The sequence below is a fragment of the Hyaena hyaena genome, unplaced genomic scaffold (genome assembly GCF_003009895.1).
Source record: "Hyaena hyaena isolate Hyena2069 unplaced genomic scaffold, ASM300989v1 scaffold_22, whole genome shotgun sequence".
Classification (NCBI taxonomy): domain Eukaryota; kingdom Metazoa; phylum Chordata; class Mammalia; order Carnivora; family Hyaenidae; genus Hyaena; species Hyaena hyaena.
The window spans coordinates 4913896-4985130 of NW_024080654.1; the positions used below are offsets into that span (position 1 = coordinate 4913896).

At 51.6% G+C, this 71235-nt stretch overlaps 1 protein-coding gene across 2 annotated transcripts; it reads right to left on the minus strand.

Moving 5' to 3' along the window:
- Positions 1 to 695: 695 nt before the first annotated feature.
- On the minus strand, positions 696 to 33941 carry ANKRD10 (ankyrin repeat domain 10). 2 transcript variants are annotated; one of them, XM_039226676.1, is made up of 6 exons: positions 33599 to 33941; positions 30766 to 30918; positions 25984 to 26075; positions 14672 to 14907; positions 5449 to 5544; positions 696 to 2258 (listed from the first exon to the last, which is right to left on the minus strand). In XM_039226676.1, exons 1-6 carry the CDS (start codon positions 33806 to 33808, stop codon positions 1783 to 1785), a joined length of 1263 nt encoding a protein of 420 aa, XP_039082607.1. In that variant the 5' UTR covers positions 33809 to 33941; the 3' UTR covers positions 696 to 1782. The 2 variants fall into 2 exon arrangements, with proteins under 2 accessions (XP_039082607.1, XP_039082606.1); XM_039226675.1 differs by having other exon boundaries at positions 696 to 2276.
- Positions 33942 to 71235: the final 37294 nt, after the last annotated feature.

Genomic DNA, 71235 nt, shown 5'->3' on the forward strand with positions numbered 1-71235 from the left:
ACTTCCATATGTTTTTAAAGTACTAGATCATTCTTTGTCTTCTTAAAGTCATAATTACCAAAGATTTCCCCAAGTATATACAAAGTGCACAGAACAATGAACATTTACATACCCAGTGTCAATATCAGCTCACATCCAGTCTTGAGCTTTGTCTCCACTCACTTTACCGTTCCTGTTTCATTTTTTTTAAATGTTTTTATTTTATTTTGAGAGAGAGAGAGAGAGAGAGAGAGAGAGAATACACAAGTGGGGCAGGGGAAGAGAGAGGGAGACACAGAATCTGAAGCAGCTCCAGGCTCTGAGCTGTCAGCACAGAATCCGACGTGGGGCTCAAACTCACAAACTGTGAGATCATGACCTGAGCTGAAGGCGGACGCTTAACTGACTGAGCCACCCAGGAGCCCCTTGGTTGTTGTCTTTTATGAAAATCAGCACGCAGGGACAAGATTGTTAGCTGACAGCAATTTATACCCCTACAAGAAATCTAGTGAGACCAAGTATCTGTATAACTAGAATATTTATGTAAACAAATCAACCGCAGTAAGAAATGACTAGATGGGCAGCATCAGAGGAGTAAAGTAAAATCTTACAAGCGAAGTAAGAGGCAATACTAAACTTGAACCTCCCTTCCTGCTCCCTGCACGGACACGCCCGACCCCTCACACCCTGGAAAGAAAGCACACCCTAGGGACGACTCGAGTGTGAGAGTTTTTTATTCAATGTGTAAAGGACAGTTTAAAAACAACATGTTAGTAGCACTCTTAGAACATTGGTTTGTTCATCTGACATTTTCTCTACCTTCACCAATTTTCATTACAAAAATCAGAAAAGTAAAAATTCATTACGATATTTGCACAGTGTGACCACTAGTTGCCTAACAAAAGCTAATTTCTATAAAACCATAAACTTAGTGCAGTTTTATTAAGAGAGATCCAAAATTCTCCCAGTGGAGTGGATATACATAGTGGTATACATTTTAAAGCAGAAAACCCCAAAAAACAAAAATGAGGGAGAAAAGAAAATATAAGTCAAAAGTCAGTTAAACATTCTGACCTGGCAGTTCCTACAAACGGTAATTTCCACTACATATAAAGGGAACCGTTATCTGTGGTAAAAAAGTGTAGAGACAAAGCAGGAAAAGCAGAATAATATCACAGGTCAGTCCCGGGCTGCACGTTTTCAATGAAACCCAGGGCAGCGAGCTACAGCTTTAAAGAGGGGGGCCGCTCACACCCCCGAACCACCGTGTGCCTCTAAGCACGGCCTCACCACGTGGCAAGTTGCAAAGTTTCCGTAAAAAGACTTTGAAAAAGACAAATGTTCTTTTCTTCAAGAAATCTTTATAAGGCTGTCCTTTGCATAGGGAAAGAGCTGTCTGCTGTCATAAATTCTCCAGGAGAGAGTAAAAGCAAGCTTTTCAAAAGGACCGTGTGTAAGGAGCTACGTCACCAGACACCTCATTTACTGCCCCAAATTTATGTTGATCAGATAGAATTTAATTTGACTGAAGGAATAATGGCAATTTACGGTGACGATCAATTGAAAAAGAAAACTCTGAGGCTGGCCGGAGAAACACTGAACTCCAGAAGAGGCTCACCCCGCTCCGTGGAAGAAAAAGCCCTACGTGTGCACACGAGAGGGACTCAGGAGGAACTTTCCAAATTAAAGCTTTTTTTTTTTCAGAAAGCTATAGTATAAAACGACAGTACATGTCGTGGCATTCCCTCGAATCGATGCTACATCGGTACCAGATTGGCTGGGGGGGGGGGGGCGGGGGCGCCTCTAGGAGCCGTGGTACAAGTGCATGGCCCCCAGGCCACCGCCGCCGGGCCGCTCCCCCGCCTTGGTGGAGCCGGGGTGCCCCGCCCCGCTGGGGAGCTCGGGGATGCTCTCCGCGGTGTCCCCAAAGCCGTGGTAGTGGCCGTAGTGCAGGCTCTCCTCCACGCCCCCCACCCAGGAAGGCCTGCTAGCTACGCAGCTGCTCGGGCTCCCGTTCAGGTGCAGCGAGCCGCACATCTCCGCGTTCACGCTCGCGGTCCTTTCCGCTTCCTCGGTCCCATTAACAGAGACAGAGCCCTGGCTACTGGGAAAAGGCCGTTCTGGAACTAATCCATTGCTAATTCCATTAGATCCTGTCAAGCACGGGTCACTCCTGCTCTCCATCCCACTGAGCTGTGCCGCGGAGGGGAAGTCCAAGTGTCCATTGATGGCACATCCGTTTGTCAATGTATTCAACACGGAGCTACTGTTTTTCACATCTGCATCGAGAAATACACCTGTCACCAAAATTCAGAACCAGAGGGGGAGGAGAAAGTGTAAAAATGTTTCACTGGTGCTACAATTGTAAAGTGTTTATTTAGCTTTTGTTTTTTCTCTTAAGCAAACCGGTTCCTTGCGCTGAAGTAGAAAACTGTGCCCTGGCGGATTTAAAAATAGAACACAACAGTGCCACTTGCCTGGTACGACAGGAAACATTTATGAATTTCAGTAGCATCGAGCAGCTGAATTTAAAAACCCAAGCTGACAAATAACACGGCAGGTCAAATGCCAGCGGCGCTGACACGCTGTCAAAAAAACTGCTCTGGTTTTAAGACGACTTTCAGGAAGAAGTTTTAAAAATCACCAGTGAAAGAAGTCCAACAGAACTGAATGTAAGGATTTCCAAGGAGCTAAAATAAAACCGCAAACCTCTGCAGGAAGGGAGAAAGAGCAGGTGCGTGAAGCCGGGGCCGGGGCAGCTCCCGGGCCCAGGCGAGGCAGCGGTGCACAGCTCCTCGCAGGCCGCCCGCCTCTCCAGCCAGGGAGGCGGACGCAGGTCCCGTCTCAGCGCCACGCGCATCCACGTGGCACTTCTGCGAGATGCCACACGGTGGCGAAGGGAGAACGAGACGCTAAGTGCTGTCCCGCGTCCGGCCGCCCTGGGGCCAGCGGCACATCGGCACACGGGCACCGACACGGGCACACGTGGGCTCCTCCGAGTTCAGCACGGAGAGGGACAGCGGGGGCCAAGGCTTCACCTAACTAGACAGGAGGAGGGTGTCTTATGGGGGGTGGGGTGGGGGCAAAAAGAGTCCATCAAGACACGTGCGCGCCCACGGGGAGAGCCAGTACAAGGTGCTGTTCGGTACGATGAGACTCGAGATCACCATTCACGCTCACGAGGACTCGCTCAACAGGGGATCCTCTACGATCAGGTCTTGCTTGTAATATTGAACTTAATCTCAATGGTCTGAGCTATTAAAGCCCGGTATTAAATACGGAGGAGGAGTGGGGCCCCACCACCTTCCCCACGAGGACACGTTCCTGCCCCCATGGGGGTCGCCGTCCGCCTCTGACTGGCACCTGGACACGGGCTTCTGTATGATCCACAAATCTTCTCGCCAACAACAAATCGCGGCTTGTTCAGTGAACAAAAACACCTTCCAAACATTCCATTGACCATCCATTTTTCTGGCAGTTTAAGTGATAATCACAGTTTAGTAACTGCTATAAACTCTTCAGAGGATAAGGGATTGTTTTCAAATTAAATGGCAGCTTCTCTGTTTAGTAAACACTGAAGGCCAGAGAACTAGTGTCTCAAGAACCTAACATGAGGCAGAATAAAAAGAAATGAAACAAGCTATTCCCAGAGAAACGTGTGTATCAATTATTTTTTCAAAATTAATGCACAGATGACGTTTCCTGGGTGGTCAAACTCCGGACTATGATGGCAACCTTGACCGTTATTAGGACAAATAACTATGCCCTTTTCACAAAGACGGACAGTCCATTTCCAGGTGACTGACCTGAAAAGGTAAATGAGCAGGACCTTGGAAATTCGAGTTACCCAGACTCACTGTTTCCACGTAGCGTTCACCGTGTGCACACGTGTACTCGTGCAAATGTGCATGCTTGTGTGGTTCTCTTTGGTGCCCCGTTAATGTAAATGAGCTCCATTATGCAATCTCAAAATCAAGGCTGGCTGATAACCTCACGTCGTCACGGAAAACCTAATAAAACTGAGCATGAAACCAGCGGCTGCCCCGGGGACTGGCTGAGCCGTGGCCCCGTGTGACCTGCTGGCTGTCCTCACTTAGCTCCAGGCGACCTCAGGGCCCGCCCTCCTGCTCCCTGTGCCCCCCCGCCGGGGGGAGGGGGGCTCCCTGGCGGTCTAGAACACTGTGCACGTGCAGGCGGCCAGTGCTGGAAGCGAGATGATGGGGGTCGTGATATCTGTGCCACGGGATGAGCTGGGGGCCTTTTCAACTTACGTCCACGCTTGGTATTAAATTCAGCCCGAAAACCCAGGGAATTAGTGCTTGCAGACTGAAGAGTGCTGACTTCTGCCTTTTTACAAGCATGTGGCAATGCCGTTTATTTATTTTATTTTTTTTAAAGCTTTGAGTTTTGTTATTTGTCTTTAGCCAAGGTCTTTAAATGTATTATCTAATCAAAATTTCCCTTAGAAAAATCTACCCATTTAATTCTTTGGCAAAAAGGCGACTCCACCAGTAACAACCCTGTAGCTTCTAGAAAGATATGCACATTTCCCTTTCATTTTAGTAAACAGACATGACTTCTTCGTGTGCGTCTGGGAGATGGTACACATAATCTCATTCCCCACTGAAGAATTTAGCACAGAGATATAATAATAAAGCCTTAAAAGCAAACAAACAAACCAGTATCTATTTCTAAATATACCAACACAGTGGGAGAATGGCTAAAATGTGTTCAGGGTCACCCGAAGGATGGCAGAGTGAAGTGTTAACTAAAAGGAAATAACCTTTAGAAATTCTAAATGCTAAAAAGAAACGGAGCCTTCGACCTTTAAAAGCTGAAAACGACTATCAACTGTTGGAACCGATGAACACTTTTTGGCATGTGGAACGTGCTCCGGGAGGCGCGGCGCCCTAGCCCAGGCGCGGCGAGCCGGAGCGTCCACACCGCCATGGACGGATACGAGTCAGAACCGCGCACTGGCTAGAGCTCCGTGTCTACGGCAAGGCATCCTTCTCGCTCTTTATTGCGCTGGAATTACTAGCAACGGATGCTCATTGGCGTGTCACCCAAAGGTCGCGTGTCAGAGAGGGAAGCATGCAGAACCCAGGAGTAAACAAGGCACGTCAAGTCAAAGTTTCAAATCAAAACGGGAAGATTGCACTTACATCTTGCACATCTATACAACACGCACCCCAAACACCCGTACCCTTGTTATCTACAAACTTGCCCAAGATAATGCAAACTGCAGCAGAACATTCTTTAAAACGCTGGACAACAGAGTGTAAACGTCGTGGGGGAAACCATGTTAGAAATAGTATGCATACTGGTTCTTGCAACGACACGGGGTCTGCATTGCTGAAACAGTATATATTTCTATTTCTTTTGGTCCAACAGAACCACCCTCCTGCAGGGTGGTGTCTTCGACCACGGGGCTGTTGCCGCAGCTAACAGGAAACTGTCCACCCCCACCTGTTACGGTAGCACACTCTCTGTCGACGAGCATTTTGTCCGCATCGTCTTCGGTCTCACCGTTCTCCAGCGGCGCGCCGTAGCCCGGGCTCGGAGCTGCACAGAACACAAAGGCAATTTTAGATCCCCGGGCCTCCGAGACAACGGTGTGCCAATCCTGTGGCCTCAGGAGCACTAGCTGCTGTGAAACTGTCGAGCAGCTTGGTAACCTGCAGATTAGGGACAAGCCGAGTACCCTCCCGGGAAACCTGCTTTACCACAATAACCAAAACCTTTCCTCGGTTTCAATGAAAAGTCACAGGACTTGAGACATTCATGCTACACATACTCTATGGTGTGAATTTTCCTGAAGGCTGTCGCCTGGACAAAATAAAACAGCTGTACAACCCAGAGATGTTTCTGCACAGGTTTTTAAGGTCAGCATGCTCTATTATGCCCCCAACTGTTCTTTCGGTTGTTTTGCATAAATATTAAGGTAATTCTTGAATAGAATCAACCATGAAAACCGTCCTCAAATTTCAAAAGAAATCACCGATTTCAGTAGCAGAAAAGCAGGTAAAAGCCCAGACTCAACAGCGCCCTGGTGAGGCAGAGGCCTGCGCACCAGCACGTGGGAAAACGGGAGACAAACCTTCAAAGCCTTCGTTCTAAGATATTTGGAGCGGAAGTTACAAATGCACGCTCCTCAGGAAATGATCGTTCTCTGCGTCTTGGAGAAAACCCAGCGTGCTCGTTTAATCGTGTTTCCTCCAAGGATCACCTTTGCGCACTTTCCCTAGGAACCCCTTCGACGGGAGCAGCTCACGGTCACTGCGTATTTGGCTTTCTAGTCTTCATAGGCATGCGTGGTTACAAAAATGGATCCCAAAGTCACTTTCATGCCTTGCTTTTTTATTCATTTACCATGGCATGAACGCATCTCAACCACTCAGTTCAAAAGAATCCTTTAAAGTTGAACAGTAATCCAGTGTATGGCTGGGTGTATTCACCCGCCACCAAATCCCCACCGCCATCTGGCTTTGCTTCAGTTTTCTTTCCTATCATGAACACCATAATCAACATGTTTATACACACAGCTTTGTGTCCATTTCTGGTTCTTTAGTCAGAGAAATACTGAGAATTATTGAGTTAATGGATATACAACAAATAATAACTTTCAGAGCTACATATTTCTTTCAAATAAACATTTGAAAACAGACATGAACTCTGCAGCTCTAATTACTTCTAATTCTAGAGGCACATGAGTCATTTTCAATATACATAAAAGGAATGAGCATCAGGGCACGTGGGGGGCTCAGTTGGTTAAGCATCTGACTTCAGCTCAGGTCACGATCTTGGGGTCTGTGGATTGGAACCCCGTGTTGGACTCTGTGCTGACAGCTCAGAGCCTGCAGCCTGCTACGGATTCTGTGTCTCCCCTGCTCTCTGCCCCTCCCCTGCTCATGCTGTCTCTCAAAAATGAATATTGAAAAAAAAAAAAAAAGGAATGAGCATCAAGGTGCCCGGGTGGCTCAACGGGTTAAGCGTCCAACTTCGGCTCAGGTCATGATCTGATCTGAGTTGGAGCCCTGCATCGGACTGTGCTGACAGCTCAGAGCCTGGAGCCTGCTTGGGATTCTCTCTCCCTCTCTTCTCTGCCCCTCCCCTGCTCACTCTCTCTCTCTCAAAAATGAGTAAACAGTACAAAACAAGGAATGAGCAGACCATGCCTGGATTCTAACTAACTTTAACCCACACCGTGGAGACCAAAGGTAATAACGTATAGTCTTCAGGAAAGAAAAGCACGTGTTCTGAATGGTATGTGGGAAAAACAAAGTGAATGGTTTGTTTGTGTAGCTGGGAAAAAACCGGGGTGTGAATGGGTATAGGGCCAAGAGCCCCCCACAACAGAGGTGCCTGCAAACCAGAGGCGTTAAACCCTGGGTTTCCGTCTTTCCTGCTAGAGCTTCCCCTCCTCCACAGGCCCGCGTCAGGGACAGGCCCGGCTCTGTCTTCACTGTGAAACAAGGTACTTCCAAGAAATCAGCAGTAAACAGGGCGTCTTAAAGAGTGGGGTGGGCGGGCCCGGGCATCCCAGGTGCAGGCTGACCAAGTCCTCATGACCTCCAGGGAGGCGGCCGCCAGTCACTCCAGGGAAAGGAGCCTGCGGTCGGCGGGCTCTGCCCCTCGCCCTCCTGCCAGGCAGGCGGTCAGGCGGCTTGCGGAGAACCGTGGGGGCCAGCACGGCAAAGCCACGGGGGTCCCTGCAAACAGGAAGGTTCCGCCGGACACGGCACAGCCTCCGGTATGCACACGGGTCATGTCCGCTTTTCAGAATTCAGGTGCCAGCGTTCTTCAGGAAAAGTGACAACTAGGCTCTCTGTGCAATTTCACACCTCCGAGCAGCAGGTTAAAAAGAAAATAACTGACAGAGGACAAAAAAATAAAAAAGTGCTTCATAAAAGCAGGGAAATTTGTCTCCTCATCCCCTAAGCCCAGAGCCCGGAAGAGCCCACTGTGAAGCCTGAAACGGCCCCGACACAGATATCAAACCAAAGGTCTTAAGAGTGACGACTACCCGGTAACGAAACTGGCAGAGTCCCCTCCAGGGAAGACTGGCTACCAATGGAGTGGGACACGGGGGCAGGCCTGCCACTAGGGGGCCGGAGGAGCCGCTGGCAAAGCACTCTGGGGACATCCGCGGCAACACTGTCTGGGGGGGGCGGGGCCCCATGCCAGTTCAGAGACCCGCGCCCTGCGCCAGGGACTCCTGTCCCGCCTCGCAGGGGTGCCACCTGTGAATGCGGACAGCGCCTCATTAACAGAACAGAAGAACATGAAACAGACCAAAGGCTTCCGTGTCTTAGTAGCGAAGGAAACTCTTTGATGTGGCAAGCAGGTGCCGATGCAGCCAGCCTACAATTTTCTTTCTCTATAGACGGGCAATTTTTGTAGTGCATTGTTCCCATAAAATATCTGCAAGGATTTTTAACTCCTTGGCTGATCCAGCTGGCCCAGAACTCCGGGTAATACTTTTATACTTGTTATTTCTAGCACCTGTAAATAGGATGTGCTTAATTACTCAGAGGGAGGCATTAAACTTGCAATTTACTTTTTAAAGCTGTATTTTAAAAATCATGATGTTAATACTGGCCTCTCAGAATGTTAAGAACATTGGATCTGTCTTGACTCCTTTCTCCCACACACACCCACTTGCACGTCTTTGCCAAAGGAACCAATGAAATATTTCACATCGTATCTGAGAAAGGTGGACTCACAGAGATTTCAGAAGAACAAAACTGTCTTCTTTCCAAGTTACCAATTTCGATCTTATTTACACTTTGGAAAAGAAGAGCCTTCCCTTCCATTTTCCTATTGACCTCCACAGTTAGAAGGAAAAAAATCAATGTCCTGACCTTTTACTTGGCCAAAGCAGGCATTTGAGAAGATTCTAGAACATGTTAGATATTGAATAGTTGTGACAGAAAACTAGTTAGGATTGACTCAGAACAAACCCTCGCAGCTACCTTCCTGCGCAAGTCATAACCAAGTGTGACCATTGTGCGAACACAGAAATCTGCCTCTGTACTTCCACCTAAAATCCCTAAAACCAGTTCTTAGCAAGACTCTGAACTACAGGTTTATTTTAGGACCAAGCTGTTTGAAAACACGGGAAAGATCCTATACTTGGCTTTCAGAAGCCAGGCAACATCTGTCCGCTGCGTAACAGCAGTTGCGCCATCGAGGAGGCTGCTTTCTGTGCTGTGAAGTCAGGCAGGTGCACACTTACTGTACCACCAGCCTGCCGCTCACACGGATGAGTGGGGCGTGCATACAAGATTTTTTTAAAGTAAGCTCTGGACCGAACATGGGGCTCGAACTCACAAGCCCAGAGATCAAGAGCCACACGCTCCATGGACTGAGCCAGCCAGGTACCACCAAAAACAAGATTTCAATTCCCCAAGGACACTTGAGGACTTACCTAGGGCTCACAAAAAATAAGCCTAACCAGTCTTAGTTTACCTTCAAAAGTGGAGAAACCTCTTAAAAGGCAAAAATCAATCTGTATGGTCACATACTTTTTAAGATGTGAGTGCTCCAGGGGCACCTGGGTGGCTCGGCCAGTTGAGCGTGTGACTTCGGCTCAGGTCGTGATCTCACAGTTTGTGAGTTCGAGCCCTGTGTAGGGCTCCGTGCTGACAGCTCAGAGCCTGGAGCTGCTTCGGATTCTGTGTCTGCCTCTCTCCCTGCCTCTCCCCTGTTCACGCTCTGTCTCTCAAAAATAAACATTAAAAAAACCAGTGAGTGCTCCAGCTGGCTAGCGGGGCGCTAACTCCACACACCCTCCCCACAGCTGAAGCCACCCAAGGTGCAAACCTGGCCAAGCAGTTCACACAGCGGACGTCTGTGCGGCTGGCGACAGGGCACAGACTCGTGGTCTCCTTCCCTCTGTGCACCTTTAGGGGCCAGTGAGGGGGGTCCCCGGCCCAGCTGACTGCCCTGCGGTCCCCTGGTCGTGAGAGCCAGCGCTGACCACCGGGGAAGCCAGCAGTCCCCTTGAACGAAGCCAGGAAGGAAATGTCCCCTGGGCTTTCCTACCAGCCCTAATTAATCAGAACTATCCTGGACTCAACGACAGAGCACATTTTACTCAAATAATTACTTTTTAAAAGAAAGGTCCCATTAACATCAGAGCAGTACTAAGGCCGAAGTGAAGGTGCTTCTACTGTGAGGTGACCTTCCAGGGGACTCTGGCTCCTGCCTTGGCCCCAAGTGTGGGGGAAAGTCAGGAGGGCAGGGCAGCGGAGATGCCAAGGGCACAGAGCAGCAGTGATGGTTCCGGAAACACTCAGGCGGGACTTGGGATTTTGTTAAAAGGACAGGGAAGGGAAGGTGCATGGAAGAGACCGCTCTGAAGAAGGTGCGCCAGGACGGAGTCCCGCTGGTGCCTGCCGCAGCCGCTACACCCTCCGGGAACAGACGAGGCTCATGAGGTCTGGACTCGAGAGTGCACAGGACAGAAACCTCCTGGTGTTGAAGTGTGGCGCACTCACGTTATAGGTACGTGAGGCTGTCTTTAGGGACTACGACAAAACCATCAGTTGTTATTCAAACAAGCGTCCTCTTCCTCCGGTCAAATAATTAAGAAAAAGTAGTCCTTTTCTGCAAACATGAGAAGGCTTAGCGCACCTCAAGTAGTGTATGTACGGGACACAAAAATCAAACGTGGAGGAAGCAAATTACAAATTTACTCCTGGGGAGGCTCTGATTTCCTGAATCTCAGGCTCTAATTACTTAGATGTATCATTTAACAGAAATCACATCCACTCTCCTTACCCTGCTCCCCGTCTTTGAGTGTGGTCAAGACAATCCCATCTTTGAGTGTGGTTAAGACGAATAATTAAGAATAGCAGGTGGAGATTCTTTAATGCTAAGTTCACCTTGGGCACCAGTGTACTGAGAAACTTCTCACTGCTGATTTTTTAAAACTAGACTCCATACCCAATGCAGGGCTCGAACTCATGACCCCCCAGATCAAGAGTTGCATGCTCTACCGACTGAGCCAGCCAGGGGACACCTCACTGATATTTTAAACTAAGTCACAGTACTGTAGATATTCTTCCTAAAACGTATTTTTATAAATTACTTATATGAGACTCCAAAATCAATAATATATCTTTGATTAAAAAACAACCGTGAAGTCAACTTAACCAGAGATCTGGTATCACTATGGCCTATTTCCTACAGCCACAGTTTCTAATTATAAAATCCTGGGCTCCTGGGCCAGTGTACAACTCACACTGCCCCGTCCGACTAAGACTCCGGGACTGCACCCAAAACACTTCTGATTAAAACGAGGTGGAGGCTTCTCTCCCGGGTGGGACTGGCATTCTCTTCCAACCAGTCTCCCTGGTAGCTGAGCCGAGTTTCCGAGGACTACACGCACACGAGTCACTATCACAGAGCGTTATTCCTGAAGATTAACAGAAATGCTAACAGACCTGAACCACTAGAGCAGCTGTAACTGAAGGCCACTGTCACTCCATCTTGAGCAAATGGTTGATAAATGGAGGGAATACCTCAAAACCCACTTGCACTGATGTTTCCTTACAGGACCCCAAATGAACAAAATCCCTTTTAATGCCAAATACTTTTAATCAAAATTGGCTGTTTTAAGTAATTCTGGATTTTACTTCACCCTCCGGGTTCATGCCACATGGACTCAGCCTAGGTCTGTGCTCTGCGCAGTGGACGCTGGCATGGACGGCGGATAGTGGGCACTTCCGCTGGAAGTGCCTTCGTCCTGCACCTGCTCCCACAGGGCAAGTGTTTGTACTCAAGCAAGACGGAAAGGCTGAGGCATTCTTAATCCAAGTCCTTTTCCATCAGTGATCTCCAAGGGAAAATCACACCAATAACCTTAAAATATTTGAAAATTGTTTATTGAAAGCAGAGACAGAGGCTACTTTCAGACTCAGGATTCCAAAGTTAAAAAAAAAAAAAAGTTAAAAAATAAAATTCACAAGGCACATCTTTAAAAGCTGGCTTAGCCAGAAAAGCTTCTGGAAGTACCTCCTTTTGTGAACATAGATTGCACTCTAAAAACACTAGTATGTGTAATTCTTAAGCCATAGAAAGACAGAATGGACTGAATTTTATTAATAAGGTCCAAGCTATGCATTTATACAGCCAAGATACTGGCACCTATTTAGAAACAAAGAAAAAAGAAAAAAGCAGCAGCCAGACTTGTACTGGGAGGAAAGAAGGAGACAATTTTAACTATTTTAAATACTTGTGCATGTGAAATTATTGAAGAGTATTTTATATGCATGCATTACTTATAGAAAAAAACACTTATTTTTACTCTGGCATGAGAATCAAGAACTTGTCTACAAAATGAATAATTCAGAGTGAGCAAAAACTTAAGCTCACACATTTAAAGAGCAAATCAAAACAAGATGCCCGAAATTAAATGAAAATTAACTAAGGCAACACATCTTGAGTCGCATACCAAAACACGATCAAAGAATGGAAATAGCTATATGGCTACTGAAGGCAAAAAGACTTCATTTAGAAAATCCAGGCAGTTGGGGGAAAGTCTTTAGTAACTGAGACCCCTGTTCACAGCGAGTATGTAACAATGAAATGAAAAAAAAAAAAAAATCCATCTCTTCTCCCAGAGAAAAGGAGACAGGCCAGAGCTGGCATGGGACGGAGTCACCCGTCTGCGCTCACAGGCAGAAATCCACGCACACACAGGCTCGAGGGACACGTGGGCCACCCTCAGGCTGCCCGCCGCCCAGAGGGCACCCTGCTGAGACGCGCGCCAGGAGCTGCGAAGTCGGGGCATCTGGAGTCGAGCTGAGATCTCTCCTGCAGTGGTGACAGAACAGGAGCATTTCGTGGGGGTGCAGCAGAGCCTGACGGGAGGGGCGGGGGGGCACACCCTGGAAACACCAGGCTCCAGCCGCACCTGCCTCCGGGCTGGCACCCGGGGAGCAGCAGGGACAGCGGTTCGGGAAAGCCGCACGGGGAGCTTGAGGGGCAAAGCGTGAGCCTCTAACCCTGGTCAACCAAAACGAGTCCATGTCTGGAGGAGGGAAATAAAATCCCCTGAACATCGCCATGATTCTTCAAACCCACCACATGCTTGGAAACAAGGTTTAGGAAACTTAAATTCAAGTTTCAGGAATCCTGAAAGTCTTTTCAGGATACGTCAACGAGAGACGGCCAACTCAGCCGACCTGAAAACCCGGGGCCTGGCTTTACAAACTCCTCCAGGACATTCTGAGGCTTAGTAGAATCTCAAGTGACGTCCCCTCAGTACTAAACAAAACTGAACATTTACCCTCTGTGACTCTCGTAGGAGGGCATAGGGAAGCTAACACTTTATATCACTCCAAAATATTAAGCCAGTCAATTGAACAGAAAGAAAAGGGCTATTTTTAAAAAGTGGACGCTCTTAAAGAGCTTTTAAAACACATTAGAAAAATATATTGGAACATGGCACAAGTAAATGACAACACCGGACAACACTTCTTCACCATTAAGAAAACACCACTTCTGATGTTTAGACACACCTTCATGTTGTGCTTAGGACTGTTACAGTACCTTACTAGAAAGTACTATATAACTTATAAAAGTTATGAATTTGGTAAAATATTTAAGTTCATGCATTCATTTCTACAAAAAAGTCACAATTCACAAGTATTTAAAAGTAGAGAATACAATTTTATCGGCCTTATAATAATAATAATAATAATAAACTGTTTTAATCTGGATACACTCCAGCTAAACTAAAAAGGTGCAGGATCGTATGCTGACTAACCCTAACCCTAACCCTAACCCACCTCAAATTCAGTCAACGAAGACCTCCAGCCACTCAGGCTTTCCTCAGGCTACACTTGCAGAGCTGATCTGTTTCTAGTCAAAGGACATAACTCTGTACTTATGCTCAGCAAATCTTATCTAAGTTCATAATTTCAAGGTGACTACTCGCTGCCATCTCTAAACCTCTCAGTTCATTAAATGTTCTTGCCAACCTAGGAGTCTGTCGTGTAAAATACCTTACACGCAGGTATATGCAACGATTTCTTCCCTAGACCAAGTGGAAGTTTCTGCAGCTCACAGGGACTGGGTGACTGCCTATCTGCAAACTCCAAAGTCATCTGAAGACGGAAAGGTGGGAGAAAGTTAAAACTAAGATAACTTACCTTAGACTCTCCTCCTCACCATCCACCTGACGCCCCAGGTCTTGCTGTGACACACACACCACCCTGCGGGGTGTGGGCAACAGCTGAGGCCAGAGCACAGCGCGGGTGGAGCGGGGTGGCAGACCTTTACCTGCCTAGAGGCCAAACTGGGTTTTGCTACCAGACCAACAATGCTATTCACAAGCTCAGGAATGTTTCATAGGAAATTTAAAAAAAAAAAAAAATCAGGCACAGTGGCAGGTTTTTTTAATAGTTATATTTCAAACAGGTACAGGAAACGAGAAAAACCTTTCTAACTCATGGCGGGAAAGCCTGGGTGCGCGGAGAGTTACACGGGCACGCTCACACCTGCGCTGTCGGCATCCCCCGCTTATCCGCTCACGGGAAGACCACCACCATTGCACCAGGACCCTCGGGGCGCACCGCCCTCAGGTGAAGGTCTCATCTGGAAGGCGCTTCCGGCCAGAAAAAAGAAAACATGTCACAGAAAGGAAGAGAGTCTGCCCCCCTCACCCACCAAGGGGTCTCACCTTCGGTCCTAGCCTTCTTCACTCCAAAGGGTTCCGGGTCTTCCAGGCATCTCTTGCGATGTGCTCCCACACTAGTAAGATTAGGAAATATGCTCTGGTGGCCCCCATTTAAGGTGCCGTTATTACAGAAACGGTTCAGATGACAATTCTGCAGGTTCAAGAGAAACTGGGTGCACTCGCGGAAACCCTGGGTTTGAGCAATGTCTGCTGCAGTCAGGCCACTGGCATTTCTCAGGCTGCGTGACACAAAAACACTGAGTTACACCCCGTCGGCGTCCTCACCCGCTCTCTCCTCCTGCTCCTGACTGACTATCTCAAGGGGACAGCGGGAGAACGCGGACTACAGGGAGCTCCTCGCCCCGGCTGCATAACTAACTTCGCTCCTAAGCACGTCTGATTACGAAGCGAGACCTGGGAGCCAGGCGTCTCAAAATCAATGCGCTAAACTTTAAAAAGGCATCTTCCTACTCAACTTCTCAGAATCATTTTTCACGTTAGTCTGAAGAACCTAAATTTATGTCAACTTCAGACTTAACCTGAAGCAGAATTCTGTATTATCTTAAGTTTAATAATCAATTCCTTTAGCTTCAGTAAAATCATAACAAACAAACATGTACTGAAATTGTCCATGGCATTCATAACAATCGGCTTCCTCAAAACAGCGCACCGACAAGCCAGATTTCATGCTAACGTGTGACACCGTAAGTGGAAATTTAGAAGGCTGTCCTGACACTCAAATCACTTCCCAGGGGCTGGAGAGCCGAAACGCTAAGTCCCCGTGTATCTCACGTCGGTTTCCGGCCCTGCCCGGGGGCTCCAGGAGCACCTTGCGTGGGTGTCCTGGAGCGTGCACACGGGCGTCTCCCGCAGGAAGCCCTCCGAAGGGTCCACGGCCTCGCTCACAGTGGGGGGCGGGGTCTTCCACAGCAGCTACGTCAGACTCAAGTAGGAAGTGGTGGCAGAGTGTCACGTGAACGACCTCAATGACACAAATAGGAAGGAACCACCTGTGAAGCTCAATTAGGAAAGAATAAATATTAAAGGCACAAAAGCAACTCCCTGCTGAAGTTCCCCCGAAAGACAAGAAAACATCTGCTCTGTGGAGTCAATCTATAAACAACTGAAGCAGGCCCACAAACTGAGCACAGGGGCCCCTGCACCTGCTCCGCAAAGCGAGGCCCCCGACCCAGCATAGCCGCGGCCTGGTGCGTGAGGCTTGCTTCCTGGGCGAACGTCCATGCAGACACAGCCGAGTAAAAACTACAGAGCAGGGGCAGATAGGGGTTTCCCTTGAGCCTTGTACTCACATTTCCAGCCATCCTATTCCCAAAGCTCCCACCTCAGAAATGAAAAAATCTGTCTATTCTGGAATCATAAAACCTGTCTCCACTCTAAAGCAGATTAAGAGATGCATTACACAGTTTGAAGAAACGTGAAAGCCCAGACTTGGGTTGACCAGAAATAAAAGGCACGTGACTTGAGAATCCCAGAACCATCAATGTTTTCTTAAAAGTGTGTAAGGCAACTGTGTGCAGACTAATGGGGACTAAAACTGAGTTGATTTCATGGCTATAAATTCTGATGGAGTCTTATTCTACAATTTGGTACTATTTTAATATATGAAGTAAACAGAAAGGAAACGCCAAAGTTGGGACACACATATAAAATGAGCATATGCTTGGTTTTTGAAATGTTATGGATGTAACAACATTAAAGTGAGTGTTCAGCTGGTTTTTTGAACTGGGGTATTTCGTTTCCAGGAGCTATCCCAAGTATAGATAGTCCAAAAGGGTCTACTCTATCAAAAATGTGAACAGAATAGGCAGCCATGTGAAAAAAACATCTAACTCCTCAAAATTTGAAAGAACGAAGACCTATAACATACCCCAGTTTATAAAATGATCGCTCCTGTAAAGAAATATAACTTGCTCTCCAAAATCACGTACAGAAATGAGAAGCTGCCTGAAATCAGTACAAGTGAAGTCAGCAGGGAAGACTGAAGAACAGCACGCTCGTTTCTGAACGGCTTTGCCTAACTTTCATGGAGGAAAGCAGAGATGCTTAAGGAGACGCTAACGTTCCCCGTCACTGAAGAGAAGAATTTCCAAAACACACTCAATGCCTTTGCTTTCCACTCAGAAACGGAACACTAGACTGGACTAGGGTTGGAATAGCAAGTTTACTGCTTTCCCGAGGAAAGAGAACCTTCAAGAAAAATAAGCAAAAAATCAGCACCGACATCCAGGGAGGAGACTAAGGGGCTTCAGGTGCCTGAGAGCGGGGGTGGGGTGGGGGGGGCACGTGGAGGCCCGAGGCAGGAAGGCACGGTCCCCTCCCACCCCCCCATCCAAACACAGTGGAACACCCGTGCACTGCGTTTCCGGACAGTAGGAGGGATTGCCTTCAAAACTCAAAAGCACCGCAGCCAACTCATGCCACGAGCTCCCCTCGTGCGGACCAAGCAGGGAAGGACCGATAGCCACAGGTGGGGACTGATGCTGGTCCCGCACACACCTCGGTGGGACCAGGGGCTGGAGCGATGGGAAAGGGAGAGGAGACTTGCTAGAAGACACAGGGACAGAATCTGTCTGTGGCTGTGGAAGAACGACTGGGAGAGAACAATTTGGGCACGATCCCTATACTATCGCCAGAAATGGGGACATTCACCATCTTTTCTTGTTTTCCAGTGAGCTACAGAAGATTTCAACTACAGCAGACCCTTGGACAATGAGGGGGTGGGGCACCACCCCCCTGTGCAGTCAAAAACCCACCAATAACTCTGACTCCCCCAAAATGTATAACTACTGATAACCTACTGCTGTCCAGAAGCCTTACTGAAAACATGAAGAGGTGATGAACGCATATTTTTTTAAACTTTTAAAAAATGTTTTGTTTATTTCTGAGAGAGACAGAGACACAGCATGAGCAGGGGAGGGGCAGAGAGAGAGGGAGACACAGAACGTGAAGCAGGCTCCAGGCTCCGAGCTGTCAGCACAGAGCCCGACGTGGGGCTCGAACCCACGAACTGTGAGATCATGACTCTGAGCGGAGTCAGACGCTTAACTGCTGAGCCACCCAGGTACCCCGATGAACACATATTTTATATGTGATGTGTATTGTGCACCGTATTCTTACCATAAAGCCAGAAAAAAGAAACTGTTATTCAGGAAATCGTAAGGAAAATACATGTACACTACATACCGTATTTATCAAAAACAAATCCACGTATGAAGAGACATGAAAAGTTCAAGGGCCAACTGTATACTCCTTCTTCTGTCACCAAAAACTGAATGTACACAACGCATAGTTTATTTAACAGCACTTCTATTCCTTTCAGGCAAAAGGACCCGTTAAGACCCAAGCCTGGCACCCAACAGGGTCCCCCATTCTCCCGCCTTCACCCTCTCATTCTCTACTCTGCCAAATGCTCAAGTCCTCAGTTCTGCTCTGGCTACACTGAAAAGCATGGCTGCTCCACGGCAGCATTTACACCGCACCAACTGGCTGGGAAGGGACACGGGCTTCCTGATCCTGGGCAGGCGCCGTGCTGTTCAGCAGGCTCTAAGGCCACTCCCTTGCTCACAACTACTCAGGCCAGAACGCAGCCTCGGACAATATGTAAACAATAGAGCACGGCTATGTTCTAGGGAGTTTTCACTGATGGACGTTACGATCAGAATCTCATAATTTTAACGTGTTGCAGAATAATGGGTCTTCTCCTGATTTTTGTTCAACCGCTTAAAAATGTAAAAATCATTCTTAGCTTATGGGCCATATAAAAACTAGCAGCACACAAGGTGTGCTGAATAACATTTAACCAGCAATTTTTAGAAACCATATCTGCCTGTGGTTTCCTCTAAATCGTTTTTCCAATAATTTTATGTACTATTCAGACAAATGAAAAAATTTTTTTAAAAAGTTTCCAAGTCGATTAAACCACAAAATGTCAAAGGGAACCTTTAAGAGCGCGTGGAAGCCCAAGAGCAGGTGGGAAAATGATCTCTGATGCTCTGTTCCAAGTCTAGTGTCTCACGATCAGCCAACACGCTTGTCAGGAGGAGGCGAAAACTGTCTTTGTAAGTCTGAATTCCTTGAGCCACGATTTTATAGCTTAATAAGCAGACGGAACTTTCACACGTCCTACAGAGGCTGAAACTCACAAGGGTTTCCGTCAAAGATTAAAGTAAAAGATCACTAAATGGAAGAGTTTTCAAAACCTGAACTTTTTAAATTTTTTTAATGTTTTATTTATTTCTGAGAGAGAGAGAGAGAGACAGTGTGAGTAGGAGAAGGTCAGAGAGGGAGGGAGACACAGAATCTGAAACAGGCTCCAGGCTCTGAACTGGCTGTCAGCACAGAGCCTGATGCGGGGCTCGAACCCACGAACCGTGAGATCATGACCTGAGCCGAAGTCGGACACTTAACCGACTGAGCCACCCAGGCGCCCCTCAAAACCTGAACTTTTAACAAAAGAGGCTCAGGGCTTGAAATCCTTTCCTCATACAAGATTTTTTTCCCTACTTGTTCAAGTTTGCTGTCTCAAGAGTCAAAACAGGAATCCTGGTTAAAAGGTCCCATCAATTTACCAAGCCTTTAAACAGCCATGTTGCAAGTTTATGTACGTATTAAACGTAAGCGCTCTCCGCTATGCTCCTGACTGTCAGTGCGAGCCACGCACAGACCGGGACCGCACATTGGCCGTTTCCACCTCCTGGTGCAGCACTGAATGTGAGCCAAGCCTTCCCCTCCAGTCCATAGGCGCTCAGGCTGCAGGGGGCACAGCCACGCACACCACTGACCCCCATAAGCTCAAGTGAAGTGCTGGCACAAATGTTAATCTGAACAGCCGTCTACACACGAGGCCAAAGGGAGAGTATTACAGTATGCAGAAGAAATGACTTAAACACACTCTCAACAACGGCACCCTGCATGAGCACTGGGGTGGTACTGAAGCACCCATTACTGTTAGCCTCTTCTTGAAACAACACATACTTGAATTTAGCGTCTTGACGTCGAGGCACTTGGGTGAATACAGACTATGTGTGACCTAAAACTCACTTCTATTTCTGAAGACAGAACCTCTGTGGACACACTGTGACGTCATTCTAAAAGCTCTCCGCTCACCCTCTGATGTCCAGCTGAAACATCTCCGGAAATGGGCAGAGATTTTAAAAACTAGACATCAATCAACTCGATGTGCAAACTGGGTCTAGTGTGCTGAACTTTCAACATCGATTTCAAAGGACCGGACTTTTAGGCTGGGGAGGCCAGTCGGCTCCCATGTCTTACGGCAGCCAGGCCAGCAGCGCCTGCACCTGTGGATTCCAGTTCCTGGTGACGCTCAGCGAGGCCGTGAAAAGGGATCTTTGAGCAAGCCACCATTTCCTCCCGGCGGTGGGGGGTCCTGGTACTCTTTCAAAATCGAATACGTAAATGGGAGACATCAAATAATCTTCGCTGTGAATTATTCCTTCTGCTGAATAACTGGCAAAATAAAGCGCTATTTTTTTAAACTTTATTGAACTTAAAATGCCTGGAGAATGTGCTTCCTGCGGGCAAGTTCTGAAGGAACAGCAGCACTTACTGTACTGAAGGATGCCTCCCAAGCACTGGGCAACAAACCCCGCCCTGCACCAGCTGGTCCTCCATCAATTTTCCACTTACAGTGTCACACCACCGGAGCGTACGAGAAGCCGTTCTAGCAACAACAGTTTTCGCTTTAATTTGAAAAACCACGGATCAGGAAATCACTGAAATAGAATTTTTAGAATCTGAGCTGTCACATCACCTTCGGGATGTTTTCTTTTTGTTAATGCCATGTGACAATAAAAAATAACAATTTTTATATAAATAATATTTCTGTTAAAATTCTGATCTCAACTTAACTATTGTTAGTTACAAATAAAAGGTAGGTATCATAAATTAGGGTAAGCAGAGCATGCAAATCTACAGAGTCTATGTCTGAGTTCCTAGATTAGCATGAAAACCAATCACCGCAACAAATACCTCAACATATGCCTCGTGTGGAGAGAGGAGGCCACACTGAGCGCTCACTGCCACAACCGTAAGGTTTTCGGAGAGGCACCTGTGGCAGTTTCAGTGGTTTCTACATGGAGTGCTCCCCCTTTCTAGGGTTACTTGAAAAATCAAGTCAATTCGAATTACGTAGCTGGAAAACATTGACACGCGTAGTTTTTACAGATTCAGAACCTTCTTTGTGATTTAAAACGGGCAATGGTTCATAACACAGGAAACTTAAAAATATTCGCAGGCAACATTTGGATTAAAAATACAAATACATACATGAGGTGCGGAAGCACACGTACTGAGCGTAAGCCACTGGTGTGTGACCACCTTGACTGACCAAGGCCTGCCGCTCCCCGGCACTGCCTCCTGCGTTACCGCTAGCGAGAAATATGCAGCGTGGAGCCGACTTAAATACGCCAATAGTTCGACAAAAGTTTAACAGTATGGACTAAAAACCATTAACTCACGATTCTGGTTACTTTAAAATTTGGTATGCTGTATCTCAAATACATTAGTAACTATTCCTAGATGGAAATAAGCAAATACATGGAATCGTTAAAAAAAAAAAAAAAAGCATCACTAAATGTCCATTTGTACAGATAACATTAGCAAACATCTAAAATTTCCTCAGTAAAAGAAAATCATGTGTATTTTTAACCCTTTGGTATCCAAACTCTTAAATTATGAAGACTTTCTCAAATATAGTCTTCAGGCAACAACAGGAAGAAACTTTTTTAAAGTATTACCTGAATAAATTTGGTGCCAAGTTTTCATTTCAAGGACAACATCACTGAGGACAGTTTTATACTGCAATGGAATCCCAATTATGTTTCCATACATTAAGGTATGAGAGCATCATTCAAAGAGTCTGATAAAATAGTTAACATGCTCCCACTATAATTTAGCAAAGAAAAAGATCTTTGGCTACAGAAATCATTGGTTATTTGAAAGCACTATTTATAAAAGCAGCGATTACACAATCATCAGGATCTAGATGCTATTCAAGGCATTATGAAATTAATCAAAATTCTAAACTAAGTCTGTCGACGAGTCTACAAATACGGTCACTGCACCTCTGCTCCCGTCGGGCAGGCGCAGAGAACTTCAGAGCCATCTCGGGAAGGGTTTCCTCCACCGTGTCTACAGCGCCTCAACAAAAAGGGAGAGCCGGCAGACAGCAAGATCAGACCAGTTTGCTGCAGGGACAACGAGGGAGGGAGGCGAGAATAGGCGGGGAACAGGACCGGAACGCAGAGTACCCAAAATCACAAGTTTTGTAATTCAGAGTTGCAATTCCGATAAACTTCATGGTTAGACTGTTATTCTTAAGAGCAAATAAGTGAACAAATGAAACCACAAATTTCAAACATGAATGAATGACTAATAAAGTAATTCTGGGCAAGAGTGGCAACAAACTTGAAGCAGGAACATCCAATCCGCTCATCACATGTACGCGCCCTCAGGGGAAGTCTGCTCCCAGACGGGGCTCCACGGGAAGGACACGGGCTGGGCCACAGGTACGACCGCCACTTACAGGCCAAACTAAACCGACTGAATTTCAGTTAAGGGTACCTGGAAGTTCAGCAGTACCTATATAGTTTTTGCAGCATTAGAAAAAAATCTATTAAGACCACATTGTAGACTTTTGTTACTACAGCCGACTGTGCCTGTTTTCTACCTTAGGCAAGAAAGGTTTAGTTAGAGTGAGTGAGTCACTGAACTTGCTGACATAAGGCTGTGATGCTGCTCCAGTTATCTGATGACCACAGTCAAGTTCCTCTGGGGAGCAAAACAACTGAGTTAAAATATACGTAGCCCATTAGAAGGTCTGGTCACCATGGAATCGGCAGCTTCCCCGGAAACGCTCGCCCATCGGAAACCTGAGGCTCTGCCGTGACCAAAGCAGACACTAGTGCCCGTGAGCCGGGGCATGAGAAGGGCCAGCACACATGCCAGAGACCCAAGCAGGTCTAGCTGCACGCAAGGTCCCGCGGAGCCCCTTCAGGTCTACCAGAGGCATAAAAAAAGCTATTTCGGCAGCTGGTTGATACAGAAATGCTTTCTACTTTACCTCTAAAGAAAACACTGGTGTCAAAATACTGAATGAAACTAAATATAATCCAAGGCTTGAAATGTCAATTTACGATGTCAGCAGTAAAAAGGTATCCTTAATTATCCGCAGTCAGTCGGCAAGTTTTCAAGTCTCCCTCCAAGATCACATGAAGACTTAATCTTACTCTGTCACTTATTTGAGCGTCAAATAGAAAATGGGGCAGTGACTGTCCACATGCCCTCTGTGTGGGCAGGATTCAGATTCGGCCTGCAAGGACAAAGTCAACTGTCAGGTAAGCAAGGCCGGGGACGGGCTAAGTGATATACGGACACACCTGACGTCTGCAGAGATGCTGGTAATTTAAAGTCTACACACATGTAGTGTGCTCACAGAACTGCCACTTACTCCTACGTATTTTTCTTTCTGGATGTAAACAGTGGCAAATAATAATGACCATCATATAAGACAGATAACAAAACCTCACAAGAAAAAGAAAACTTGGCACCAAAACTCAAGATGTAAAATAAGAGAAGGAAAAAAAAAAACTCCATCAACATACTCACGTGTGGTGCTAGAAAATGTAACACACGGTGCACAGCAGCCGACATGCGTTATCTTACAGAGGCGGCCTATATTGACAAGTAAGTTACAGAACAAACCATTCTAGCCACAGATGCGTGGTGCGCTTGCCCTCACCATTATCTACCCAATGACCAAAAAAGCAGCAACTTAAGACTTTGGCCACTTTATGCAGCTGATACATAAAAAAAAAAAAAAAAAAAAAAAAAATTAATAACAAAANAAAAAAAAAAAAAAAAAAAGTAGGAATTAATAACAAAATTAATAATTACCACCAAGTGTGACAAAATACTGACATGACACAGCTTTTAATCTATTCGCAGGAAAAGGAAAAGTTTATATCATCTCCTAAATATCTACCGTAGCATGTAATATGAAGAATTAAGAATCTGGCCCGTTCTGAACTCAAAAAACATAAGTAACTTTAGATAAGTAAATTAATACTGTCCCCCTTGATTGTTTTAAAAAAACAAACAAATGGCATTTTATTTGCCACAACTACTCTTTACCATATGAGGAGCATTATAGGAAACAAGTAAAATAGATCTAAGTACCATAATTTGGGGGACACAAACTATTATTTGTTGGTAGGCTAAAAGTGTTAAACTTTATAGTTTAATGTGCAGAACAGATATCAAAAAGCAATTTACAAATTAGCTTACTAGCGAAACTGGCAATTTATCCAGATGTTAAACTAAATAACCACATACACAGTAGCAATAATGATTACTTGTGTTCTCTGTCTCCAGGCCAAAGACTCAGAATTTAAAGAATCGCTTTTGGCTAGGTGGCTCAGGCTAAATATTTCTTCTAAAAACCATGTGAAGGTTCAGGCAAGGGAGATCACCATAACGCAGGGTCTCGAGGGAGAGGCTCTTATACTGAGAAGGAAAAACAGACTGGCACTCGAGGCTGTGCTCAGTCACACTTGGTGGAAAAGAGACATTCGAGGGTCCTGTAACCAAGGACAGATTGTAAATAAAAGGTTCTCATTTTAAAAAGACACCTATTAAAAAAAAGGATATAGTGATAAGTATTTATTGGCTGAAAGGATTAAGCTATTCACTGAAACGATGAAAACTAACATTTTAGTAGTAAAATGTTCAGGCTCCATTAGACTATAGTTTAGAAAAATGAGTCGTTAAAGAGGTCAACTTCTAATTATTCATTATTTCAATAAACGACAAGTAATTTAATAATTTATGACTCTGTATTTCATAATCAAAGCTTGTTATTAGAGATTTGAGTATTTAATCTAAACACAGCTAAGAAAACTGTGAATGTAACTTCACTTTGAAGCAATCCACTGAGAATCATCTCAAACTGTAGAATATATATTCGTATTATCAACTGTTTCTACATCACCTTAAGTCATAATTATATATGAAGTCACGAGGTTCCCTGCAATGTAACAGTTAACACAGGGCATATTTATCAAACTAAATTTCCACGTAAGTAAAAGATCCAAGCCCAAACTAATGACTCAGCTTAACAATATAATACTTAATGAAACAGAAGCTCCAACATTAGGAGCCTAAGGACAGGCCTGGGATTATAGGCCTCACATTAATCTACATGGTTTTGCTGTCCAGGATCTAGTTTCAATAAATGTATTATAACACAGAGTCAAAACGATCAGGTGGAAACCAAAGGGTTAAAATAAGTTAGTTTTGTGGGTTTATTTCTCCCAAAGTCTAAATTTTCACATTTCCAATTAGAATAAAGTGGTTTGTAATTAATTCTTACGAAATATTCTAGACACTCAGGGGTAAAACAAAAAAGCTGATATTATAGTTATTTTGGTTATTACGGCTCTATAGCTTACACTGAACATTTAAGGGTGAAAACCGCATCCATTGTGTTAATGCTGTGAACTGCAGAAGAAAAACGTTTACAATATAAATCTTTAAGAGAAAGTTAATACAAATGAATTTAATACCTAAAATAAATGCCCACTGCCATGACTAGCTAATGATTTTTCCATGTAAGATCACATCTTCAAATTAATACATTCAAATATTAACACTCTTCTATCAAACCGTAAATAAACTAGCTGCTATAAACTGGGCTAAAACAGGATTGCAATCATGTCACCAGTGTGAGGAGCTCAGAGCGAGTCTCAAGTCTTTAATGTATACGGTTTCATTTTATAAGAAGTTAGGAATCATTGAAGGTCAAAATAGGCTTGAAAACATCTCACATCTGCTAAAAGATAAGAAAATCACAATTCAGAAAAGCAAACCATCTGTAAGAATTTGGGGAGCAGAGAGGCCGGGACAGATGCTCTAACGCATTTCCGAGGCCCCCGTGCTGAAGGGAACACTGGCAACGAGAAGTCTAAAGACTTGCCCACGGTGACACAACTAGTTGGTGGCCAAGCCAACAATGCCAGGTTCCAAATTCAATGAGCTAACTGCCGGCCCCACCCCGGCGCACTGTCATGGCAACAGTCCTGTGGCTGTGATCAGGCTCCCTCTGCTAGCAGCCAACCCGCACAGAAACCTCGCTCACTACGGCCAGCTGGTCTACAAAGCACAGCTCCGTTGCTAATACAAATATGAACTTGAGGCCTGCTGCTTGCCCTCAGCCGTGCCGTCTGCAGGCACGGCGCCCTGCCTACGTCTTCGGGGGAGGAATGCGTGGAGGCACTTACTCGACGTGAGCCCCGTTAGCCACCAGGGCGCTGACGCAGTCCAGGCTCCCAGAGCGGGCCGCCTTGTGAATGGGGGTCTCGCCCTCACAGTCCTGAAACAAGAAAGAGCACACGTGAAATATCAACTCCTACAAGACTCTGGCGTTTGGAATAAAATACGTGCCCCATTCACCTCTGAAACCCAGAAACATGGCGAGTCACAGGAGGGGCAGAACACAAAGACATGGCTAGAGGTGCAGGAGGGCAATACAAGTACACCAGCGAAGGGGCACGTTCGCTTTGATCCCCAACTCAGCAGGATGGCACGTACGCGCAGGGCGAAATTTAGAAATCATTTTATGCTACAGCTGGGCACAAATGTGTCATATGTAAAACCCCAAACAACTATCCTATGACTGGCTAAAGAGAAAAGAGTAAAGAACAAAGCCAAAGCCAAGAACACAGCACATAACGTCAAGCGTCTGGTCCGGTCCACCTACGACCATCCACATCTGCCAAAGAGCTGGCCTGGGCTGCAGCATCACCAGGGGCTCCCTTGCATCTTCTGCCTTGAACCTGAATTTATACCATGACGGCAGAGGCTAAACGGTCAGGAATGAGGAGACAGAGAGAACATAGGGCCACACACAGCCAGCTTCAACATCCATGCTCAGGATGTGTGTGATGGGCAACTTGGTCCAAGGACTGTGAGAAAGGCTCTGTCAACAGCGAGATTCCTGCTGGAGACGGCAGAGAGAGTGAGCAGATTCTGGAACAGGACTCTGAAGAGGAGGAGTTAGTTCACAGTTCACTCTATGAATGGGAAGAAATCTGAAACACAATTTCATTCATAGGCTCTTGGGTAGGAGGAGGTAGAGAAAGATACAGCAGTCAGAGGAGGAAGTTGTTTCTGTTAGAAAAACCCATGTAGGACTTCCTGCCGGGGAAATGCTGACTGAGCCCTCACACTTCACCATCCCTGTAAGTTGAACTTGGCAGCAGACAACCACACGTAACGGGGGGGGGAGGGGGGCATCGTGCACCCGGCGCAGTGCTCGAAGAACAGCTCATTCACCAGCGAGACACAGCTCGGGGCGGGGAGGGGGGGGTGCTTTCTCCAGTACACACCGGCTTTCACACAGGTTTGCGGGCTCACACACCGGCTTGTACATAGGCTCACAGGGGATGCTCCAGGGTGCAAGGTGGTGGCTTGTTTCTCGGAAAGATGTGCTATTAAAGACTGGCATGCAGTGGAGAGAAAAAGTGTGCACGTTACTTAAAAAAAGCTCAAAGGCGGTATAAAGTTCTAAACAAAACAAGCCCCCCCATTTTTTTTTTTTATTTCTAGGAGAGAGAGAGAGAGAGAGAGACAGCGTGAGCAGGGGAGGGTCAGAGAGAGAGGGAGATACAGACTCTGAAACAGGCTCCAGGCTCTGAGCTGGCAGTCAGCACAGAGCCCGTCGCGGGGCCCAAACCCACGAACCGCGAGATCATGACCTAAGCGAAAGCCAGACGCTTAACCAACTAAGCCACCCAGGTGCCCCAAAACAAGCCCGTTTTTGAAGAAAGAAACACAGAATTCCATGTGGCTACACAAGGAACCATCTAGTGAATGGAGAGGTTTAGTAAAGCAACCCCCCGCCAATCCTCCCAGAAAGGTGGGAAGCGGAGACAGGAGATACGCGGTAAGGACAACTAGAAACGACAGAGGTACGGCCAGGAAGAGTGGAGCGGAGATGTCAGGGGTCATTCCACCTCGGACCCCCTCCCCCCAAAAACCAGAAAAGGGTTTCCCAGCTCTCTCTGGAGCAAGAGACAAAGCGAAGGTTTGCTCTATTACTTCAAGAAGATGGCAGCACAGCGACGGGACGGAGCAACCGTCTGTGTCCCTGTCCCTGTGAGGACAGCCGGGGCGGCGGGGAGGGAGGAGCGGACACCACGGGGAAGGGCAGCTGGAGACGAGGACTGAGAGCCATTTTACGGTTACTCATGGCTCAGGCTCAGGCCAGTCACATTCCAAAAATATCAAACATGGTGTCGTCTATTCCGGAACTACTGCGGGCAAACTGAGTAAGAGAGGGAAGGGGGAGAGGTGCCAAGAGTGTGAAGTCAGACGAGTCACCTTGCATTTTAAAGAAAGAAAAGTCTAGTTCTATCCAGTTACAAGAAACTAAAAGGGGCATCACATTCCACCAAAGTTCTAGAAAGGAATTAAGAGAGACAGCCTGTAAACGGTACAAAATGTGACGCCTGTGGGGAGTCGGCACAGAGCAACCAAGAATTAAATCCCCTGAAAACTAGCCGCACGCCGTCTCTGGGTAAACACACGACTCTGAGCCTCCAGACAGGACACCTGAGTTCGGTAGCCCCGTGTGCCAAGTTCACAGACAGCAAAGAAAGTCTCAGTGAAACCCAAGGAAAACGAACTTAGAGCAGTTAGGAACTAATATGCCACAAGATGGGCACAAGTTGGAAGATGGGTCAAAACGGGGACACCTGGGTGGCTCAGTCGGCTGGGTGTCTCACTCTGGCTCAGGCCCTGATCTTCCTTTGTGGGTTCGAGCCCCACATCGGGCTCTGTGTCAGAGCCTGGAGCCTGCTTCATATTCTGTGTCTCCCTCTCTCTGCTCCTCCCCTGCTTATGCTGTCTCTCCCTCTCAAAAATAAACAAACATTAAAAAATTAAAAAAAAAACAAGATGGGTCAAAACTAATAAAACAGGAGTAGGAAGAAATGCAAGGAGAGGGTCAAAACCACTACACGCACAAACAAAACTTAGAGAACCCTGGATCTGGTTTTCTGACAGTCTGTGTGGGAGACGAGAAAGTGCCTACCTCAGGGTGAGTTGACACTTGCCGGGGGCGGCTAACCAAAGGGCTGTGTGACTTCAGAGGTCACCAGGGGCCTGTCCCAGCAGGCCAGCCACTAAGCCACAGAGCAAGACAGCATCTGAGACTCAGCCCGCAGCCGAACACATGCGCACCACGTGAGACCACAGCTGACCCCTTCCAGGAACACGGGCAGGGCGCTGGTGGCCCCAGGGGACCACCTTGGAGGGCGTGGACTTTGGGGGGAGCGGCAGGGAGTGAGGTCTGGGGCCTCTTGTCCCGGGAGCAGGACCCAGAGGGTGTGCGCACAGGACTATCAAGAGCAGCCCTGACATCCAGGGAAAGGACGCGCTGCCCTAACACGTTACACGAGAGCGGCCTTCTAGATTTAAAAAGATCTGAAAGGCAGCGCCCGACAATTTGTTTAGATTTTCTTTAGATCTCTGTAAATTAGATGCTACATAACAACTGGATGAAAATTAACCCAATGTTTTATACTAAAATTCCACATCAACGTTCATTATTCATCACTGCCATTCGTGCCTGGTCCTCGTTCTATCCACAAAGAGACTGAGCCACACAAGAGGGAGCTGCCACAGGCCAGAGAGTGGGGGCGACAGCCACCCCCGTGGTTCTACGAGGATGTCAGGGAGGAGAGAAGGCAGCACCGGGAGGGGCAGGTGGAGACAGGCAACGCCTGGTGCCGTAAACGGTGCGGGGCTGACAGCCGTGCCTCTGCAATACGTGGTGAGAGCACAACATGCAGGGTCACCTGCCCACCCATCCCTGCTCTGCAGCACCGCTGCAAACGCCTTTCCTCAATCGCAGCCCTGTGGGTGTGCAGCCGAGTTCCTGGGAAGAGAGGGGCTCACAAGCTGTTACGGCTGCTTACCATCAAGAGATGGATGAATTGTGGAGAGAAAATAAAAATGGTTCTGCACACAGTAGGCTCTGGATGATGGTTAGCAGAAAATGCCTATAAACCCAGGATAAGGAATAAAGTACAAAGGCATAAAGGCGTCTCTACAGAGACCGAGGCATAAGCCCCTTAGATGAGCTGACCCTCAGGGCAGGGTCTCCCCCTGGGGACCACTCTGGTCAGACTAGCCTGAGTCATCTACACCTGCTCACACAAGAGTCCCCAGTAAGTGAAACTCTCTCCTTGAAGGTTTTATTTATTTATAACCTTTTATTTGTGTGAGAGAGAGAGAGAGACCGCGTGAGCAGGGGAGGGTCAGAGAGAGACAGAGACACAGAATCCGAAGCAGGCTCCAGGCTCTGAGCTGTTAGCACAGAGTCCGACACGGGGCTTGAACCCATGAACCGTGAGATCATGACCTGAGCCGAAGTCGGACGCTTAACTGACTGAGGCGACCCTCCTTGAGGTTTTTTCAAGGAAGTGAAAGGAGTAGTGAGAACACACCATGAATCACAGGCACACTCGTGCTTGCACACTTCAACACAGTCCCTGCGCCTGCTGTCCGGGTGGCCACACAGCACCTGCTACTTGGCTGCGATCACCACCCCCCACTCATCCCTGAAGCAGCACTGACTTACGCCAGTCGGCGTGCTCATGAGAACTTAACCACGCACAGGGTTTAACAGCCACTCTTTGGCCAGCATGGGCACATTTCACAAGGATCTGTGCACATGAAGCAAAGGCAGCTGTGAGCAGGGAGCCAGGCAACCTGGGCTCCAGGCCAGACTCGTTCAGTCACCAGCTGTAACCGGGGGCAACTCACCTCAGATCACTGTGGATCTCAGGCCCCGAGCAGATGAAAAGCACTCTATAAACAGAAAGCCCTGCTCTGCGAAGGGCCTATTATCCACAAGTAACTCAATAAACAGAAATCCCAGGTAGCCCAAAGGTTAAGATATCAAACTCTAATTAAGGCCTCAATTTAAAACTCAACACCATGTAATTACAACTAGAAAAAGAAAATAAAAACCAAGTTAATCATCGGCACTCCCTTACCGGTTGGTTAATGCTGGCTCCGGCTTGGATCAACCAGATGAGGCAGTGAGGGTGTCCCCCGAAAGCGGCAATGTGGGCTGGGGTCTGTGCGTAGCGTGTTGTGGACACATCCAGGGTGGCCCCAGCTCTCACCAACTGGATCAGGCACTCCAACTTTGAAAATGGCAGGAGGGGGGTGACACATGTGTAAGTATATGACACATATACTATTAAACATCACAAGCTCAATTTCAATTCTACGATGCAGATAAGAGGCATTTTTTTGTTACCAAATTTTTTTTCCTGTTTAAGGGAACAACACAAATTAATTCCTTTAAATTTAAAATTTAAAACAATTTTAAAAAAACATTTAACAGAATTATTTTTCCTTGTCTTGGTAAAAAAAAAAAAAAAGGTCAGTACGTAGGAGTAAAAGCAAAAAGTTGATGCCACACAAACTTAAACAAAGACCAATCTCTGCAATCTGCACACCTTTACACGACACTTCTGGGGAAAGCTTGGGTGAGAGGCCCATCCTCCAGATGACAGTCTTGGGGACAAGATGTGCAGAGTGAGAGGCAGCATTCAGACCCCCCACTCCACCCCCACCTGGGGGAAAACAGGGCCTGCCGAGGGACTAGGAGACCACACTCCACGGCCAGGAGCCGACAGCATCCTAGCCCATCACACTCAACAAACATGCAACACACGCCTACTGCGAGGCGGTCGGCCCCAGGAAGCCTGTGGCCCAGACTCACACCGAGCCCCTGCCCACAGTGTGTCCTCAGGCCCCGGCCGGCCCCCTTTCCCCTCTCCAGGCACAGGACAGAGTTCATGGAAGAGCTCTCCTGCCAACAGCTGTATTTTGGGAGACAGACCTCAGAGAAGGTGGCCACACCCGACCTCACCCCACGGCTCTTATCATCATCTTTCAGTGACTTAAGGTCAGGTCGCTGCAATCACCGAGTGTGGGAGATGAGCCCTCATGCTGGGGAGCACCCAGATTTAAAACACGATCTCTCCGTCTTCCAGGAACCTGGGAGTGACGGCCCACAGAGACACACCGCTGGTGTGCTTCTGCACGCCGGCTTTACTGACGGACCCAGGGAAGAGCGACAGTGCCAACAGTGGCTGCGAGATGATCAGGTGTCCAATCCAAAAACCAGTGGAAACAAGGATGAAAATCAGCTGGCGTGTCAAAAACTGTGACTCTTGTAACATCAATAAGAGCTCCCTAGACATACATCTGTCAGCTACGGGTTCACTTTGGAAAGCTGGGTTTAGAGCTCTGGAAAGATACTGTTCCACACGACAGCTTGGGGACTTTAATTAACGTGTAGTTCTTGGGGAAAAAAAGGTCTCACCGAAGGTCAGGTAACGTGCACAACTGGCACATTTCTAGGATCAGCAGCCTGGAGTCGGGAATGGCTCCTGACGCGCGGATCGCCAACCCGGGGGTGCGGGCCTGAGGGCTGCGGAGGCTCCGCGGCACAGACTGGGGCCCGGAGCCCTGACCCCGGCCCCATTCCTGCGCCAGCTGCTTTCTCACGCTGAAGTAAGTAACTGCCTCCAGCTAAGGTTGGGGCCTGACTCTGGATCTTCCACCGAGGTGCAGACTTTCAAAAAGTGAATCCAGCGGGTTTTCCTTCTCCCCGCTCACAAAACATCCAAACCACAAAATTTACCATGTTAAGCACGTTCGGGCCCTTGTGATCCCTAGAGGAACCTGAGGCGCCTGGGTTGGTAAATACCCTGAATGAACGTCTCTAAGGCGGTTTTAAACACCGTATGGAATGTACCAGATTCTCATGCAATACTGTGTCAGGGGAACCTATTCAGAAACCGCTGTCCCTGCCTGTTACGGGGTCGCCTCCCCCCAAAACGCTGAGGGACTAAAGTCTTGGAGGACCAGTGCTCGAGTCACCCATGTGGAAACGTAAAGCAGACGCAGGCGCACCGGGCCGGGGACAGTCTCCGAAGCGGACCCCCAGGGCTGCGGGCGAAGGGCCCCCGCGGGCGCGCCCTTCCGGCCCGGGGCTGGGGTCCTAACCCCCCTCATTTCCCCCAAAACCACTCTGACGCTCGCGTTTAGTGAATCACAAGCGCTGCCCCGGGAGACACACCTGGACTGCGAACGGAGCAGCAGGGACGGCAGCCTCGTCAGCTGGTGATAAAAACACGTCCCTGGAGGGAAATAACTCACTTCACGCCACTGCACGCATCTCCCCGAAACCCCGTCTCCGCTCCGGCCCCGCCTCCTCGTTTCCCAGGGAGAGCGCTTCACTCGTCCCCGAGTTCTGGTACCTGACTGTCTACCACTCACGCGCTGAGGCGCAGCGCGGGCCTCGGCCGCCGACTCTCCCCGAACAAGTAATTACGAAGCGACGCAGAAGGGGGCGCAGAGGACGCCCCCCGGGAGGGCTCCCGGCAGCCCGGGTGCAGCCCCACGCCAGCCCCGGGTCCCGGCAGCTCGCGCCCCGCGGCCGAACGCCCCCACAGCGCCGGCAGCCGAGCGGCCCAGCCCGCCGCAGCCGCCAACCGCCTCCGCCAGGCGCGGCGCCCCCGCGAGCCGGTGCCGTTTGAAACTTGCGCCGGCGCACTTGCGCGCGGGGCCCCTCGGGGCGCCGGCGCCGCGGGGCCCGCTTCCGCCTCGCGCTCCCGGCACGCCCCGCGCCCCTCTCGGGGCCCCGGCCGACCGCGCCGGCGCACACGCGCCCGGGACCCCTTGGGGCGCCGGCGCCGCCGACCCCGCTTCCGCCCCGCGCCCCCCCCACGCCAGCGCCTCAGCCCCCACCCTCCCCGGCCCACCGCTGGAAAGCTGCGGAAAATGGCGCCTTAAAGCGCCCGCGCCCACCTTGCCGAAGTGCGCGGCCCAGTGCACGGGCGTCCAGCCGTAGAAGGAGTCTTCGGCGGCCAGGTGGGCGCGCGGCGTCTGCTGCAGCAGCGAGCAGAGCGCGGCCAGGTCCCCGTCGCGGCAGGCGCGGTGCAGCGGGAAGCGGAGCGACAGCAGCTCCTCGCTGGAGAAGCCCGCCTCCACGCCTGCGCCCGCTCCTGCCGTCGACATGGTCCGTCACCGGAGAGCGCGGGCTAGCTGGCCGAGAGGACGCGCGGGCGGGGACCCGAGAGCCCGTCGCCTGAGCACAAAGGAGCGAGGGTGCCGCCGCCGCCGCCGCCGCGTCCCGCCGGCTGCCGAGCCGAGCGGAGCCGAGCGCGTACAGGGGGCGGGGCGGGGGCGGGGCCTGCCGCAGGCAGGTCTGAGGCCGGCGCCCGCCGACGCCGGGTCTGAAGGTGGGGCCTGCAGTGCCAGGGGGTGGGGCCTGGCAGGGCCTGGGCTGACCCGGTGGAACAACAGGCGGGCCGGGGGGCAGGGGGCGGGGCCTAGGCGAGGGCGGGGCCTGGGAGCCGGCGAAGAGGCCTGGAGCAGGGGGCGGGGCCTATCTGGGTCGGGGTGACTGCGGAAGCCTGTACCGAGACGCGGGCCGGGCCTGGGGCGGAGCCTGGGGAGTCGGCGATGAGGCCGGGAAGAGGGGGCGGGGCCTAGCGGGGCCCCGGATGCAGCAGACGCCTGGAGCGGGAGCGGGAGGCGGGGCAGCAGGGGGCGGGGCCTGGGAGGTGGTGCCGAGTCAGGGGGCGGGGCCTACCGTGGCTGGAATGTGGCTGAGGCTGGGAGCCGGAGGCTGGCGGGACCCGGGAGCAGGGGGCTGGGAGTGGGGACCCCGAACTGGGAACTGAGAGAGGGGACTCGGGATCCGGGAACGGGGAGCCTGGGAACCCGAAGCGGGGAGTCCGAGAGCCCGAGGCGGGGTGCCCGAGTGGCGGGAGCCGGCAGCAGGAAGCCCGGAGCCCGGGAGCGGGGAGCGCGGGAAACCTGGGGGGCCCGCAGCGGGGAGCTGGGTCCAGGCGGGTCCCCACCCGGACGGGCGGGGTCGGCTCTCGGCCGCGTGCCCCGCCCAGACCCCAGGTCCCGCGGTCACACCGGGCTCTGGCTCCGTCCTCTCCAGGCGCCTGCCTGTCGGGCGAGCTCCGAGAGCCGCCAGCAAAACCCTGGGAAATCCTCTGTCAGTGAGAATCACAGTTTTCTTAACAGATTTTTTTTTCTCTGATTATGAGTAATAGGTGGAAATCAATAATTTCACTGTCGAGGAATAACTACTCTCAACGTTTATGAGTAGTTCCTTACAGTACTTTAACCATATAGTTTCATTATATATTCTTTTCCCTTATATATATTGCTTTTCTTTTCCTTTTTTTTTTTTTTAATATTTTTATTTCTAGGAGAGAGAGAGAGAGAGACAGCGTGAGCAGGGGAGGGTCAGAGAGAGAGGGAGTCACAGACTCTGAAACAGGCTCCAGGCTCTGAGCTGGCAGTCAGCACAGAGCCCGATGCGGGGCTCGAACCCACGAACCGCGAGATCATGACCTGAGCGAAAGTCGGACGCTTCACCGACTAAGCCACCCGGGCGCCCCTTCTTTTCCTTTTTTTAAGTGATGGAATTCTGAATCACAGTAATTCAACTTAAAGTAGGTAACCAGATGTCTGAGGAAATAATGGTACATTAGATACACCTGGCAGCATTAGTTAATAAGACAAGAAATTAGGCACCTCATGCCTAACAAAGGGAAATTGTTAATGTATGGTATAAACGCACAACACATTCCTCTATTCCTAAAACAAACACGTTGATTACAATGTGAATGGAACACTTTGGGAGGTGCCCCAGATGCAGTAAGTGAGAAAAAGCAGCAGTATTTCAAGGAGCAATTAGTAATGCGTGGGAAACACGAATGAGACAGGTTCTGCTTCCTCTCCAGGAATTTATAATCTATTAGATGAGGCAAGGAAGAATATTTCAGTAGTCGCAGCAGTACCTTTGTTTGGACCAGAAAGGTAGAACCATCCTGCAAACTCAGTGCCAGCTTGAATTCTGGAGTGGACAGAATTCAACCTTTTTTTTTTTTTTTTGCATACACCAGGCTGGTTTTAATCTCATTATCTCTGTAAGCTGTACACCATACTGACTTCCATCCTTCCTGGGAAAGCAGCACCCCATTTTGCAAGATGCCTTGTCATCTGTAATAACAAGAGGGAGGGATTAACTTATGCCTCTTCACAGTGCCCGCTGCAGCGGACAGAACTGAGACGCAGATAAGCTGAGAACTCGCACAAGGACAAACGGTGTGCCTGGGGCAGAGCTGAGAATAATCGCCAGACCTAGTTTCCAATCCAGTTAGATTTTTTTAACCTTGGAACTTATTTTGCGTAAAGAGCCTTAAGGCCTAGGAAAATAAAGTAGGTTATAGTGGCACCATACTTAGAATGCCATCCTTCCTCAATTAAGATTACTTTCTGGTTTTCAGAGTGACTAGGACTATGTACATATTTATTTATGTCCTTTTATATACATATTTAAGTAACTGAAATAGATCATCAACCTAGATACAATGATAGGTCCTTAAGATAGCCTGCATGATATGATAATTGTGGATGTAAGAGTTATCAAGTGTGCCTAATGAGTGCTCCCAAATGCCAGTGTTCTGGTTGGTTGGTCCCAAGTTTTGCCCAACTCATAATTATTACCATTTATGGATTTTCTTTGGGATTCTTGTTTCTAAAGAGCTCTGAGGGAAAGGGGGGGAAAACCAGATTCATCACTCATGTCCTTTGATTTATTTGACACAACCTTTCTTCTTGACCAAACTACTCAGTCTCCCCCAAATCTTGACTAGGCTTAAAGGTTGGGATTTGCGTGTTTGTCTCTGCATTGTCCAGTTTTAGCAAGACTCCTGCTAAGTTGGTTGAGCTAGAGTTCCCAGCCCCCATATCAGATCGTCTTTGATGTCTAATCAGTTTCTTCAGCCTCCATCCACCCCCAAGTGATGTTGGCTCAACGCAGCCTGTGTCCATCAAGGATCCTGCTGGGTCAATTTAGTCAGAACCTGACGGTTAGCTGGCCCTGGTGTTTTGTCTGAGTGATTTTCCACCCTCCATCGTCCACCCAGGGTAAAGAAGTTGCCTGTGCTATTCTCAGAGCCGAGTCTGATCTCTCTACCCACCGCAAGAAAAAGCAGGATCCCAGCTCCTGCTGCCAAGCCCTCCCCCCTCCCCCGCCCAGTACAGTCCACCTTACTGTGCTTTAATGCATCTCGCTGAACAATGTGTTTGAATAATAATCTTTTTAACATAAGCAAACTTGGATATTTGAAGAGATGATTCAGATACATGACAGAAAACAGGAAGACTCAAAGTCTCAAAATAAAATGAAACAAAAAAAGCTCTGCACTTAGGATTGCACTGTGTGAGGAATTGCTCAAATGGGGCAGGGCTCAGGTGAAGGCACGTCCCAGTCAGAGATGTGCAGAACTGCCCACACACCGTGGAAACATCAGTGGGGCTGTTTTCACACTGGGAACGGGACACGGTCAATGCCGTGTCATGAGAGGTGAGATTGCAGAGGAAGGTAGGACCCGGGCTACGCGCCACGCTAAGGCACCGTCCTTCGTTACTGCAAGTGAGAGGCTTTGCTGTGATGCCTGGTGATGGGCGCGGGCTCAGAGGAAGCCCCACATCTGACGTGCGGCTGGCTGTGCCTGGGTAGCCCGCTGGGACGATGCCCTCAGCCTGGACCGCAAGTGGGAGCACAGCCTTACGGTTTTCTCTCCTCTGTGCCTCCTCCCCACCATCTACCTCCCTCCACGTGGCCAGATCCATCTTTTAAGAAGGTAAATCTGCTTAAAATCAGACATGAGAGCAGTGTCTTGGTCTGTTCCAGCCTCCATAACAAAGTACCACAGACTGGGGGGGGGGGGGACTTAAACAACAAACTGAAAGACTGCAAGTCTGAGATCAGGATGCTAGCACAGATGGTTCTGGAGGGGCCGCTCTGCCTGGATCACAGGCGGCATCTTCTCTCTGTGAAGCTACTTGGTGTGGAGGAAGCCACGTCTCTGGTGTCTCTTCTCCACGGGGCACTCCTGCCATCATAGACCTCCTCCAGCCCTAATCACCTCCCAAAGGCCCCACCTCCAGATAGCATCACATTGGCATGAATTTCGGGAACACAGACATTCAGTCCGTAGCAAACGACTTCCCAGACTCCTGTCATTCAGATACCACTCCCACGTGGATTTTTACCACGTCCACGTGAACTTCTGTATCTACATAGGATCTGTGCTATTCATAATTTTCTTAAAATAAGTTCACTTTCATAAATTGCTGACCTTATCTACATTCTCTTCATTAGGAAAACACCAATGACTTTATGTTGCCAGTTACATTTTCCTCCTACTCATTTAAACAAATCCACGTGTTCACGTGCTTCCCAAATCAGTCCCCGCGGTCGGTGGTGCTACACCACACTTTGGAAATTGCTCCCTGGGAGCAAAAGCCCAAATCCGTTCCTTGGCCTGTTGGCACCCCTACAGCCAGGGTCTGCCCGCCTCTCTGGACTGTCTGCCCTGCCTCACGGGCTGTCCAGTGAGCCCTTGAAGCCAAGGGTGCTTCTGGTGAAGGCTTCCACCCTGTTCCCAGCGCTTCCTTCCCCTGTTGTGGCCGAGTCATGCCCCCCCCTCCTGTCCCCCAGTGCTTTAGAATGTGACCTGATTTGGAAATGGGATCATTGTAGATGTAACCAGTTAAGGTGAAGTCATAGTGGGGCAGGGCAGGCCCAAACCCGATGTGATTGGTGTCCTTATAAAAAAAGGGGTGCGCACATGGGGAGAACACCACGAGGCAGAGACGGCAGGTGCAGCAGAAGTAAACCCCAAGGACGGCCAGCAACACCAGAGGCAAGGGGATGCCTGGGGCAGGTCCCCCTTCACGGCCTCCTTGGGAGGTCCAGCCCTGCCCACACCTGGCCTCCAGAACGAGAGGGCACAGATTCAGGCAGCCCAAGTCCAGTTTGCTGGGTTTGATCATGGCAGCCTCAGGACACTTGCCCAGGACATAGCCTCTGCAGGGGAGGCTCCCCCACTGCCCCCCTGCCCACTATCCAAGTGCCTCTCCTTCCAGAAGCCTCTGCCAGGTGATAGCTGGAGCCTACTTCACCTCTACTCCAGGGTTCCTGGGTGTCTGACATTTTAGTTTCCTCCAGCCCTTGGATGAAAACACTTAAAAACCCGGCAAGTAGGGGCGCCTGGGTGGCTTAGTCAGTTAAGCATCCGACTTTCGCTTAGGTCATGAACTCGCGGTTTGTGGGTTCGAGCCCCGCGTCGGGCTCTGTGCTGACTGCCAGCTCAGAGCCTGGAGCCTGTTTCAGTCTGTGACTCCCTCTCTCTCTGACCCTCCCCTGCTCACGCTGTCTCTCTATCTCCTAGAAATAAATAAAGCATTTATTTATAAAATAAATAAAATAAAATAAAATAAAAAATTAAAAAAAAAAAACCCGGCAAGTAAATGTTACTCATTTTTATTTTATTTATTTTTTATTATTTTTTTTTAATGTTTTATTTATTTCTAGGAGAGAGACACAGGATGCTCTACAGGCTCCAGGCTCTGAACTAGCTGTCAGCACAGAGCCCGACGCGGGGCTGGAACCCACGAACCGCAAGATCATGACCTAAGCGAAAGTCGGACGCTTAACCGACTAAGCCGCCCAGGTGCCCCTATGTTACTCATTTTTAATCATAAAACCTTGATTGTTAACAGGCCTGTTTTGAGATGGCCCCTCCACTTCCAACAGATCTCTTGATGAGTAGAAACATGCCTTAAGCTTCCTTCTGGTGGCTCCAGGTGGGAAGGCGGAGAGAGGTGGCCTTTCTCTGCTCTGAAAGGGAGCCTCCAGGCAGGGCCAAGAGCTTGCTCTGCAAACTAGTGTTGTGTTGAATAAAGTACTGGATGGATGCCTTTCTCTCCCTCCACCTCTGTCTCTATGACTGTCTGTCTCCCCATATTTCCATCAGTGTCTCTCTGTCTCTGTCTCTTACTCTCCATTATCACAGTATCTCTCCAGTAAGGACAGAGCCCCACCCATGCTGAGCCTACAATACAAATTTGCTGAGTGACAGGAGACTACAGGCTGAAACTCAGATCAGTTGGCAGTTCTTTGTTGGAAAGGGGAGACCTGTTGTGGACCAAGGATCTCAGTTATAAAGAGCATCAAGATTCTGCAATCTTACTGATTGTCCTGTATCTTGCTCATATCTCATGAAAAAAGTGACTAGTGCTGTAATGGGAAAAATTCAGATTTTTTATCTTCTGATGTAGAAAAAAACCCAGTTCTCCCCACTGTGTTTCTTCTCCATGTGTCTCCTTTGCCTTCACAGAGAACACTTTGCTTCTGATGCTTGTGATCATCAAATGTGTGGAGGTTTCTCCCCCACCCAATTCTCTGTAACACTAGCTTAGGTCCTACAATTCAACTCAAATCTGACACCATTGACCCAGAGATGGGACCAGAACCCACGGGTTAAGGGCTCAGACCCACAAGACTTCCCTGAACTCCACTTCATACGCTACTGTCCCCTGTGCTTCTGACTGACCTGCTACAGACAGGAGGCTCCCACAAGCCCCTCCTAAGGTTAATTTGCTAAAGCAGATCACAGAACTCAAGGAAACACTTAGAAGTTTCTTAAAGGACATGAAAAAAAATGAATCAATACCTGATGAAGGGATGACAGGACAAGGTTAGGGAGGGGCTTAAATTCATGAACTGTGAGATCATGACCTGAGGCAAAACCAAGAGTCAGACGCTTAACTAACTGAGCCACCCAGGTGCCCCAATGACTTCAATTGAACAAAAAGGACTAGAAATAAAGTAAAAGATAACCTACAGATCAAAGGACATAGTCTGCAAGTCATTTAACAAATAAAAGATTTATATTCAGCATATACGAAGAATTTCTGCAAATCAAGAAGACGTAAACAACAAAAATGGGCAAAGATATGAATAGGCAATTCACTGGAAGGAAACACAAATATCCAATAACTGAGATGCTCAGTGACCAGTGATTTCTTCTGTTTTACTGAGTGGATTAATTCTGCCCCCAGACAAGACTTTGCAGGGATGCTCCACTTTAGGACAACGGCTCTCTTTTCCATACATATCCTTCCAGCAATTGTGCATATGTCTGTTTCCCTTCATGGTCGAACGTCAAAGAATTTATGTATAGTTGACCCTTGAGCAATGCAGGGATCTGGGGGGGGGGGGGACTGACCACCACCACACGTCTGACAAGCCACATATGACATTGACTCCCCCCCCAACTTAACTACTAAGAGCCTACTGCTGATTGGAAGTTTAACCAGTAACATAAATAGTCAATTAACACAGATTTTGTATATCCTATGTATTATATACTTTATTCTTACAATAAAGTAAGCCAGAGAAAAGAAAAACGTTCTTAAGAAAATCATAAGGAAGAGGAAATACGGTGCTGTGCTGCATAAGACCCACAGGTAAGTGCACTGGTGCAGTTCAAGCCAGTGGTGTTCGAGGGTCAGCTGTACTTTTTGCCTCGCACTCCAGCTGGGCGTCAGTCCCCAGCAGTCCCGTGGAATAGCTACTGCCAAACTCGTCATAGCCTCCGGTTTGGCCAACCCACAGTCTCTGCTAATCTTGTATTTCAGGGTGTGGAGGGGCCAGGCAGCTGGCTCCTCTTGAGAACACTCCGTCCTGGCTTCTGTGACCCTGCAGCTCTCCTGTGCAACCTTCAAATGCTCGAGGGCCCCAGGCCTCGGTCCTAGACCCCTTACTCTCTGTACTTTCTTCCTAGGCAATCACATCAAATCCCATGCCTTCAAATACTGTTTACATACTGATGATTCCTAAATTCAGGTCTCTGGCCTGACCCCTCCTACAGCCTAGACTCATAAACCCAGCAGCTTAGTCCTTGTCTCCACCAGGATCTCTCCTAGACAACTACACTGATGCCCCAAATAAAATTCCTGAGTCACCCCTACACCTGTTACTCGCATTCACCACCCTGCCTCTGCTCTCGGTCTCTGTGAAGGACCCAGACGTGTGTACCCAGGAACTCAAGTCTGGCACCCAGGGGCCAATGCTGTGCTCGCTGTAGATCCCAGTGGCTCTACCTCAAATATGTCTCCAGTGCGTACACTTCTTTCCATCCCTACCACCCCCAGCCACGCTCTCCTGCTTACACCAGGGTGACTGCAGAGAGGAAGTCCTCTCGGCTTTTCCTGTCCAGGATGCAAATTCAACAATAGCTCTGGCTTAAAACCTGCGAGCATTTTCCCACTGACAGTAAAATAATATCCATGTGGCACAGACATGAATGTGGTTAGTAAGATTGTGGAACTGAATTTGACACTTCGTTTGTTTATATTTTTAAAATGTTTTAATGTTTATTTATTTATTTTGAGAGAGCAAGTGGGGGAGGGGAAGAGAGAGAGGGGGAGAGAGAGGACCCCAAGCAGACTCCGTGCTATGAGTGCAGAGCTCGATGTGGGTCTCAGTCTCATGCACCATGAGATGATGACCTGAGCTGAAATCAAACGTCAGAGACATAACTGACTAAGTCACCAGGTGCCCCAATCTGACACTTTATTTAACTTTAAGTGTTACCTTTGTTTAGATTTGACTTTAAAAAACTGACTCAATTATCAGCAGAAAGTGAAGTGTCTAAACAACTTAAAATCAACTTGGATATGAGTACCTGCTCTTTGTACTGTAACCATTGTGAAATGTAAATGCAGATCAAATATCCCAATGAAAAGTTAGCGCTCCCATCGAGGTGTGCCGCACCTGTAAAATGGATCCCGGATTGCCAAGACTTGGTAAGACTAAAAGAACATAAAATACTTCATGAATGATTCTTAATATGAAGTGCATACTCAATTTGTAACATTTTGGCTACGTTGGGTTAAATAAATTATATTATTCAAATTATTTTCACCTGTTTATTTTTACTTTTTTCTTAGTGTGGCTAGTGGAAAAATCTTCCTTACATATGTAATTCTCGCATTTTATTTCTATTTGTCAGCATGGCATGTTGGCCGCTAGTGTATTATCCATAAATCAACTTAAGTTGTTTGTTTTCCTTCCCTGGGAATACCAGCAGTTTCTTTGTTTGAGTTCTGGGCTTGACCTAAGGCCCATTTTGAAGAAAGGAATGGGTTTCTTTGAAGATTAGATTCACAGGCAGATAGTAAAATGTTCCAGACGCCCTCGGGAGGAATGAGAGCCTGAGCCGAGGCCAGTGGCGGCCCTGCCCTGTGGGCATGAGCTCCCCTCCACCAGGTGTCCTGGACTGTTCACTCGGTGTTTCTCTCTCCTCCCTCCCTCTTTGCTAAGTATGTGCGGGTGAAATTATAAAAACTAAATGCAAGTAAGTTAAATATGCACGGGATATGAGGCAACTTTCAGTTTAAAATAACTATAATGTAGTTATAGTTTTATAACTTGCATCAGTTTATACTTCTCTTCCCCTATAAATAGATGTGAGCAATGGTTTTTCACCTGTGAGTTTCTCAGGGGTGAGATGTTGGGGACCTATATATTTTTAAAATATCTATAGTGCTTGACTTTTTCATGTTTATTTATTTTTGAGAGTGAGAGAGACAGAGTGTGAGCGGGAGAAGGGGCAGAGAGAGGGAGACACAGAATCCGAAGCAGCTCCAGGCTCTGAGCTGTCAGCACAGAGCCCAACTTGGGGCTCGAACCCACGAACCGTGAGATCATGACCTGAGCCCAAGTCGGACGCTTAACAGACTGCGCCACACCCAGGTGCCACAAGTACTTGATTCCTTAAATGAGCATTTTTCTGTGGGGTTGAGGGTGGGGTAAAAATAATGATTCTTATAACAAAGTCCAGACATTCCAGAAATACATAAAGTAGACAGCGAGATGAAAGTCCCTCATAATTCCATCCCAGAGATGGTCACATGTGTTGTATATGTTTATACATGTGCGTGCGCGCGCGCACACACACACACACACACACACACACACAAATACAAGTACTGTTACACATTGATCTACCCACAATGTTTCCAGTAAAATGGACTCCTCTTACCCACAGCGTCTGCACCAGAGCCATTGGTAAATTTTAGGCAGCTTTCCATGCTGGCAGTAGGCGTCTGTACCGCTCTAACAGCTAACAGCGTGGTTTGCCAGTGTGTGTCTGAGCATGATTTATCTCCCTATCCTTTATAGGTGAATGCATCTTTTTTTTTCTTTTTTTGCAATTATAAGTGATGTTGCAGTGAATACATTTATATATGGTTCTTGGCATACTTGCCCAGTTTTCTGAGATGGAATCCCTGGGTCGATTTTCTGCACGGTTTAATGGTTGTACATACGTTTCCAAGTTACCATTCAGAAAATGTGGGCTAATTTACACTCCCACCAACAATGTTGGAGTCTGTGTGTTTCCTCGCGCCTTGGCCAGTACTAGGTATTAATCATATTTTTAAATTTAGGAAATCTGATACGCAGAAAGGATTCATTCAGCAAATATGTATCTTGTTAACTTGCAATTCTGAAAATATTAATGAGACTGCTATGGGGGGTCTGTGTGTTTTAGGTTCCTCTGTGTTATGTCTTCCTGCCGAGTTGCTTGTAAATGTTCTGTTACTTTATAAGAGCCTTTCATACTTACGAACACCGACTCCATCACGTTACAGGGCTGTTGTCTGCCCCATTTTAATGCCTCCCTTTCCGCTGCCAGACTCATCTGCTTTACACAGTCAAGTCTGACCTCATATTTTTCTTCGTAATCGCTGTCTTTGGAGTCGTGCAAAGAAAGGAATGCGAGATTATGACACTATCTTTGTGCTAGTGATCCACTTGTCGTGCTTCTGCTCTGGCGTCCCCTCGGCCACATTGGGCAGGACGTTCTGACGGTCCTCGGTCCTGGGAGGCGCAGCACCGAGCTTCGGGAGCCAGGGCTGCTGGAGGACACGTGGCGGGGGACGCCTGCTCGCCGACCTGGTCTGGGAGGGCCCTGTTTGTTCCTTCTACTTCACTTTGCGGGTTCTGTGGCGGTAGAGTTCTGGGCACACGCAGGGGCCAGGCGGCCTCGCAGCCCGACACCCCCCCCCCCCGCCCGGGGACCATCTTTCCTGCCTGCACCTGGGGGCCGACTGGTTGTGCACCTCCCTGGCCAAGCCTGGGCCCTGGTCTCAGGGACACGCCCCTCTGAGAATGAGGGCACCTCCCGTCAGCCCCGGGGTACCTTCCACTGCTCCTTGTCCATCGTCACCCTTGCTCCCTGATCACATGGCCTCCTTCAGTTTTGGTGCTGGTGTCCCTGATCTTTACATCCTTAACTCCTCCTGTGCGGCGTGCGTTAGAGCTCTGACTCCATGCTTTCCCAGGGGGCTCGTGCATTGTCCCCAAACCTCCCGTGTGGCTCTGCAGTGACTGTCTGTCGTGCGCGCTACACACCATGGCTCTCAGAATTTCTGGGCACCCCACCCTGTTCCGCTGAGGGTCTGTCTATCCCTGAGCCATACTGTCTTAGAGCCCATAGCGTTTAAACACACGGCCAGCCAGACCCCCTTTCATGTCTGTGTTCCAAGAGGAAATCTCACCAACCACCACCCATTCCCTTTCTCCCCAACATAAATCATCTCTGTCCACAGCAAAGTTTAAAGATAGCAGTACAAAGACTGACGTCCTGGAAAACTAAAACTTCTAACTTCCCAGAAGCAGAGAGGAGTGAGTGAGGGTGCAGGGTAATAATCTGGGGATTATCCCCAAAAGCCTGCTGTATAAACCCAACGTGTTGTGCACCTTCCCAAACCACGACTCTCATACCCAGAACACACATGGTGACTATTTATTTTAATTTGTGGAACTAAAGTACCAAATGCAGGTTCAAGCCATGAAATGATGCATGGAGACTGGTTTGGAACGACAGAGCGCCCCCCCCCCCCCCCCCAGAGAACAGGACAGCAGCAGGTGCCCCATCCCTGGAATCATACACGGCGCCCTCACCCTCCTTCTCCTCCGGAGTCCTGTATCTTCCTTGTCTCCTCCTTCACCGATGACTCGGAAGATGGGGTGTCTTCCCCTCCTGGCCAGGGCTAACCAGCCCTCCCTGCGCTCCTGACCTGTTTGCGGGGAAACCCACGTGTTTGCGGCTGGGGGGTGGACCCTGGGCAGGGCGGCCGGCAGGGGGAGGGGTTCTTCCTCAGGTCGGCCACATGCAGATTTCAGCCCAAGGAGGGAAAGGGATGAGAAGAGAAAGCACCAGGCGTGCGAGTGAAGCATCCCAGGGCCTCTGTGCAGACCGACTAGATCTGGGTCAGAGACGCAGCGTAAGCACCCAGTAACCACGGAAGAGCATTCGGTAAGGCAGAGCTACAAGACCGAAGACTTTTTCCAAATACACAGTTTGCAGACATTTTGCTCCCGGTCTAGAGGTTTTCTTTCCAGCACCGCAGCCCCAGGTCCCCGGTTTCCTAGAGAAGGTTTCCACGCGGTTCCCTTCCACTTTTCCTCGCTTTGATGCCGCCTTTAAGAGCCCTCGCCGACCTCTAGGTCTTGGAATTTTTCTTCTGAAAGATTTAGTTTTCCATTTCACAACCAAGTCCATCACTCACCGTGAAGCGACGTTTCATTCCGCAGGGATTTCGGTCACGGTGGCCGTTGCCGGCGGACGCCCCGTCGTTCCAGTGCCACGTGTTGAAAGGCTGTCTTCGCTTCACCGGCTCTGCGGGGCGTCAAGCGGTATTTCTGCGAGCCCGTGTCTGGGTTCTGTCTTCTGTCCCGCGGCTCCACGTGTCTACCCTGCGCGAACCCCACGCCCTCTGGGTGACTGACGCGCGTCAGATCCGGGGGCACCACATCCAGTCTTGCCCCATTTACTGTGATGCTGGCTATGGTGTTGTTTGTTAAAAAAAACGCACGTTGTTGGAATAATCCGCACACCACATGCTTCACCTACTTAAAGTGTACAACTCAGCGGCTTCCCGTGTATTCCCACAGTTGGGCAGCCATCACCCGCGAACAATTTAGGGCATTTCAATTACCCCAGAAAGAAGTGCCGCCCAGCTCAGCTCTCACCCGCGACGCCCCAACACCCCTCCCCCGGCGACCTTTTTTACACGTTTTAAATCAGTGGAAACCGTGATGTGTCTTTTGTGTCCGGCTTCTTTCACCTGCCTGTGGCTACAAGGTCGGTCCGAGTGGTGGCACGTCCGCGTGTCCTTCCTTTTCCCGGCCGAGTAACATTCCGTCGTGCGGACAGACCACACTGGTTTATCTGTTCAAGTTCTCTGGGGTTGTTTCTACTTCTCAGGTATTGACAATGACGCCCCTAAGAACGAGGTGTGGATATGTGCCCCCGTTTGTCGTGGTTGGGAACGTAGCCGCGGGACCACCCACTCACGGTCACTGGCCTGTTTGAGGGACGGTCACGCTGTGTTCCGCGAGTGGCGCCCCGTCACGTTCCGCCTGCGGTGTCTGAGGCTGCCGGTTTCTCCGCATCCTCACCAACACCTGCTCCTCCTTATTTTCTGTCTCTTAACGACAGGCGTCCCAGCGGGCGTGCAGGCCTGGGTCTGACTCGCGGTTCCCTGGCTGTACGGCACGTTCACCATCTTGTCGGGTGCTTGTTGGCTGTCTGTCCGTCTTCCGTGGAGAACCACTACTTGGATGGTCTTTCCATTGTTGAATTGTAATAGATCTTTTTATATTCTAGATACAAGTCTCTTAACAGGTACATGATCACAAGGAGAACAAGGTTCTCTTTTCTGTTATATATTTAAATTTACTTATTTATTTTGGTGGGGGGAGGGGCAGAGAGAGACAGAGACAGGGATTCCCAGGCAGGTTCTATGCTGTCAGTGCAGAGCCTGATGCGGGGCTCAAACTCACGAACTGTAAGGAAGGGGTCCCTCTCAGTCAGGGGAAGGTCAGCTTTTGGTTCCTGATCTGAGCTGAGATCAAGAGTCCGACGCCCAACCAACTGAGCCACCCAGGTGCCCCTGAAGACATATTTTCAAAGGTATTCTTTGTTCTGTGGTTTAAAAAAAATGTAACATTGAATTTCTCATCTTAACCATTTTTTAACGTGTAGTTCAGTCGTGTTAAGTATATTTATAATATTGTACAACACCTCTCTAGAGAGCAGACATCAGCGATCTGCCAGGGACCCAACGCGACAACTCAGCTGTTTAGGATGCTATCACTTAGGCTGAAAACATCTTTGTGTGGTCACAATATTGGTCAGACATTAGAGGTGCCTAGAGACTTGGTCACACATTATTCTGGGTGTTTCTATCAGGTTGTTTTTGGATGAGATTAACATTAAAACTTTTTAATGTTTATTTTTTGAGAGACAGAGAGACAGAGCACATGTGGGAGAGGGGCAGAGAAAGAGGGAGACACAGAATCCAAGGCAGGCTCCAAGCCCTGAGCTGTCAGCACAGAGTCTGATGTGGGGCTCGAACCCTTGAACTATGAGATCATGACCCGAGCTGAGGTTGGATGCTTAACAGACTGAACCACCCAGGCGCCCCTGGATGAGATTAACATTTAAATGAGTAGACTGAGTAAAGCAGATTGCTCTCCCCGATGTGGGTGGGCCACATCCAATCAGTCAAAGGCCTGACTAGGACCAAAAGATGACCTTCCCCTGGCTGAGAGGGATTCCCTCTGCCAGCTGACCTTCCATCCAGGACCTTAGGCGTTTCCTGCCTTTGTACTCAAACGGGAAACGCTGGCTTTTCCTAGGTCTCCAGCCTATGAAGCTTCAGACTAAGACTAGAACTCCATCATCAGCTCTCAGGTCTCTGGCTTGCCGACTGCGGATCTTAAGGCTTTTCTCAGCCTCCACATTGCATGAGACAATTTTTTACATTTCTTTCTGTATTTCACATGCATCCTGCGGGGGCTGCTTCTCTGGGGAATCCTGATGGGCCCGTAGGCTGTGAGGTTATGTTTCTTCGAAGTTCATCCTGTCAGACAGCAGTAAGCTCTGGACACTCTTATTTTTCAGGCTCAAATAGATTTCCATTCTTCGGTTGCTGTTCAAGGGAAAAAAAACCACATCGTCTCTAAGTTAATATTTAAATACGTTCATTTTATTTGTCATTCCTTGAATAAAGTGATTCTTCTTTATGCAAAATAGTGATTCTGTTTTATTTTTCTTCCTGGCGGTGGGAGAGGCCGTGCCCTCGACAGCCTTGGCAGATCAGTCCAGGCTCTGTTTCCCCTTGCGGTGTTTAGCGCCTTTGAGCAAATGTCTGTGCCTCTGTATTCTTTGCTTGAGAGTTCTGCCTGTTAGGAAAGAGGGGATTTTCTTGAGAAACCCTCGGTGTGCTGGGAAGCCGGGCTCACACCCTCCTGTGGTCCGCTCACACGGGTGTGTCCTGGGCCCAGCTCCGGACTGCGGGTGCCTGACCTGCCTCGGGCGGCTTCCTGGGGGCCGTCTCAGGTGCGGCCCTGCCCAGGTCTGGGCAGGTGGGTCTGTGTGTGGGCACCGCGTTCTGCCCCCGGCACCCCCGTGGGGCACATGCTCTGAGCACCCCGCAGAGAGAACAAAGAAGCTGAGGCTTGGGATGTGCTGTCCCCTGCCCAGGGTCATCTCAAGTCGACACAGCATTTTGGGAGTCAGGTGGGGATCTGAACCCAGGTCAGGCTGACTTGAAATCCTGGGTTCTGAGCTGCCACCCAGCCCTGTGGCAGGGAGCCTGGCCCTCTGGGTCTGTCTGCACATAGATGAGCCGCTCAGTGGGCATGTCCTCAGTTTCCCAAATGAGCCACAAGAAGAGAGTCCCGAGTGGGGGGATCGGGCTCTCAGGGGTGGGCCTCACCCCGCAGGTGTGCAGAGGAGAGTCCCGGGTTGGGGGAGTGGGCTCGCAGGGGTGGACGTCACCCCACAGGTGTGCAGAGGAGAGTCCTGGGTGGGGGGAGCGGGCTCGCAGGGGTGGGCCTCACCCCGCAGGTGTGCAGAGGAGGGCAGGGGGCAAGACAGAGCCCCGAGAGGCCAGGGCGGATGTGGAGGCATCGTTTGCAGGAGGGATGGGGGGAAGCTGTGGGCTCGGGGGAGGCTGGCGGTGAGCTGGGGGACGGAGAGAGCCGTGGCAGGTTTGTGGGGAGCCCAGGCCGTGGTGCAGAGAGAGGAGGGGCCACGGGGAGGCTGTCACAGAGGGAGGACAGGGTGGGGGCCAGGCCGCACCCTTTAATACCTCACTGCCACTGCCTTCTGCCTCCAAACCCAGTGGGGGCTCCTCTGAGCTCTGCTGGGCTGGGCTGGGGGTGTCCCCTTCTCTCAGGGGCAGCTCCCTGTGGACTCAGTCCTATGACATCAGGCTCCGGGAGGTCAAGGACAGCCCCTCCCATGCATGCACTGCTGGGGCCCGGAGCCCTCGCGCTGGGGGAGCACCCGCTGCCCATCCCCCAGTCAGGCGGGCACGGGGCCCACGTGCAGGAGCTGCAGCAGGTGAAAGGCCCTGCCTCAGACACTGGGGTCACAGGAGACGTCACTGTTCTCGCAACAGAACTCTCAGGCCCCGGGGACCTGGGAATCTGGCAACGTCTCCCTGACATCTGTCTAAAGCAGCAGAAAGTGGCTGGATGTGGGTTCTGGTGGGAAGTTTGCAGCAGACAGGACCACCTCTCACCCCCCCTCCACCCTCGCCTGCACCAGGCTGTCCCGCTGGGGGAGGTGCAGACGGCGGGGCCTGTGATCTCGGGCCCCAGGGCTGGCTCTGGCCCCGCACAGAGTGGCCCCTGGCTGTGCTTGGTGACGAGTCCCACAGTGCGAGGTCTCGAGTGGCCTGTGGCTCCACCCTGGTTGGCATGGAAACAGAGGACAAGATGGCCGCACGAGGATGATGGGGGGCTTGGAGGGGCCGCCGACGGGAAGACGTGGGACCCGAGTGTCCCAGCAGGCTGGAGCCGAGGGCCACCTAACCTGCCCCTGGCACGTGGGTGCCTCAAGGGCAGGGGTCTGTGTCCACGGTGCTCAGTCCCCAGAACTGGGAACAGCGTGGCCCACGGCAGGTGCCCCGCGAGACCTCCGGTGTAAGTGTTCGGTCCTGCGCTCGGCTCTCCACGGACCTAACTAACGGGGCCGAGCCGCAGCCCGCCGACGAGGCCCTGGACGTCTTCGTTAACGCTAGCTGAAATGAGGGTGTGACGCGTCCCCAAACCGCGTGGTGTCAGGGTGCGCGGACAGCTGTATGGTAGGGAAAGTGGAGGAGGTGCGGATCCTAACCATCCCCGTGACTCCGGAGTCTACCCGGGAGAGGCTGGGAGGTCAGGAGGACTGCCCTGGAGAAGAGGCTCAGAAGGGTTCTGGAAAGTTCCAGGAAGAAGCATGGGGCCGGGGCAGAAGGCACTGGGGGAAAATGCGTGGCCCAACTTGAGCAATTAGGAAGTTGTCTGACAGGGCAGAGGTGGGAGGAGGGGAAGGGCGGAGGCCGGGTGCCCACCGGTGTGGGGACTCCCGGGGGGAGGCTGCTCACAGGGAGGCTTGGGGACCTTCTGGGCCTGGCCCCGTGGTGTGCGACGGCGGCCTCGCAGGTCCCAGGGACGGCTGAGAAGGGAGGGGACACCCACATGTGGCCCAGGACTTGTGGAGTTTGGACTCGCTGGGCCAGGAATCCCACACTGCCAACACAGGGAGCCTGCGTGGGGTCCCTGCCGGTCTGCCAGGGGACTGAGTCACCTGGCCCTCCAGAGAGCTGTCCCCTGGAGCAGACGGTGCACTTCTCTCCACGGCGGGGGCAGGAGCAGCCGTCCTCCACACTTATCTGTCACCAAGACAGCCCCAAGTTCCGTTTACCTAAAGCTCTTCGAAGGCTGTCAATGATTTTTTCCAGAGCTGCTAGGCTTTTAATCTGATAAAGTGTCTCTTTCTCCTCTTCTGTGGGAAAAATTAAGCACAATGATCAAGATTTGACACACAACTGCGGTCTAATTCCAAACTTGTGTTTTTCCCGCAGGGCCGTCTGGAGCTCGGCTCGGGCTCTGGGCCTGTCCCCTGCACTGTCTCCCCAGGGCCAGTGGCCCCGGGGTCTGAGGCCCCTCCCGGCAGTCCAGAAAGGGGCCTGAATCGTCAACACACACTTCGTCTGTTCATCAACAAGTACACGACGGGGCTGCGTGTGCCACTTTGCCTTTATCCTGCGCCCCTTGCCGTGCCGTGTCCGTTAGAACGTGGCAGGGGTCCTTGCGAAGCCAGACGGAAGACTGTGCTAAAGAAGGTGGGCCATTGGGAAGGGGGGAAATTCCACTGTCCGTCCCACCACGCCGCTTGGTGGGACAGAAGTGCAACCACCCAGGAAGTAGAGCCCGGCAGGTTCCAAGAGGTGCCCTGCTGTGGCGGCCAGAATTTCACATTAGAGATTCATTCCTTGGGGCCCACTCTAAACCCCCCTTGCCTCACTATCACCACGTGTGGCTCAGGAGGGCGATGTTGTGGTGTCTATACTTTGAGGTCTCTGGGGTGGCCGGTGGTGGTGCGCAGCGTAGCCCTGAGCAATGAGGCCTAAACGCGTGAGGTTGCCTGGGGGCCAAAGGCACACATGGCCGCCCGCTGGGAGCCAGGCCCCGTGTCCCGGGGAAATGCCCCGCCCGTGGCAATAGGCCCGCGATCCGCACCTGATCCCCACGGGGCCTACGTGCTGCGTGAGGGCCGAGCTTGGCGAGAAGGGACGCCGGGGGTGCCCAGCGCCCTGAGCCGCAGGGGCCCCGGAAGGTTCCCGGGAGTGGCCGTTGGACCATCTCTGATCTGCACAGTCACAGCTAGTGGCCCGGCCGAGGGCCCTCGTCCTCAGGGCGGGGCTCTGGTAGGACATCGTAAGGTGCGCTCCTGGAGGGGCCACCCCAGCGGGGCAGGGCCTGGCCCTGAGGCCCATGGAAGCCACCTGCCGCGTGTCCCACGGTGGGAGTTACAAGGCCCGGCCCCCCCTTTCTGCGAGGGGCCCTCAGCCCGCTCCCCGCCGAGACAGCAGGAGAAGGAGACCCCAGCCAGGGCCAGCTGGGGGGGGGGGGCAGAACCTGGGCTGCCCCGGGGCCCCTTCCCCACCCCTGGGTGCACTTCCAACTCCTTGTGTCCCAGGGACGCCCCTGAGCAGAGGGGACCGGGGCACAACCACCTTCCGTACGGTCCATCCAGGTGCCGCTGCTGGGATTTGAAGGCAGCTTTCAGTCACCCCTCTTGCTGGCTTCCCACGAGGGGTGGCGGGGCTCCCCTCCCGCCCGCCGTCACCCCACCGCCAGCCTTCCCTGCTGGGGGCCCTGGTGCCCCCAGGCCTCTGTCCCACTGGCTGCCAAAGTCTTAAGAAACTTTCCTACAGGGTGGAGGAGAAAGTTGGCTGCATTCTTCGCTTGCAGCTCATGGGTCCTCTAAGCGGGGACCAGAGCAGGAGCCCTGCTTGCGCCCGAGGGCGCTGTGGCTCCCGCGGGGGCGGTGGTCTTCGTCCTGCCCCTCGGCCGTGGGGTGCACTCTAGGCATGCAGCTGAGGGGCCCCCGGGGCTGGCCCGTTTCCTGGGAGGCGTGGTGGCTGCAAATGGCAAACCACCTGCCAAGTGTGGCTGGCGGAGCCGAGAGTGGGCCCCGCCCGACTCCGGCCCATCTGCCCCCATGGCCGGAACTCTGCCATTAGAGATCCATTCCTTTGAAAGGTTCCCCTTGACAAACTTTGCCTGCTCAAGCACTAATAAGCAGCAGGGGAGCAGCCCTCTGACATTTCGGGGCTCGATGGCAGCAGTCTCCGGCCACCGCGGGACACACCTCTGACCGCAGAACAACGGTGTGTTCCTTATTCCCCGGGAGGAGACGACTGAGTACCTAACTGTCCCAGTGAGGCCGTCGGTTGGAAGGGCAAAGGGAAGAGGAGGGATCCGAGGAAAGGAGGGCGCACGCACGAAAGAGAACTGCAAGGCAGCTGTCGATGTGATCCCGGAGCCGAGGACAGATTTCAGGAGGTGGGCCTGGCCCAGGGCAGGCAGCCAGAGTCCCAACAGGCCCTCCACCCGGCCCACCTCCGCCGCCGCATGCTGGGACAGGGGCCGCCTACCCGCCCCATCGGCTTTCCTGGATCAAGCAGATGGCTCAGGCCTGAGGACTGAGGAGGGCGAGGTGAAGCAGTGAAGGGCCAGGTGGGAGGTCACCAGGGAGAAAGGGTCACCGGATTCTGGCTCGGGCTGCATTTCCGTTAGCATTTTCTTGTGGGTGGAAGGTCTGCATTTCATGGAACTTTAAAGAAACAAAACCTACGTGGGAATTCGGGTGCCCGCTTGCTAGCATGAGGCCACTCTCCCCCCACCCCCCCCCCAACCGAAACCTCTGCACGGAAGTCACAATGGAACCACCTGCGGCTCCTGGAAAGAGAACACACGCGGACGGCTGTCGAGCTGTCGCCCCCGAGGGGAAGGATTTCACGTGTGCGTGTTAGTTTCCTTCCTGGCCTTGGCCCGGCGTCAGCCCAGCGTGCTGTGACGCTCGCTGTGGCAGGCGCAACGGAGCGCTGACAGGAAGTCCACTTTCAGGCCCCAGGAAAAGGAAGCCCTGGGAGCCAGAGCGTGCACAAGGGGGCCTGGGACAGGAGAACACCGGGAAGATGAATTTCCTGATTCTGTGTGTGAGACCTCACCCGTCCCAGCCTCGCCCTTGGGCTGGTGGATACACGGGACCCTCAAACCAGCAGAGAAGACACAGATTCAAACCGCCACTCACAAATGGCAAGATCAAGTACACCGTGTAAGCCCAGCCAGGAGGAATGGCTTGCTAAAATAAGAGCATTAACGTTCTCCAGAAGGTTCAATCAAAGCAACATAGTACTTACAACGTCCAGGATTCAATAGACAACTATTTAAACGTATAGCGAACCAGGAAAACATCACCAAATTTCAAGGGAAAATGTAATTGACAGTACCAACTTCTAGATAACTCAGATGTGGAATTATCAGGCAAAGACTTTAAATCAGTATTATAAATATGCTCCATGAGGTTTAGAAAAGCACTAAGAGTGAGTGAAAAGATATTCTCTGAAATAACTATGTTAAAGAACTGAAAGGGATTACAGAGCTGAGATATAAAACATCTGAAATGAATATTTTATTGATGGGCTCAATAGGAGACAGAGATTTAATGGAGGACCGAAAAATAGGAGTTACACAACAAATGGAAAATATGTAAAAAATGAACACAGCCTCAGAGACCCACGGGACAACATCACGAGGAATAATGCATGTGTAATTTGAGTCCTGGAAGAGTAAGAGAAAAAGATTGGAGCAGAAAAAAAAAATTACAGAAAAAATCCAAATAGTCATATAGATATTTAAATTTTTTAACTTATCAGAAACTTTTCCAAAAAATGAAAAGTAATGGTTTTACCAGTGAATTCTATCAAACATTCAAGGAAGAAATAACACCAATCTTCTCAAACTTTTACAGGAAATAAGAGGCATCACTGGCAGACTCTTTAAAGGGGGCTACCTTAACTTTAACCAAAATTTGACAGTGATTTTACAAAAAAAAAGGAAATGAAAAAATTACAGACCAGTATTTCTTACGAATACAAATGCAAAACCCTTAACGATATTTGAATATAGGTGAAAAATACTGAGCAAATATTTACAAGTTAAGCAGAACAAAACCGAAAAGGGTAATACATAAGACCAAGTAGGTCTTATCCCAGGAATGCAAGGTTGGTTTAGCACCTAAAAATCAATGTAATTCCCGATTCTAACGTGATAAAGAAAAATAACTGTCCAATCATTTCAATATATACAGAAAAAGCACTGGACAAAATCCATCATAAAACCAGTCAGCAAAATAAGAAGTGAGAAACTTTCTCAGACAGGTGAAGCGCATTTACGAGAAACCTACGGCAACATCCTACTTCATGAGAAAGGACTGAACTGCTTCCTACTGAGGTCTGGAAGAAGGTGGGGGTGCTCACTTTTTCCACTTCTACTTAGACCTTACTCCTACAGTATTAGCGTGGAGTCAGGGGCCCAAGGCAGTTTCTAGTTCACTCCTGCATGGCTCCCAGCAGTAGCTGGTCATCTTGTACACTCCTCCACCCGCTCCCGGAGCAAGGGCTTGCTCTGGCCTCCTGCCCCGCCTCCCGTCCTGGGCGAGCCCTGTGGAAAACAGCTGGAGAACGAGTGTGAGATCCTGAGTCTGGGGCCCAGCTATGCAAAACTGACCTGCAGCCCACACTTGGCCTTGAAGAATTAGCAAAACGCTGGCTGATTTCTTCTTACCCACTTGCATGGTGGCCACCTGTCTTTCCCGTGCTCTGTCCAAGCTGACACGGACCTGTGTCCCGTCCCTCCATGGCGATGCTCGTCCCTTGTGGGAAAACAGCCCACCTGGTCGCCTTTTGACTTCAGCTCTCCGCTGGGCTCAAGAGAAGTTGTGGTTTTGTTGATTATTTGTCTTTTGGTCATTGTTAGGGTGGGAACAATGTTCTTGGCAGCTTTCTTCCTAAATAGAAGCAAAAGTCCTAAAGTGCGTTTATGCTGTGCTTTGAGGTTGTTTCGTTACGTGCTATTTTTACCCTGGCTCACAGCGCATGTCTCCTCACACGTTCCGTGGGTGAGCTGTAGGCTCGCCTCTGGCAGGGCAGTGGGCTGAGAGCACCACGTAGGGGTGGTAGAGGGCGTGTTCCACAGTGTCCGTGCTTCTACCAAGTGTCTCAGCAATGTCAATGCCAGACCCTAAAACTATGTTTCTCAGCCTGACGTGCAGAAAGGACTAATTCAAACCGTAACTCCCCATGAGCCTGTGTTTATACATTTTCAGGCAATATCAATAGACAGTTGAATAACTGGGATAAGATACTAGCAACACATATTGCAGACAAAAGACTAATATCTTTAAAATAGAAAGAATTCTTAAAAACTAAGGTCTAGGGGCGCCTGGGTGGCTCAGTCGGTTAAGTGTCCAACTCTGACTCCGGTCGTGATCTCATGGTTTGTGAGTTTGAGCCCCTTGTAGGGCTCTGCACTGACAGTGAGGGGTCTGCTTGGGATTCTCTCTCTCTCTCTCTCTCTGCCCCTCCTTTCCTCTTTCTCTCTCAAAAATAAATACACATTAAAAAAATTAAGGTGTAGAAAAATAAGAAAAAGATATTAACATAGTTCACAAAAATACATTAAAATGACCCATGAAGAGGGGCGCCTGGGTGGCTCAGTTGGTTATGCACGTGACTTTGGCTCAGGTCATGATCTCATGGTCTGGGGTTTGAGCCCCACATTGGGCTCTGTGCTAACAACTCAAAGCCTGGAACCTGCTTGGGATTCTGTGTCTCCCTCTTTATCTGTTCCTCCCCCACTCACGCTCTGTCTCTCTCTTTCTCTCAAAAAAAAAAAAATGTTTTTTTTAAACGACCCATAAACATTTGAGAAACTGTTCCAACTCATTTACCCCGTCGTCAAAGCTGTAAAAGTAGAAGCTGTAAAAGAAGAAGACTTACTCTGTTGCCAAGCCCGTGGCGGAACAGGCCCTCGCGCGCGCACACCACCGGTGGGAGCGCAAAACAACACCGCCTCCTGTGCTTCCTGGTGGTTCAAATGTGACCACACGTGCACTTGTCTTTTCACTCAGCAAACCACGCGTGGACGTCCACCCTGAATATGTGCACCCAACAGCATGAAAAGACACGCGCAGAGGGTACCCACCGCAGCGCTGCCGGCAAAGTGCTGGAAACAACGTGAGAGCCCACAGGCAGGAGAGTGGCTGCATCAGCTGCACTCTGTCCACAGGATGCAGAACTAGACAACTATAGAAAACAGCAACGAGGAAGACTTCCGTAAACGGGCATGGAACGATTTACAGCAGATTGCAATTGCCAGATAGCCATCGTGTCTGCCTTTCACGCACGGAGAGAGAGGTTGTAAGAAAATACACACGATCGAACCTCAGTGAAAAGGCTAAAAAACATTTAAGAAGAAGACATAAGATATAAAACAGTGAACAGAGTAATCTTGTACCAGAAAAGGACCACATACATGTACCTGCTCGTTAGTGTCCAAGGAAGTACGGGAGGCATAAGGCAGGAAATGACGAAGCTGGTCCCTGTGGGAGGTGAGGCAGTGGGGGGACAGAGGGGGTGGACTGTGTTAGAGGGACAGCGGAAGTGGAACTCTGCGATGCATGACTTTTTGTATTAGAATCATGACTATATAATTCAAAATAAAGAAGTGACATCAACCACAACGAAAAGGGACCCAAAGCAGAATGGTACAAGTAAGTAACGGGAAGAAAAGAGCCTGACGAGGAAGTCTGGAGGAAGCATCTGACCATACAGTGTAAGGCTGAACGTGAAAGGCGGGACACGAGCTGGTCTGCTAGTTAGGAAATCTGTGTTTCACAGGGCGGGCCGCCATCGGCAGTTCTTTGGCGACTTCTGTTTCCTGGGACTGAGCAAGTGCATGGACTCTCGTGGGGAGGGAGAACCAGGTTTCCTGCAGACAGAAGTGTGAGCCTCACGGGGCGGCTGTGGGACCAGCGGAATCAGTCTGAATTCGTGGTGCCCAACATGTGAGCAGATGGGGTGGACACACAGATCTGTGCCCACACACCTGTCCTGGCTCTGTCCACCGGGGGGCCTGGAAACACCACCCTACCGGGGCGGCAAACACACGCAGCCCTGACTCCGGCTTCCAGCACCACTCCCCCTCTGCAGCACGGGGGACCGGGGCTCTGTGCAGACAGGGCTGCTCCCAGGGGGAGGCAGGCAAAGTGTGTGAGGGGCCTGGAGTGTCTTGCGGAGTAGAAAGTAAGACTCGCTTGAGAGCAATGGCAACGTGTTGAGCTCCAGATAACAAAATGTGTTAACAGTAGTGGTTTGTTACCCACTGAAGAAAGTAAAGACCAGCATGTTACACGGATCTAAACATAATGGAATCAACAAATAAAGACCTTATAAGAAGGTACAGCTCTTCCTTGCAGATGTAGAAGAAATGGTAGAAATGGAAACTTTGCTTTTTGGCAAATACTATCGTGATAATTCTTGCATTTAAGAGGCAATGGATGCTGAGGCGCCTGGGTGGCTCAGTGGCTGAAATGGCCAACTCTTGATTTCGGCTTGTGTCATGATCTCATGCTTCATGGGACTGAGCCCCTGTGCTGAGTGTGGAGCCTGCTTGGGATTCTCTCTCTCTCTCTCTCTCTGTCTCTCTCTCTCTCTCCCCCTCCCCAGTCCTCGCATGTACACATGAGTGTGTGTGTTCCCTCTTTCAAAATAAATGAACATTCTTTAAAAAGGAGTAATGGATGCTATACTACTGGTGACAATACAGTGAAAACCAAGATATTTTTACAGTCTGAAAGCATCTCCCCAGAAAATACTATTTACACATGAAAAAAATCAAGCTGGATATGGAGACACCTGGTATACAGTACCTTGAAGAAGCGATCAAAGTAAACACCCCCCGGGAATGGGATAGTCTACACCATGCACGTCCTCACAGGATGCACAGAGGAAGACAGAGCATCAGTTCTTTCACATGCTTGCCCCGAATGCATAACCTGAATCTAGTCATGCGGGGAATGTAGACAAACCCAAACTGAGAGACTGTACTGAGTAGCTGGCAGTACTCTCCACGATCAGGAAAGACAAAGACGGGCCAGGTAACCCCCAGGCGGAGGAACGACAGACGCGACGTGACTGCTAACTGTCATGTGGAATATGGAAAGGCCTTGGGAAGAGAACTGGCAAATTTGGATCAGGTCCCCCGGCTGGAGTTACGTAAGACGCTGGGGGAAGCTGGGTGGAAGGAACACAGCGAGCTCTTTGTGCTACTCTCCTAGCTTGTCAGTCTCCAGTGATTTCACAGTGGGGCCGTTTGAGGTGTGGCAGGTCCACGTCTTACCCGCCCCGTCGCTTTCCCGTGGCCGGACACATGAGCCGCGCTCCTGCACACGCACCTCCCTGTGCCGGCCGCCAGAGACAGTGTGCCCGTCTGCTCGAGTTTGCAAACAGATCTTTATTGAGGTGGACCGTCATAGGTTTGCCAAGAACATGGCACTCCGTGTGCCCAGCAGTTTGCGTCTTGTCCCCTGGGTGGGTATCGAGGGCGCCTTAGGTCCGGGGTGGGGGTAGGCTGAGGGAGACCGCTGTGGTGCTGCACCCCCCAGGGGGGGCCGGTTCAGAGACTCATCTGCACCCAGCGGGCACCGTCCCGCCCAGGCTGCCTGGCGCGTCGGGCACCACGCCTTCTTGCCCCCCACCGTCAGTGCTGCCTGGGTGCCAGCTCCCAATCTACCTCCAGCCTGCCACCTGAAACGGGCAGTCCCAGAACTGAGGTGTGCCTCAGTTTCTCCATTGGAAAGGTGCTCTCGAGCTAGGCAGGGCACAGACCACTTCTGCCACATGAAGCTGTTGCTAACACAGGGAGGCAGCCTTTATAGGCTTTATGGTCTATCTTCCCCCCCGGGACCAGGGTCTAGCGTGCGTCCCAGCAGTGGAGGGGCCGTGTGGGGAGGGGGGGCTCTGGTGAGCCCTCAGGGGAGTCTCAGGATGCAGCAGAGGACGTGGACAGGCACAGGGGTGGCCTGCGGCGCCGTCTGCCACTGTCCACGCATGCACCATGGGTCTGAGAATTGCACGGTCCCTCTGAGGGTGGCCCTGGGGCACCAGGACCCTGGAGGGCTGGTGGCTTCTCTGACGCCCAGACACCAGACTCCGCCCCCTCACCCTGGCTCTCCTTCTCTGCCCGAGGCTCCGGTTTTCCTGTCCATTCTTAGTTCTTCCTGCTTCTCCAGAGAGCATGATGGCTGTGATGCAGGGAAACGGTGACCCTGAGGCCGTGCAGCTCATGGCAGCCCTGCAGTACGGACACTCAGTGCGGGCCTGCCCTTAACCTCCCCTGTTGTAGCCCCTCTGCTTCAAAGGCGTCTGGCTGTACTCACGACCAGCAGGCACTGTGAGGCAGCCAGTGGGTGGGACGCCTCCGGAGGAGCTAGAAATGTTCTTCATCGAAAATCCTCTCGCTCTAATCTTGCAAACACTAGAGACTGGCTCCCTGGGGAATGGACTGAAATGCAGGTTCCAGGGCCCGCCCCGCAGAGAAGCTCCACTCCCCTCCCTGTGCCTGCTACACAGGACCTGGTCCCGCCTCGGGGCCCGCCACAGGCCATCACGGGCCAGGCCACATGAGTCACATGGGCTTCTGCGTCATCTCTCGGGTGAGCTGAAGATGTGCCAGCCCACGGGGGGGGGAGGGGGGGCGGGTGCTGGCTCCTCAGCCTCGGAGCCTTGGCACACTGGCTCATTCTAGCAACCGTGGCTGTTGGACGGACGCTTTCCCCCACTCTGGGGGCCCGGCTTTAAGGGGGGGGGACACTGGCTCTTCCCGCCCAACCCCCGATCCCCGGGGAGGGGCAGGGACTCAGGTGACGTTTGGGAGGGGCGGGCAGCGTAGTGGTCCTTCCTCCCCGCTGGCGGCCACTGCCTGAAGGGACCTTCCTGCCAGGCTCTGCTATTCCAGGGTCAGACCCACGGGCAGGGTGGTGGGCGGGCGGCTCCTCAACTGAGACGGGAAATCTGCCCAAGTGGGGTGAAGCAGCCTCAACCTCTCTCCAGCCACGCATTTGTACTCCATGACGGGGGCGTCCCCGTCCACATCTCTGCTCCTCTGTCCCCCCACCACCTTCCCCACGAGGCAGGGCATGACCGGGTTGCATTTACCATTAAAGAAAAGCCTTTCTTTGTTCCCAGAAGAGAATTTCTTTTTATGATGCTTCTTATTAATATCCATCTTATAATCCATTTCAGTATAGGCATCTTCGATGAAGACCATGGAAAAGAAAGGAAACGAGGTTTTGATTACACACGCGCGCACACGTGGGTCCACACTGTATTTTACGGAATGCTAACAGAGTTGTCAAGTTCTGCTGAAAACCTGCCTCGGAAGGTTAACATGTAACAGAGTCAGGCGTCATCTGACCGCCGCGAACCCGGCAGTTTGGGCCCCAGCAGATGTTGGGTGACGCGAGTCCCAGGAACCGGGATCTGCATCCGGACGCACAATTTCAAGAAGGTGCTGAACTCCCTCCCCGGCTGCGGATGCAGTTCAGGCAGCGCGTGTAGACTCCTGCCGCGGGCTCTCCCCTTAGCGAGGGGCCCAAACGCTGTGTCCTGATCTACACGCAGCCTGGGCCCCAGGACGCGGCGCTCTGGAAAAGCGCGCTCTTCGTCCTTGTTCACCGTGTGGCCTCGGGCAGGTCCCCAGGCCTCAGTCCTGGCCGCGTGGAAAGGGGTCAGGGTCCCCGGCCGCGCCCTCAGAACGCTCAGGTGCGCGTCAGGGTGCCGGGCGGTGGCAGGGTCCTGTTTCCATGCCCCCCCGTTCCTGCAGCGGCTAAACCCCCCCGGGCCCGGCGCACCGAGCCTGCCTGCACGCGCACCCCGACACCTCCCCAAACAAGAGGAACCGTCTGCCGGCCTCGGCTTGGCCGCCGCAGCCTCCACGTGGCTACACAGACGGTTTGGGACAACGGTCTCTTGCACACCGCCCTTCGCTTCTGCCCCAGAAGTGGCTGCGCTTGAGGAACGTAAAATGACGGGACTGTGTCTTCACAACCACAGACCTAGGAATACGTGCGATCAGAGACAAAAATGTATACTTGCTTTTATCCTTGAATAACTGTGTTGAAAACGTTGATGCTGTTCTCTGCTTTCCAGCCAAAGACGATTTATTTGGATCCAACATCTCTTGGACTAGAATTTCATCTTGGGAAAAGCACAGAAGGACACGTTAGAGCCAGTGCAGCGGCGCCTTTTGCTCCACAGGGACGGAAGGCAGCCTGTGAAGTGAGGGCGCCGCGGACACCGGGTCGGGCTTTCTAAGGAGCCTCGTCTGGGGTGGGAGACCGCGGCCGCCGCAGCGACTCCTGAAAACCCGAGGGCGTGCACACGCCCCGGACAAACACAGTTCCCCAAAGACACGACGCTAGAAAGCCCGGCCCGGGTGCTGTCTCGCTTCTACCCTCTGCCCCGTCCTGTCCCCTCTGAGACACCCTGAGCCGTCCCCCGGCAAGCACCCTGTCTTTCACCAAGTCTGCAGAGTGCACGGTCGTCTCCCTCTACGTCTCCCTGGCCTCTCCCAGGAAGCTGTACCGTAAGCGTCAGCCACACGGGGCCCACGCTCTGGTTTCCCTCTCACTGGATCGTGATCCAGGCAGCGTCCACGCGGACCCTCAGTTTTCTCCTCTGTAAAATGGGTCTGTTTTGTCTTTTCAGGGTCGTTATGAGGTTTGCATACTGGTATGCAACTCTCTCGTATGAGAGCTGTTACATGGAAAGCTCTCAGTAGTCGGGGACCACGGTGGAGGCCTCCCCGGGGCCCCCCTAAGCTGTCTGTCCCCCGCCAGCACCCCCTCAGATGCTCCCCAGTCATCCTGGACCAGCACCTCCCCCAGACACCCCCCATCTGTGCCAGGGCCAGTGCCTGCCCCGGGGCTCCCCCCACCAGTGCCTCTTTTCCCCCTGAGCTCTCCCCCCACCGAGTCTCTGCCACACGCACATGGTGGTGGCCTGGCGGAGGCCCGGCAACACTGTGCCCTGAATCAGCAGCACCTGCCGTTCTCACGTGGCGGCCTCGCTTATTTCCAGAGACACAAATATCTTACTCTGTCCCCCCTCGTCCCCCCCCAGCACCCGGGAGAAGTGGGGGGGGCGAGAGCCTCAGCCCCCCTCTGGGCTTAGGCCATCAGAAATCCCGGGACTCATCCTTCCTGACTTTCTCCACGGCGGTCGGGACTCGGGGGTCGGCCCATGGGGTGGAGGAGGTGCCGGCGTCAGGACTGTTGTCCCATGGGTCCCGGGGCGGTCAGACCCTCCAGGAAACTCAGGGGCGTTTGTGGCCCCGCTGGCGCCCCATCCCTGCTGGGCCCTTCACCCGACTAGGCCTCGCCCTCCAGGCCTGGCGCCCTCAGGCTTACATAGCAGTGTTAAGGGTGTGCAGCTCACACCTTGAAGCTCACACTTGCTCAGGGCAGGGGCCTCCACCGAGTTCTCCCCGAGGCCTGAGCCACACCCAGTGCGGATGTCACCTCGTTTTATAGCCGGGACCTGCTTCACAGGACAGAGCCACCTGCAGGCACTGGAACCGCGTCCTCTGATTCTGGGGCAGAAAGTGCAGGGAGGAGCTGACAATGGTCGCCCTGGCCACAATGCAACGTTCGTTCATTCACTCATTCACGTAGTCTGCCAATCCACCTGTCTGTCTATCTGTCCAGCATCTCTCTGGCAGTCGGAGAAGATTTCCCGGGACTCAAGTCCAGCATCGTGGCAGAGGCGCTGCCGGGAAGAGCCCGGTCACCCGCAGGCCCCCAGCTGCCTGAGCTCCTGGGGCTCCGCTCAGGCCCGGGGGCGGGGGCGCAGCCCACAGCCCCAGCAGAAGGCCATCCCCACAGGAGGGAGACTCCGCGTGTCAGCTGGCAGTCCTCCCTCTGCCCAGGGGGCTTCTCCGGGCTCTGCCTCCATGAATGTGAAGTCCTGGCTGGACAGGAAGTGGGCCCCTAGCTCTGGCCACGTGGGTCCACACATGCCCCACTGACACATCCTCAAGCGTGAAACACACTGCAGACCCCGCGTGATAAAGGCTGAAAACACGTCATTGGTTCTTTCGTGTTGTTTATACGTTGAAATGATAACATCAAACAAAACATGATTGAGTTTCACCTGTTTCCTTAAAGAAACTCTGGCTACTAGATGGGGCGCCTGGGGGCTCATTCAGTTGAGCATCTGACACTTGATTTCTGCTCGGGTCACCATCTCACATGGTTAAGTCAGGCCCCGTGTCAGGATCTGCGCTGACAGCAGGAAGCCTGCTTGGGATTCCCTCTCTCTGCCCCTCCCTTGCTCTCTCTCAAAAATAAACATGTACAAAACATATTGCTGCTTGACACTTTCAAAGGGTGCATGGGGCCTGTGCTGGGCAGCCTTGGAATCAGCATTCCCAGGACACAAGAGCCGCCTGCTGGGTGTTTCTAGCTCGCTCCGGCTGATGCGGCTTGCTGGGCTGGGACTCACTTTCGGGCCCTTCTTAGGTCTAATGACCTAAAATTCTACTTCCTTCTTGTATTCTTGGGAGTTTGACTCTTAGGTGGAAGTGATTCCAGCCTCAGACCAAGTCGCACCCTCCGCCTGTGCCCGCAGCACCAGGCTACCTGGGGAACACCCGCTCACAGGCACCCGCCCCTCCAAGTTCACAGCGGACACTGATACGAGGAGGTTCCTTACCAAATACTCCAGGTATATCCTCCTGACCTTTAGAACTGGGTGGCATTTCAGTGGTTGGACCTAGGGGGGAAATAAATACCCTGATAGTGTAACAGTTCACTGCCCTGGCACCGACCTCTCTCCAAGGCGCACACCAGCCCGCTGCCGGGGAAGGAGGCCTGCACGGGGCTCCAGGGCCGGGTTCCCGGCTGCGAAGCGCAGGCGAGGCGGCCGTGTGGGCGGAGGCGCGTGCCTTGGGGGGCGCTGCTCGCTGGCCCCGTCCCTCAGAAGGGAACACGCGCCCCGCTCCCGGGAGGACTGCCTTGCACGTGCTCCGGGGACGACCGACCAAGAGGTGCGCACGTGCTTTCTGACCGGCTCCGTGGCCAGTGCCTCTGGGAGCCTCGGGCCGTGGTTTGGGGGGTGGGGGAGGTCTCTGGTCTGGGGCGGGATCCCAGAGAGACCGGCCGCCTGCTCTCTCCCCTTCATAAGCAGAGCGATTCCAGGAGACTGGCGTACTCGTAAGGTGCGGGGTCCGAGGAGTGAGCCGGCCGCGGTAGACTTCCGTTGGGTCCCGACGCCCGATCCCCAGGCTTCCCGGCCACGCGGGGGACGTGGCCCCGCGTGGTGCCTGTGTGAGGGTTTCCACATGGTGACACCAGCGGGGGGCTCCCTCCTCCTCCTCTTGCTCAGAGCGGGGGTGTCCTGGTCCCTCTCCTTGACTCAGGGTCAAGGTCGGCCTCCCCTCCAGCCCCCGGGAGCGGCAGGCTGCCCGAGAGGAGAGGGCACGCCCAGGGCCCGCCGGGCAGCGCCACCTTGCCGGGCTGCACGGAGCCCGCACGCGGCGTCTGCAGACTCTCCGTTCCTTCCAACAGTAAACCAATGACGACGCTGATTTTCAAATGGCTTTAATGACGGACAATCTGCATACCAATGGGCTCATCTGCACACGGAGGGCTTAGAACAATGCGGGAAATCTCTGTAAGGAGGTCTGCGCGGAGATGACAATCGTTCCCAGTGTGCTGACCTCCCAGCAACGCAGCAAACAAAAGTACAGTTCTCTGTGGATGAGGCATTAATGAGTCATTAAGAATGGGCACAGCTGCGTCGTGCGAGCACTTTGTTAAAAATATTCCTTTCATTTCGTGTCTGTCCCGTGATTATAATGGAAGTATTGTGCAAGTCAGCCGGCAAGCGTGTGCAGAAAAATATTTATGTTGTAGAATCCCCGCACGGGGTGTAAAGCGCATTGTCAACGGCGGCGGCTGTGGCGAAGTTCGCCTGTTGGCACCTCTGACCCACAGTCTCTCGGCCTCAAACCGCCCGCCGCCGGAGTCCCCAGGATCCCTGACCGCTCCTCCGTATTTGCACAGTGCGCATCCCGGACACCGGGAAGGGCTCGCTGCTGACCTCTGCGGTTGAGCTCTGGTTAATCTGGGGAAAACAAGGCAAACCAGGCCAGTGGCTGCCGCTCCCATCTCTCCTCGTGGCCAGGCTGACCCGCGTGGCCAGCGGCACCAATGCCGTCGGAGGCAGTCAGCCCCCAGAGACGCGAAGGGGGACGTCAACCACCCCGTTTTCACCCCAGACTTTCTAGTAGATGAAGTCCTCGTTTCCAGCTTCTCTCTTAACTCCGGCAAGACTCGGAGGGCAAACCTCTGATGGGAACGGAAGCTGCCCCTCAAGCACAAGGCCTGCCCGAGCGGCCGGGACGGACCCCACGCCAGCGATGGCCCTGCGGGCGCCCCCACCTGCCGTGCCCACCGGCCTCTGCCGCATTTCCTGATAAACCTGGAAGTGACTTCGCACGTGGAAACGGTCTTGGAGACGCTAGTCCGCGAGGTCTTCTGGAGTCCGTGTCACCGAAATAAATCCCTTCCTCGGGCACCACCGCCTCTCCACCTTTGGATTTTGTCGGCGGCCGGAGCCGGTCTGTTCGGGACCCCAGAGCGAGGGCTCCCGTGCCCCTGGGCCCCGGCCACACGCCCAGATGGACACCCCACGTGTGCTGTCAGAAAACGATTTAGACGGCCCTGAACTGTCTGTCAGGCGGGGAAGACCCGACGGTCACCTACGAGTGTCCGTGTCTGGGCAGGAGACCGGGTCGGGGGGCTGGCTTAGGGCTGGAGGGGAGCTCGTCAGTGGGCGCTGGGAGCATCTCCCGAGGGCACCGGAAGGCCACAGTCAGGCCACAGTCGTGAGCAGGGAGGAGCAGCCTGGAGGGACGTGCCCTGGCGTGGGTGACACGCGGCCCCCGCCTGTCACAGCCCCGTCGCACCCACAGCGCCGCCCAGGACACTGTCCGCGGGAAGCGCCTCCGAGCTCAGTTCGCCGACGAGAAGGAAGTTGGGGATGTTCGCTCCACTCAGGACCACCTGGCTTCGTGCCCGACCGTGTCCAGCTGGCCCGGCTCCGGCGACGCGTGGGTGCCGCAAGGGCGGGAGGGACACGGGCCGGGCGCGGGCAGCACCCGTGGCCCTGCTCTCCCAGGAGCCCCCGGACCCTGTGGGTGAGCCTTCAGGGCCCGCTCGGCCACCCCTGGCAGCTGGGGGACCGTCTCAGCCCCCTTCCTTCCGTCTTTGGCGGCCTCTGTGGCAGGCGTACAGGGGGCGGGCGGCCTGAGCACGGAGCCTCCTGGCACGAGGCGGGGAGGGGGCCACGGAGCACCCCCCCCGCCGTCCTTTCCGGAGAGTCCGAGCCCCGCGCCTCCCCGGCCGGGCTGTCCGCACCCGGAGCCTCCGCGCGGCCGCGGCACCGCGTGAGGGAGAAGCGCCGCGCGCTCGCGGGGGGGCCGGGGAGGCGGCCGGACGCGGCGGCCGGGACCGCACGGCCCCAGGAAGCGCGGCGCGCGCAGAAGGTGCCGGACGACGGCCCGTCGGCCGCGGGGACCGGGCGGCAGGGCCTCTGTGCGGCCCCGACTTCGGGGGCTGGACGTTTTCCTTCTTTCTTTCCGTATTTGGGGGGGGGGGCATGTGCGTGGGGGGGGGAGGGAGGGAGAAGCCCAAGCAGGCTCCGCACCAGCACGAGCCACGGCGGCGCTGGACCCCCGAGCCGGGATCGTGACCCGAGCGCACGGCCGAGGTCGGACGCTCAACCCACGGAACCACCGGGCGCCCCAGGAATTTTCTACGATAAGGCGTGAAAATACGTCTCACGGGCTCCCCCCGGGGAGTTCCGGAATTCAGGAAGGACGTCAACGACAGGGAAGCTGTTCAGCTCGCTCCACCCTCCCCCAGCGACGGACGGCAGACGGGGGAGGCGGGGAGGGGCCTAACGCGGCCCCCCACACCCGCGCCCCCGCGGCGGTACCTGAGGTCACGTTGACGGGCTGGGGCTCCGCCGGGCGCCAGCAGGACAGCAGCAGGACGAGCAGGGCCGCTCCTCCGCCTCCCGCCATGTTCCCTCCGCCTGAGGAGGAAGGCCTTCCCCTGAAGACCCCGGTCTCCAAGACACCCTGGGAGGGCCAGGGGCCTGTGACGTCACGGCAGGAAGGGGGGGCCGGCCGCGTGGGGAGCATTGTATCCGGGGCACCTGTGACGTCACGGCAGGCAGGGGGCGGGGCCCGCCGCGTGGGGGGCATTGTAGCCCGGGCACCTGTGACGTCACGGCAGGAAGGGGGCGGGGCCCCGCTGCGTAGCCGGGGGAGCATTGTATCCGGGGCACCTGTGACGTCACGGCAGGAAGGGGCGGGGCCCGCCGCGTGGGGAGCATTGTATCCGGGGCACCTGTGACGTCACGGCAGGAAGGGGGCGGGTTCCGCCCCTTGTGCAGGGAGGGTGGTTTACCTGCACCTGTGATGTGATGGCGGGAAGTGAACAGGCTCCTGCCCCGTGTGGGGGAGGGGATCGTCACGATCAGGGTCTGTACCTGGGAACGAGGGGAGCCTGGCTGGGCCTCAGGGAGCCCGTCCACTTGCACCTGTTTTGGGCTCCGCTTCCGTCTTCGGTCCTGCAGATGCTTCCTCTATGTCCACAGCACCCGGGGACGCCTGCAGGAGCGAGTCCCTGGGCCCAGCTCGGATCTCTTGAGTTTGAATCTGCATCTGCACCGGATCCCCAGGAGATACGTGTGCACAGGAAACTTGGGAAGCACTGGGCTACAGCGGTGGTCACTCTGGCCCTCGTAGGGGGAGGAAAAAGTGTGCCTTGACTCTTAGCTGGGTCTGAAAATGAAACCGCCAGACACAGGTTAACAGGAGAAAAATGTACCCAAGACAGATTTGGCGTGAAGCAGAAGACCGCATTAGGAAACAAAGAAGACAGCTTGCCGAGTGTTTCCTGCTGGGTTGGATGAGGAGTGGGTGGTGCTGGGGGAACAGGACAGGTGTGGGCGGAGGAGGGGAGAGCGCGACCCCCGGCAAAGAGGGCTGCTTGCTGGGGTTCTCCCTCCTCTTGTTAGGGTCGGACCTCCCTTTGTCTTCAGAGGTAGGGACACTCCTTTCCTCTGGGTATAAGGAGGGCACTTCTCACATGACATTCTTATGACCTGTTCTAGGGGGCAAGGGTGAGGCGGGTAGAGGTCAGAGTGACCTTCCTGCCTTGGCCATTTTCTCAAACTCCTTCAGCATAAGTTAGTCAATGGCCTATTTTGGAGTAGCTTGTCTGGAGTCCCATCCTTCTCCTGTCTGAAACTTTCCCCAAGCAGGATCATGTCCATAGCCGACGGTCACATACCCATTGAACCAAGGTCCTGAATATTTGAATGGAAACAAAAACAAAGGTTCATGGTTAGAACAAACTACAGGGGGTATCCGAGTCCAGCAGCCAGTCGTCGGAGACTTCTAGACTTTGGGTTGGAAGCATCTTCAGGGGCGACGGCAGGCCGCCGGATTTTCCTGGCTTGTAGTTTTTAATCACCTCTGGTGATGTCATCAGATGCCCTAGGGAACGTGCACTTTCTGAGCGGCCCCCAGAGCAACAGATGGGAAGGTTGTCCAGACATGAGCAGTGGCAGTGGTTTCTCTGAAGTCTGTGTCCTGTTTTTACTAGCAGGGCTTCCGGAAAAGGACAATTTTAATTTTTAGTAGTTCCGAGACAGAGGAGTGGGAGAAAAATTGGAAACTTGGTTTGGAGAGCGGTGGTCAGATATTGGGAGGAAATCAGAATTCAGGATCCAGTCCAGTTTCATAGAGATATAACTGATGTATACCATTGTGTGCATGTAAGGTTCACAGCATACTGATTTTCTGTATGTACACGGTCCCGGTGACAGGGATGTAATAAAACCTTGAGCGAATGAACAGGACCAGTACACACAGGGTGTGCTGTAGTTTTCCAAGGAAGCATTATTTTTCTCTCTGGAGTCACCACCATTGTAAAGTCTTGTCAGCCTAAATACGGGGGGAAACTGAGGCAAGCTCGAGTGACCAGAAACTGGGTTCCTTCAGGAGCAGCAAAGGAATCACAGTTGGGGACCCACACGAGAACAGGCGGCAGCGAGCCCGTGGAAGGTCTGGGGTGGCGACGTTCACGGGCAGGGGCGCCAAGCTGGGGTGTCCAGCCCGAGTCCCAGTAGTGAGCTCCCCTGCTCGGGGATGGGCAGGGACTCTGGCGGGCGCCCATAGGTTAGTAGGCGAGTGCGGTTTTCTGAAAGTCTGGTGTTTCCGGGAATCAGCATGTTGGCTCTCAAGTTGCATTTTCCTGAGGGCGCAGGCGTGAGATTCTCCACATCATCCCCTCTGGTGACGCTGTGCCCTGAGAGTCTCTCTATTTCAAGGGAAGAGTGGTCACAGCAGAAGAGATGTTCAGCCTTGCCTAGGTTAAATTCATAGGGCTAAAATATAATTAGTATACTTATTTCAGAACTGGAAGGCTTTGTCGCAGTCCCTGAGAGTCAGTCAGTATCTTGCTGTCCACGGTGTCCTTTAATTGTCCAGTCGTCACGATTGGTTGGAGTTCTGGGATACCAGGCAACAACAGTCTGCTGGTATCAGCCAAGTTTCAGGCATTACCTAAAATGTTGATTGGCCACAGTCTTTAATTTGAACCTAGTGTCTTCTAAGCCAGTGGCTTTCAATGCAGGATGCACATTAAACTTGAAAAATGGAGGGTTTTTTCTGCATTAATTGATAGAATCATGATTTTTCTTCTTTAGCATGTTGATGTGATAGATTGCATTGATAGATTTTGAATGTTGAATCAGCCTTGGATACCTGGAATAAATCCCACTTGCCCATGGTATATAGTTCCTTTGTAAAAAAATTCCTTATTGTTTTTTAAATAATTTTTAAATGTTTATTCATTTTTGAGACACAGAGATAGAGGGTGAGTTGGGGGGGAGGGGAGAGAGAGGGAGACAGACTCTGAAGCAGGCTCCAGGCTCTGAGCTGTCAGCACAGAGCCTGACACAGGGCTTGAACTCACAAACTCCTAAGATCATGACCTGAGCTGAAGTTG

Coding starts and splice junctions, on each gene's coding strand:
- ANKRD10 (XM_039226675.1), bottom strand. CDS start 33,808: ATGTCGACGGCAGGAGCGGGCGCAGGCGTGGAGGCGGGCTTCTCCAGC. Junction 26,076..30,765: donor GAGCCAGCATTAACCAACCG/GTAAGGGAGTGC, acceptor TTCTTGTTTCAG/GACTGTGAGGGCGAGACCCC. Junction 2,277..5,448: donor AGAGTGTGCTACCGTAACAG/GTGGGGGTGGAC, acceptor TTTTGGTGACAG/GTGTATTTCTCGATGCAGAT.